The sequence below is a fragment of the Pholis gunnellus genome (assembly GCF_910591455.1).
Source record: "Pholis gunnellus genome assembly, chromosome: 4".
NCBI lineage: Eukaryota > Metazoa > Chordata > Actinopteri > Perciformes > Pholidae > Pholis > Pholis gunnellus.
This window is the reverse complement of record NC_136530.1, coordinates 17,745,460-17,797,502: the sequence shown is the minus strand read 5'-3', so window position 1 is coordinate 17,797,502 and position 52,043 is coordinate 17,745,460. Positions and strand designations below refer to the sequence as shown.

The 52,043-nt window shown below is 41.4% G+C and overlaps 2 protein-coding genes across 3 annotated transcripts; one reads left to right on the top strand and one right to left on the bottom strand.

Annotated features, from left to right (window-relative positions):
- Window positions 1-419: 419 nt before the first annotated feature.
- Window positions 420-44,700, bottom strand: LOC306695322 (glypican-5-like; the record flags this gene model as incomplete). Its single annotated transcript, XM_079158545.1, has 11 exons — window positions 420-1,395; window positions 1,493-1,602; window positions 16,901-17,042; window positions 23,358-23,478; window positions 31,915-32,037; window positions 32,631-32,690; window positions 32,871-33,025; window positions 34,698-34,880; window positions 36,298-36,845; window positions 40,798-40,959; window positions 44,523-44,700. 11 exons carry the CDS (start codon window positions 44,698-44,700, stop codon window positions 1,300-1,302), a joined length of 1,878 nt encoding a protein of 625 aa, XP_079014671.1. The 3' UTR covers window positions 420-1,299.
- A 1,440-nt stretch (window positions 44,701-46,140) lies between these two features.
- On the top strand, window positions 46,141-51,420 carry nasp (nuclear autoantigenic sperm protein (histone-binding)). Of its 2 annotated transcripts, XM_079158588.1 has the most exons (14): window positions 46,141-46,296; window positions 46,710-46,757; window positions 46,859-46,972; window positions 47,143-47,223; window positions 47,347-47,453; window positions 48,352-48,419; window positions 48,497-48,567; window positions 48,722-48,795; window positions 49,058-49,246; window positions 49,389-49,540; window positions 49,754-49,831; window positions 49,919-49,993; window positions 50,466-50,588; window positions 51,204-51,420. In XM_079158588.1, the coding sequence occupies exons 1-14, from the start codon at window positions 46,259-46,261 to the stop codon at window positions 51,216-51,218; spliced, it is 1,233 nt and encodes a 410-aa protein (XP_079014714.1). In that variant the 5' UTR covers window positions 46,141-46,258; the 3' UTR covers window positions 51,219-51,420. The 2 variants fall into 2 exon arrangements, with proteins under 2 accessions (XP_079014714.1, XP_079014713.1); XM_079158587.1 differs by lacking the exon at window positions 51,204-51,420 and having other exon boundaries at window positions 50,466-51,156.
- Window positions 51,421-52,043: the final 623 nt, after the last annotated feature.

The following is a 52,043-nucleotide window of genomic DNA, read 5'->3' as shown; positions in this document are numbered from 1 at the left end:
GTTTGGATCTGGGCTCAGCTGTACTCTGATCGCTCTCCTGATACTCCACCTCTTGTCTACATTGGATACAGAGACAAGCTGATAACACATGTATCACACATGCCTTAAATATTATCATTGTATTAATGCATTTGGAGACCAGTCAGCTTAGGAAATCACTGACAGTTCAGTGTTTGCACATGACAACGAGATGTGAAATTAGTCATTGTTCAGCCAGATGATTGTGTCTTGTTATACGTGGTCCATAATTAGTTTTCTTATGTATAAGGTGCATTTTATTGTTTATGATACTTTTATTTAGAACGGAGCTTTCTGCCGAGGATGGCCGGGGCAGTGAAATTGAAGTTGAAATGGAAGCCGTTACGTCCCTCCCTCTGGTGCTTTCACAACTGCACGCTGTGCATCTTAAGAAGAAAACAACCGTAACTCAGTTTTCCCACAACTAATATAAAAGGTGTTATATTGGTAGAAATGTCAAGAAACCGTTTCTCAGGAGAGATCTCCACTACTAAAGAGTCATTTTTTGAGGAATTAAAAAGTTGAACAACCGCTACACAGTTAAATCTCTCAGCATACTTGCTGCAGAAATAAAAAAATGAAAAATCACCAGCTTGCATGATCAAACGTTTTGTTGTTTATGTGAAAAAAGTGCCGGATGGGTTTCAAGCTGCACAGACTTACGGGCCAAACTGGCGAATTCTTCATTATGCTACATGGCCATCTGTAAGTGGTCTGAAGTGTCGCATTATAGATTGTTTTGGCCATCGAGTGCTCAGTTCTCCTCTAAATGAATACGTCCTCACAAGTGTGCCTTCACTTACACTGCTGCTACAGTGAAGGCCTTCAGCTTAAACCATAGCTTAGTCTCTGTGGGGGGATACACAATGTCAAACGAAACAAAACACACCTAAACGTCTAAGTCAATCTGGTCAATTCTATATTATTCTCTATTTACACTTCAAGCCATTGTTATCTATAGAAATTCTTTATATAAATATATAATATAGATATATTTGTATTTACATCTGTTTTCAAAAAAAAAGGTCAGTAGTGCTGTGCAGTCTATCCTATCAGAGTTAAATACACGTAAACAAACACGTGTGGAGGTCAGTACAGGTGACATAGAAATGCTTACAGTGCACCTGCAACTGTGATGAAGCGACAGCTCGTCCCACCCAAAACAAAAACAATCAGAGCGGTTGACCTGTACTTACAGGAATTACAAATACTCAACTTCACCACAGAGCTCTCGTGGTTCTCTCTTAGTCTTTTTGTCTCTGTAAGACCGTCTCTCCGTCATCAGCGGTGTTCCCATAGCGACAGCAGTAGAAGCAGCAGGGTCGCCAGGGTCAGAGGTTCACTGGATGACGTGCGGGCTGAGCCTCGAACAACCACCTAACAGAGAACGTGCAATGATGTTATATGACAAGAATAACAAGAGGAGTAGGGGAAGGAGAGGCTGGATGTGAAAGGAGGGACAGCCATGACCTACCTGTGGAGGTGAGAGGTGGTGAGGAGGGACGGGCCGAGGAGGAGGAGGAGGAGGAGCCATGTCCTTTGTTACTGGACTACGACCGCTGGACGTATCACCTGTCTGGTCACCTGAACAGATGCAGTGAAAGACAAAGTACATAACAGAATGAGTACACAAGTACTGTCCTCTCAGATGAGTTTACGCAGTACTTCATTAATCTAGTTTTACAAGCAATCAGCCCATTTGATTGAAAAGATCATTTAAATGAAACCAAAGAAGTTTAGGGCTTTGCAATCATTTGGTAGAATCTAGTTTATCTAGTATCAAGTCAAGATTTGTGGAAGTAATGCCTGGTTCTGTTTTTAGTCTCATGATTGCACAAAATCTTGCATTATTTATGGCTGTTTTTGTTGTTGTTTAAAGCTGAAAGATTTATGAATTTCAACCCACCGATCCGCAGCTTTGAACAAATACTGTTACCTTACACACATAAAAACACACACACACACACACAGATGTGTGAAATGTTGCTTCATTTAATGGGCATACAGCCGGACTTCACCAGCTGCTTTGACGCTTTCATATGCATGTATGTAGGTGTGTGTGTGTGTGTGTGTGTGTGTGTGTGTGTGTCTGTGTGTGTCTGTGTGTGTTGGCAGTACTCCAGCATCTCGTGGGAGGAACTCAGGTAAATGAGGGGATTAGGACAAGAGGGAGTCAGACTGTGCTGGCGGCTAAATGCACACACACACACACATATCACCCAGATACATTCTCATACTCACCTGCTCTGTCCTGGCACAGACACACACAGAGACACACACACACACACACCTGCTTGGGCAGAAATCTGATTCTGTCTCTTACAATACACATTGTCCTGCAGTACAATAGACAAAGAGCCTCTTTCAGTCGCTGAGGAATGAGGTGAGTTGTTAATGTTCACACACTCACACAAATATTATATCTCATAATAATACAGACATGAAGAAGGCAGGAAAACACCCTTATAAACACACACACACACACACACACACACACACACACACACACAGCGTTAGAAATTCAAACCACGGACATAGACACTCTTCTGGAAAGACAAAAATCTGTTTCAAAGACGCATGATATATTTTAGTTTTTGAGTGTCTGTGGTGATGATTCAGATGATTTACTCACAGCAGAATGTTTACCAATTAGGAATCTGTCCTTTCTTGTGTGCTCTCTTGACAGATAGATGCATGGAGCAATATGGGACTCTCGGATCCTGGCTGTGCAAATATTTGTGTGTGTGTGTGTGTGTGTGTGTGTGTGTGTGTGTGTGTGTGTGTGTGTGAACTGTTTTGTGTGCATCTGCTTCCACCAGTACTGGAAACCTTTGTGTCGCATTTGGTTTGAACTTTTTATAGAAACAGAACAGCACAGCATTATTCTTGCTGTTACAATTGCTGCACAATATCTGCTACTGCTGTCATCACACCTCTCAAGAAATTGGAATTATGTAAAAAACATCTTTTGCTCTTAAAGGGGCTTAGATGAACACATTTAAAGTTGTTTTATTTGTTCCAGAATTAGTTCAATAGGAACATCAAACAATGCTTAACATTTTCATTAATAGTTTGCACTGAAGAGCATTAGCAAGGTGAGTGAGTTACTCTCATATTTGAAGGTAAATTAGGCTGCAAAATTGTGGTTTGAGAGGATTAAATGCAAAATGATACTAAAACTTGTGATAAAAAAAGATGTTTGAGGCAAAACGCACATTTAAGCCAACTGCTGTTGAAGAATGAAGATCCAGGTCTGTGTCATATGCATGACAGCAGACAAAAGTAAATACAGAGGTAGAAGGTGAATAACTAATTATACTAAATATACTACTTTACACCACTACATTTGTCTGACAGCTATATTTACCTTGTACATTAAGATTTTACATACATAACTTAATTTCTACTTAAACATACAAAAAGGCTTTAATAGATTTAACTATCAGTATATAAAGTACAATTTATATTAGCTCCCCCTAAACCAACCACAGTAAAACATTACACATTAAAGCATTAGTAATAATGATTAAACAATGAAATGATCAATACAAATAGTAGTAGGGCAGCAATTAATGTGCACATTTTCTTACCAGCTAAGAAATGAATTGTTTAGTCAATACATATAAAAAAAGTGTCAAAAAACGTCCAAACGCAGCAAATACATTTTGCTTAATACGTGATGTATTGACTGTCAAAGCACAACGGTACGATAAGGTTCAATGTCTTAAATCATTGCACCCAAATTTTCAAAGGCTGCTTTGCATGTGCATATGCATGTCCATCTGTGTGTGTGTGTGTGTGTGTGTTTGTTCTGAAAGCAGGTGGCAGAGCACAGTCTCCTCCTACATGCCCTTCAGCATGTTTGTCTCTTAGCAACAATCAGAACATGTCACATGTTGGAGATTGCCAACAAATATGTCCACAGACACACACACACCACACACACACCCACACACAAACACACACACACAGCCAGAGATGAGTGATGAACAATCTCACTGGTCATATACTCATGGGGTAGTTTAACCTTTACTAGAATGAGTAATGTGTGTGTGTGTGTGTGCGCGTGTGTGTGTGGGTGATAATAAGAATGCAGGAGTGACATTTGGAGCATCAGGAAGTTGCAGTGGTAGATTGCAGACCCCAGGTCAGTGCAATTGCAGATCAGCCAAAAGTTTCAGCCTCCTTCATTGACATCCAGCATGTGAGCGGCTTACACCTCGATTCATGCACAGTTTGCATCCTCAGAGGAGCTGAACTGACAGTTTACAAGGAAGGCCAACCATGTATTGCAATGGCTGAAGAGGAGAGCGACAGTGATACATCATCCTCTCCAGTCCAAGCAAATAAATGTGTCCTGTCCACCATTGACTTGTAATTTAGATACTTTTCAGATATAATAACATAAAAAGGGAATTGGATTCAAGCGAGGCATTCGCCCAGGGATGACAGTAAGGGCTGAAAGCAGGTGGAGCAGAGCCGTAAATCAGAGCTGTGGTGACCCAGTGGAAACAGACTGGCCTCTCTCGCTCTCCCTCTCTCTCCCTCCCCCTCTCCCTCTCTCCAACATGCACATACACAGGTTTCTAGGACTTGGTGAAGATGTTCTTTTGCTGAAAAAAACATGTCTTGTAGAAAATACCTCTGGTGAATAAAAAAAAACATGCATTAAAACAGCATGTAAGGCATTGAATTCAGTCACAAAACCTGTCTTTTATTAAAACTATTATAGCAGGGATGTCCTTTCTTTTAATAATAATATATTGTTCGCAAGGATTAAATGTGTACCTGCTGAGAAACTATTTTATTGTAACTTTGATTTGGATGAATAAATGCACGTTCATCTGTGTCAAATATGAAAGAAGCAGCATTTCTTTATTTCTTTGGTAAACAATAGACACATTATAGCAATCTAATGCTGGTGTATTTGAAACAATCATTCATTTATCATTTGTGTTTCATTTGATTTGATGATTTGATGATTAATAGAAGAAAAACATTAATCTTCCAAATGATTATCAGCCAACATCACCATCCTGTGGTGCTTTAATCCATTATAATGTTCAGACATTAGCATCCCTGCCTCACCTTTAACAAATGTCCCAAAACATTCCAGAGAAGAAACCTCAGCATTACTGTGTTCAATTCCTTTCATTTCATGCATTCCTACAGTCAGCCGTCTGAAATGAAACCCGGCTGAATACGGTGAGTGTGCTGCATGTGTGTGTGTGTGTGTGTGTGAGAGACCATAAACACTGTGTGCCAAAGACGCATGTTAGTTATGCTTTTATCAGAATGATCTGTGTGTAAAGCAGAACTGAATCAATGCATTTTAATGTGTTAAACAAAGAAGAGGAGCATTCACACTGTCTTGTCTTGCTTCAGAAGGTAACCTCAGGTAGTTCAGGTATTTGTGTCTATGTTTGTCCATGTGTTAGAGAAATTAAAGGTTGTCAGGGACGCAGGATGAGTTGAAAAGTGAACTGACAGCAAAGGTGAATATGTGTGTGTGAGTGTGTGTGAGTATGTGCATTAATGATCGTGTTTGATGTCAGATGCCTGTGGCGTATTGTACAGAACTGTCAATTAAGACCCCAATTATGGCCAATCTTGCTGCTCCTCAATTTGTATGTATTCAACAGACATTCTCTCTCTCTCTCTCTCTCTCTCTCTCTCTTACACACACACACACGCACACACACACACACTATGCAGGGTGACCTTGAAAACCGTCTGGATAGCTGGTGTGTGTAGGTGTGTAAATGTATCCCCAGCATTTCCAGCTGAATCAGTAATGAGCATTTCATTACTTCAGCCTCAGATCCCCAGGGAGGAAACACACACACACACACACACCATCACACACACACACACACACACACACACACACACACACACACACACACACACACACACACACACACACACACACACACACACACACACACACACACACACACACACACACACACACACACACACACACACACACACAGCATGGTAAAAGGTAACTGTGGATTATACCCTCAGGAAGTACTTATCAGAATCAAATTATATAATGATAGCAAAATAAAAAAGCTGAGAGGGAAAGAAAGACGATGAAAGGAAAGACAGAAATAACAGTATGTGATGTGAACATCATAGTAAATCCACAGTGGAAATATATCCAAATACCAATGACAAGTGGCTGAGCACACAGCGAGCCTTCCAACAAACTGTACTGTAACTCCTAATATTCTCCACTTCTGTCATCTTGTTATTTATGGACTTAAAGAAAGAGTATTATGGTATTGGCCTCCTAGTCATCTTAATCATAAAGAAGGGAATTCATCAAATGTGTCCCTGGTGGGTAATTTGGTTAAAATAATGTTTTAAGCATTTTAGTCAGCTTATACTTTATTATACTGAATGATAGTGATGCTTCTTATCTCTTTTAGCAGCTCCAAGGCTGCGCACAAAATAACATATTTTAAAGGGATTACTCTGAGATGTTCAATCAGTCTGAAATGTACATCAAATAAATGTGGGGTTTTACTTTGAAAGGCTCTTTGGTTTTTCCTTCCAACTGGTTGTCCAGAAAGGCAATGTGTTTCCACTATACTCTAAATCTTCATTTAAACAAGAGGCTGCAGCCATGCTGACATATGGTGAGAGGCTTTTAACCTCATGGTGGCGCTAGAGGAAAAGTCAGGGGATCAGCGAAGTTATTAGGGTACATCTTCGGGGAACCATGAATGTCATGAATGTAGGAAGTCTCATGGCAATCCATCTGACAGTTGTTGAAATATTTCAGTCTGGACCAAAGTGGTGGACCAACCGACTGACCGACCTTGCCATCCCTCGAACCCACGCTGCTTGCATGGCTAGTTGCTTTGGATTGATAGAAAAAACAGGCATGTGTTGATGCATTATTTATGAAGAAAGATCAATCAATACACAGTTGCTCACCTGAAATATGAATGCACTGTTTTTACACCCTAAAGAAAATGTTATGAATGTTACAAAAATAATGAAAGGCCGGTCAGATAATCGACATTGGATCTCCGTCCTCTGCTCCTTTCTTCCAAAATGAATTGTGCGGTGTCTAAAATGTAACATCCATGTTGAGGGCTAGTGCTTGTTTTCATAAAACAGTTAACGGTCTGACTTGCAGAGAAGCATCTTCCCAAGGTCATACTCGCTGAGGTTAAACAAAGCCTCCAGTGGAATCATAAAACCTTTGGAGGAAACACGTAGGGGGAAAAATGAGCTGAAGATTGAACGCAGCGAGGGACTGTGATTGGAGGTAGATGAAAGGATGAAGACGGCAGAGGGATTGGTTGAAGGTTGCACATCAACACAAGCCAATGGGGCTGTTGTGTGCTGTTGTGTGCGGCGTGTGAATGCTCATTTGAATACATGAGCAGTGAAGCTGGAGGCTCAGCCAGAGAAGGCGAGACAAAGCAAGGGCTTCTTTCAAAAGGTCAAGTGCGGGGATAACAGCATCACTGCGGAGAGGAGGACTAATAAACAGATGATATCTCAACAAACTCAGTCAAGTGTAGAGACAAGCAGGGAGTCAGACAGAAACACAGGCAGGCAGGAAACAGGTTGATAGACAGGCATTCAGAGAGAGAACAGGAGATGAATATATACGAATATAGTGATTTGCGTGATAGAAGTTACGTGCATGTTGACATCGTGAGTGCAGAGAGTCAACCGTGCACGTAGCTATTCAGCAGATAATCTCTGATGTGCAGCATTTCATATGAAGTTCAATACTTTTATCTCTTTCGGGGTGAGTTGAACAAAAGAAAGAGCCTTAAGTCTCTTTGAACGAGAGAGACAATGAGAGCAAAGTGAATGTGTAATTCTTTAATGAGCCGCATCTCCTGCCCCGAGGATCATTGTAACTCTACTGCTACTTATTAGCCATCGCCACATGCTGAATACTCTCACGCACACACACACACCTACACACACACACACACCTACACACACACACACACACACACACACACACACACACACACACACACACACACACACACACACACACACACACAGAGTATGTGAGCTCTATCATTGTGAGTTCCCTTTCTCCTGGCACCCACTGTTACCCCCTATCGTCCCGTTGCGTATCTGCTCCTCCCTATCTCCTTCTTCTCCCACCCTTGAATTCTCTTTGTGTGTGTGTCTTTATGTGAGTGTGTGTGCAGTGTGTGTGTGTGTGTGTGTGTATGTGTGTGTGTGTACCAGCTCTACTCATATACCCCTAGATGTGAAGTTTGGGCAACAAAAGTAAAACTAATCCGAAGAACCGATCGTAGATATTTAATTTAAATGCCATTGATTTGCCAAATGCATTTTGGTGGAATTGTAATTGCTGCCTTGATTACTTCATTGGCAATGTTTTTTACCATCCAGGAAACCTCTCACCTCCCAAAACAGAGATATATTTCTGTAATTGTGTTATTGCTAAGAAATCCATAAAAAAGACCAAAACCAACAATGTGTTAGTCCGTCTCTCACATTCTGACTTCCATAATCTGTCAGCTCCAAGCCCTTTTGTTACTGACATGGACACATCGACAGTCAATCACATGTTTTTTCGATTTTTACTGGCTAAAGACTCTGTGAATCAACACCAGGCTACTACTGCATTCCTGAGACTCTGACCAAAGAGGTGTCATTTTCTAAAATGTACCAATCATAGGCTGACAAATCCTCTCATACACACAGTCAAACTGCAGTCAGACTGCAGAATGGATCCATGGTTTACAGCCTTAGAGATGATTCTGGCTCTCAAAATGATGCCAAACTGCTGTATTTGGATAGATTGAACACTATTCAATCTATGCTTTTTTTTCAGGCGAACCTGAAACTTTTCAATTTGAGCTGTGTCTTCATCTTCATTCACTCTTAACCAGTATATATACACTGATATTTACACATCTGAACAAATCTCACAAGTGTTACCATTATTATAACATCACAATTATTAAAATAGACCTTGTCGTTACAGAATTACAGTCTTTTTGGTATGGGTATGCAATTTTCGAGCAGGTCTAAAAACAGGGCAAGGTATTAAAGAGTGCCCATGTTCATAATTATAAAAAGGAACATGCCATAGCAGTGTATCTCACTGATGTGATTAAAATAGTTATTGGTTAACAATGGCGGTCGAAGGCACAGAGGAATAAATAGGATCAAATCATTGTCTCAATTGGATTTGTTGACAATAGGCAGAATATCTCCACACACATTCTACATTTCTGACCTGAAAAAGTGTACACGTCCAGCCATGTGCTTCAAAAGCAGGCCTGACCTTTTCGCTGTGTAAGTAAGACCCTTACCACCATGCTTTAGTTTCCAGGAGCAGATATTCTAATGGTGAACATTTCGCTGCGGACATGTTGCTAACAGCTGACAGATTTGTTCGATGTATAGTAAACAGACAGCATTACATTTCCTACTACATGTATTTACTAATGCATATCCTTCATTCGTATATAAGTAAGAACCAGACTGGCTCTATTGACTAAATGTGAGAATGAAGCATTATAGGATGAAAACGCTTCAGTCTGGATTTCCAGAGTAAAGCTGCTGTATCGGTGGGATACTGATTGCATTCATAGCATATTTTACACCCTCATGTTCTCCAGTGCATGCATGTAAAAAGAAAGCACTTTCATTTTATTGCACTGATCAAACCGATCCAAAGGCTCGCTCTGGGAACTTTTACAGTCACGGGTGCAGATTCGCAGGCTCGCCAGGCCTTTTATTGTTCTTTCTGGCTCCCTTTAGACAGATGCTTACGAATGCAGATCAAACCGTCCTCAGGCAGAGGGGCAACATGGAAAACACTGGCCTTTCCCTTTAAGATGAAATGGCTTCTAAAGGCTTAGTGAGTGTGGCCCCAGGGAAGTGGGGGAGAGGCCAGAGGAGCAAGGCAGAGACGATGAAGGCAAGATACTTGGAGGAGGCAAGACAATAAATAGAAAATGGTTCAGCAATGTACAGTATCCAGTTGTCTGTCCATTATTTAGGGCAGGATTATGATAAGAACCCAATACTGACAGCATTTTAACTGCAAATTAAACTACGCTTAACCAGATCCCAAGGCCTTGTTACACAAAGGAGGAAAAGAGGTTACAGAAAGCACAATGCAAAAACACAATAGCCTACGTTGCTTGGCCAAGAGAGATGGCATACAATCTGCCACACCTCTCTTCCTCTATCTCTCCATCTCTCTCGCTCTCTCTCTCTCTCTCTCTCTCTCTTCCTTCATTGTCATGAAATAAGGACCCATGGGAGGACAGACCACCTGGTCACCATGGTTACAGGGATTGAGTGCCCCATGCGAGTACACGTTCACATTCTCTTACATACATACGCACACAAAACATCCTGCACTTGGTAAAGATACAAAGAGCTCCTGAATATATAAATATATATAGAATGAATCTGTGAGATGTAAAGCCTTGGACGGGATTTGCTTTCCAGACTTTACTGACACTAGTGGTTGTAATGTGACTCATGGACAACTGGAGGTTTTATTATCCACCGCCACATTCCAGTTTAAAGCACAGCAATTGTAATGACGCAGAATTTCATTTGTTACAGAGAAGAGAAGAGAAGCTGTGATTACATTTACATTATTGACATTATAGGACCTGTGTATGTCTGGGGAGACAGAGAGATGGGAGAAGGGCCAGTTGAAGAAGGGATTGTGCTGGTTTGAAAAAAGAAAATCAATCAGTTTAATCTCTGAATTCAAGGGGAGGGGAGGATGACAAATGACTAAACGATGAAAGAGGAATAGTAAAAAGGAGAAGAAAAAAAAATAACCTCTGTAACATTCACCTTGTAGTTTGCCAGGTGTTTATGTGTTTAGTCAACGTGAACCCTTTTTAAAGCAACCTTTAACCCATGTGTCTATAGGCATGTATCTTCTTCTATTCGCATAAAATATGCTCGTTTGCATGTACATCATCTTCAGTATAACATTGATTTTCAAACAAGTAACTACAACGTAAGAGAGACAATTATAGTACCGGCTTTTCTGGCTGGACTTCACTGCCTCTTTTTAAAATGGCACAAATAGCTCTTAACTTAAGCTCTCTGCTTTTAACTGCTCATATGTTCATACGTCTGTCTTTTTCTTTGCTCTTGATCTGTGAACAATGTTTACCAAGTAATTCTCCCTCTCTGGGCCGACATCAACTTGTAAATGGACTTGAATTAAACAATATTAGGCTGTGTACTGTCTCAGCATGGCTAACATAATGTATCACTGTTGTGTCCCACATAAATGAAGCACAGGCTTGGCAATGAAGCGTTGAGTTTTGAGGTTTGATTTCAGCTCTTGGCTGATATCGCCTGGCACCCCACCTCCACTTTTCTTGTTCTCTCTTCAGTATTCAACAAAGCCCAAATGTCATGAGAATTAATTATAGGACTGGGATGATATTTTCATCTTTGTTCATATCTGCACTCCAGGGATAGAGAGAGAACTTAAGCTCAATCATGTGTGTGTGTGAAAGAAAACAGCGGCTCGATATTGAGAAAGACATTACAAGTCAAGAAGCAGCACCCGACTGGATCCGCTTCAGTCAGTCAGACAGAGAACTGGGCCATCCATAAAACATAGTGGATTACACACAAAGACATTGCAGTAACAGATGTACCGCCTGCGTACAAACAAACACACTTAAATCTGACATGTGAAGCACATGGCGAGCACACAGGGACAAACAAGAGGCCATAAACATTCATTTGTGTACATCCACAGACCCGCAAACACTCTTTTTCACGCAAACAGAATTCCTTTTTTTTCTTCTTTTCTCTTCCTCGGCTGTGAAATAATAAGCTCCACATTTCATCAATTCAGACCTAGAGACATGTCTTGTAGGCAGAATTTTAAAGAGAGAGTCAGAGTGTGGACAGGCTGATTTAGTGGCAGATCTATCCAAAATAAAATCAGAGCGGCCTGCATTTATTCATTTATACATTAACTCAGAACTATTGATTTAATACAGTATAGGCATAAGAAGTAGAAGTAATTCAAAAAGTAAATGAATCCGTGATTTGTGTGTTCTGGTTGATGCTGCATCACTCTTTCAGCTTCAGCGCGCGTGAGGCTTATATATATGCATAGAGATGCCGACGAGCGGGTATACATGCATAAAATCCCCTTTTGTCACTCTTTATTGTGATTCTTTCTGCAGACATTCATTGTGGCTTCAGAGACACGATCCCCACTCGCCGCCACCAGCTCTGTAAATCATAACCCGCAATTTTCTCTGTAAATAGCCAATGTACCAGTTTCAGGCCCAGCGGGAGTTTCCACCGATCTGACACATTAGGGTTAGTAAAGGTATGACAAATGTCCCAACAAATGCATTACTTTTACAGCCGTTAGATAAGGGGGAGATGCAGTATAAGACAACACACATTTAAGGTGGCATACATGTTTGATCATTCATCTCATCCACAACTACTATTTTAACAATGTTTCAAAAATAATCGAGGGAAATCTTGGGTAGGAATTAAGTGCGTAAACTAAACTATCAATTATTATCGCCTGTCATTTGCATTGACATTTTGTGGATTACAATTCTCTAAATTACTTTCACCAAAGCTTTACAGCACAATATCTTAAATACAGTTTTGTACTTATTTTTAAAGTCTTATTTTGGACACTAGTAAATCGCTTAACTTTGGATACTTATATTGAGATTAGTTTCCTCAATCGACCACCGCTACAGCAAATCCCTTAACTTCAAGAGCAATCTTATTCACTACAAACCAACAGCTGGGGCTCCCAAACTATTTTACACTAAAGATCTCTTTTATAATATAATCACAAGGTTTTTAATGGACTGTCCGACGAGGGGGTGCGGGGCGGAAACTAATTGATTGAATAATTGTGAGGCACATTTAGGACATTTAAGGATATTCTGTGTTGGGCCTTTAATCTCTGGGACTTGCTCCAAAGAAACTCTCAAGCTCTCTCAAGTTTTTTTGTTGTTGTTCAGTAGTTGAAACAGTAACAGTTGAAAAACCCTATTTGAGTTCTGCACATCCCTGAAATTGAGACTTCTTAAAAAACTAGAAAACTATCTCAACACTACTCAAAACCCAACCCTAAGCTGTATTTTGTTACAATGTATCTATCTCATGGCCATAGGGCCGTGCTCCAGCTTTCTTCTACCACTGTCTCTTGTGTCTCTAAGTCCCTTGTGTTTCCAGCTCTTCCCTGTCTGCCTCTCTCTGTCGGTCTGTGTTGGTGTGGCTCCTCCACTCACTCTTTGGCTCCTGGCTCCCTGATTGCTGCCAATCTGATTCACCTGTTTCACGCTGCACACTTGCAACTCATCTCATCAACGCTGCAGTTTCAGAGACAGTTCAGAGAGAAGATTGCCCACTGAGAGTGAGGCCCAATCCCAATGTCCCCCCTAAAGCCTCAAACCCTGAACCCTCAAGGACTTACTGACGTCACCTGGTAAGTGGTTGAGTGTGAGAGACTGTGAGGGCTTGAAATGGTGTAAATACGAATGGGACAGCCCTTTGCTACAACATATCAAAAATGTAACATTTTGGGTATTTATTTTATACTTTGTACTTCCTAATTTAAAAGCCTTCCTCACAAGATGAGAGGTAATTTCATATCATCTATTTACTCGTTTTTGTCAAAACAGCTTCAATGACATTTTTATGTTCCATCTTTAACCCTTAAAGTTTCTGAGTAAATTTAATATGATAGGCTGAACACACGTGTGCCGTCCTCTTTGTTTACCTTTTTTTTACGTCTTCATTGCAATGAATTGTAGGTAATTCCCTTGGGCAAAGTCTGTATCTAATGCCGACTTACGGAAAGGGTTCATCAAGGCCTCAAATGTCTGCCAGAGAGCCCTCAAACACTCAATGATTTGACAGTGGGACAGACCTAAACACTCACGGACTTTGCAGGAGCGCGCCTCAAAGTCCGTGAGTGTGTGAGGGTGGAGATTGGGATTGGGCCTCAGTTTCCTTTATCTGTGTCCTGTAGGTTTCGTCACTGCCCCGCCCCTTTAGGAGACTAGCAACAGTCCTGAGTCTGTTAACTCCAATAGGAGAAGCGAACGCGAACACAGATTGTGACAGATTCTTTTGCTCCATTTCCACCAAAGTAAATATTTTTCACAAGTTGCATATCTTCCAAACGTTCTGACACTAAAACTTTATTTTTAGGTTTACAAATCAGGATTGCTTGAAACCTTTCTGTCAAAGCAACACACTCTACTGAGATCTGGCAACTGACATTCACGAATGCCCTGACTAACACATTTTTTGTAATGCTAAATATGGCTGTTAGCTGTGTAAATATCTAATGTTATTAAAAGGAAATGTAAATACATTATGCAAATGTCATTTCAATCTGCTTTGATCCACCCACACAATGTCCACAACGCTTCCACGAGATGGGGAGATATGGGGGAAGAGGCAAATATGCTATGACCACGCCCGCTTAGGAGACAGGAAATGAATACCATACAACACCATTGGCGGTGCTTGTAATGCACCACCTTTGTTATATGTGTTTCATATCATATTCAATCTTGATTTACTTAGCTGCAGTGTTAGTTCACTAACGCTTCAATTGCGCATCAAGTTTATTTCTCGTGTGTCTATTCTTTTTGCTTCTCTGTGCCCCAAGATCACTTCCTGCTCACCTGCTGCTTCGCGAGGCTCTCATCCCTCTCTCTCTCTCTCTCTCTCTCTCTCTCTCTCTCTCTCTCTCTCTCTCTCTCTCTCTCTCTCTCTCTCTCTCTCTCTCTCTCTCTCTCTCTCTCTCTCTCTCTCTCTCTCTCTCTCTCTCTCTCTCTCTCTCTCTCTGCCTCTTTTCACCATCCACCTGCTCCCCTCTGCCTCCATCCATCCTCATCCTCTGCAACCAGTCAATGAACCTTCCTCATCACTTCCTCATCTATTCACCTCTTGTCAGCGTCCTGCATCTGGGTCGACCTCACTACACCGTACCAATATAATCTTTATTTTATCAGGTCAACTCGTTGACATCAATACTCAGTTTTGCAAGAGAGACTGAGTAAGCTACAGGAGATAAAAAGCAATCATGACTAGCTGAATTTGTTAAATATAAAGATAAAAAGATTTTTAGTCTGATGTCTGGTTGTTTCTTCTTGCCTGGTAGCAAATGCCCCACGGCATTGGTACCAGTCCACGGCCCAGATGTTGGGAACGAAACACTGTCTGGATTTTAACAAGCTACACTGGTGCTTTGTGTCGCTGTACAGAAACAGACTCTTGACTCCAGTAATGATGAGGACAGTGCAAGGATAATTACTGTGACAGTGATCTTTGACCCTTTCACATCCTGCCCCCCGGGGAGAGAGACCCCACCACGCAATGACATCACCAGAGTGTTGTGTTCACGTGGGTGACACGACCTCTGATCATGGGTAACACTGTGGTGATGCTGCAGAAGAGTGATCCCTGGTTTACACTGATACCATTGGCCTGGGTCATCACAGAAAGTCCAGGCACAAACCACTTGGGTGTCATGGAAAGTTCCGTCACCATAAAGGTTACGGGGCTCTTCTCCTATGTTGACCGCTTAATCAACGTATGTGTTTTTCCAGCTAAAGATAGACATGGACAGTAAAGCTTTCCATGGAGTGAAGAGCCGGGTGTAGGGTGAGCAGCCTTTGAAGACTGTTTGTCCTTCAGACCTCTGGTTGGTGATGACATTGATATTGTCACAGTCACGGCCGTAACTCTGGGGTTTATTTCTCTGTGTTTCCCCATGTCTTTCTTTCTCCCTGTCTGTTCCATCTTTTGTCTGTTTCCCTGTGTATGTGTGTGTGTGTGTGTGTGTGTGTGTGTGTGTGTCCAGAGTAATTCTGTTTCCCTGTGTGTGTGTGTGTGTGTGTGTGTGTGTGTGTGTGTGTGTGTGTGTGTCCAGAGTAATTCTGTTTCCCTGTGTTCCAGAAACCGGTTCTCTGCCTCCCTGCATTCAACAGCCACACCAGCCTGCCCCGCCACCTCCCCTGCCATTCTGCTAGCTATGCCAATCCACCGCTCTATGCCATCTTTCCTTCATCTTCGCTCTCCGCCATTCCCCAAACCCAACCTCATTCCCCCCTTCGCCCCCTTAGTTGCAATAAATTCCCTCAATCATTTCACCGTGCATCTGAGTCTGCTTTTGCTGAAACGTGACAGATATTTAACAAAACACTGGATTTGTTTGTCTAGTTGGAAGGATGGTTGCTTTAGTATGTAAAATACTTGGTCTAAACCATCTGCTGAATGTGATTATGGTACTTTAAACCTACTCTCTGAATTACTTTTTACTACAAGTGACGGGGGTCAGACATGAAATCTAAACACATACATTCACTCTGTGGGATGCCAAGGCCTGTAGGGGTCCCTAGAGCTCCCTGTGACACCCATGTATTATGTATAAGCATGAGCCCGGTGAATAAGTCAATAGATAATTACAGTTTATTTTTTTTCTATTTCTGTTTTTGGGATGACCTGATTGTTGGCGCATCCTTTTTTTCCGGCCGAAGTGGAAATAAACTGCTGAGACCAGCAGAAAGAGAGATGAAAAAAGAGAGAGAGAGGGAGGGCAGTTGATCCATCTTTCAGTACTCTCCCTCCCTCTGGGCATTTCCCTGCTGGCACAAGATGTGTGGAGACTGCAGCATTTTGAAACCTCCACCATGTGTGTGTGTGTGTGTGTGTGTGTGTATACAGTATATGCTGATGTGTTATGTATGATCAATTCAGTGTGCATCAATTCATGTGTTCATATGTGTAGGTGGGTATTTGCTAATATTTGCTGTTCTTTTTTTTGCATGTTTGTATATGTGTGCGTGTGTGTGTATATATGACTCACCATTCTCCACACCAGATGCTTCACAGCCATCTTCATCATCGCAGTCGTCGCCGCTGCCTCTCTCTGTCTGTGCACTTCCTCCCTCCTCTTCCTCCACCTTTCCTCTGGTTTTGCTCGCCCAGCCGAGGTCCACTAACAGCTCCTAAATACAACACACAAACACACACAGTCATGTCTTTTGGGGGCATTACACATTGCCTTAAATTCATCAACAGACTACAATACATCCAAAACTCAGCTGCCCGTCTGCTCTCCCGCACTAGAGATCAAATCACCCCACTCATTTAAAACCTCCACTGGCTCCCCGTACAGCAAAGGATACAGTTCAAGATTCTTCTCATCACATACAAAGCCATTCACAACCTTGCCATTTCATACCTTAAGGACCTCCTGCATCGACACGCTCCCAACCTCAGATCCGCCGACGCCAACCTCCTCACCCCCCCTACTCTGTCTAAGCATCGGACCTGGAGGGGACAGGTCCTCCATTGCTGCCCCCCCCCCCCCCCTCTGGAACTCTCTCCCCCAACATCTCAGACATTCTTCATCACTCGCCACATTTAAAACTGCGCTGTTTAAATCTGCTTTCAACCTGTGATGCTAGTTATGTACGTTTTTGCTTTGTTTCTATAATGTCATCTATCTGCCTTGTTTATATTGTTATTGCTTTTATTGTTTCTGTTTTTACTATGTAAAGTGCCTTTGAGCACCTTTTAAAGCGCAATACAAAATAAATCTATTATTATTAATAATAATATTATTATTATTATGATACTAGAGCAGAGATAAACGATAAAATATATATATATTTTTTTTCTGTTATATTTTTGCTAAAAGCACTAAATGCCCACATAAACCCTTTTGTACAAACACCAAGTAACAACAAATATACAAAACGCACACACAAGTCAGAGAGCAGACTAAAGGGTAATTGAGGTCATGCTGTCTCTGCGTGAATCCATTTTCTCTACTGCTCAGTTAAGTAACAGCGTGGATGCTGTGGCATGTTACATAATTATGATGCCGAATGGTAACCTCTCCTAAAGTTCAATTGATGAGGGATTTAAAAAGAAAAACATCCACTCAGTACTAAAATCAAATATTTAGGTTTAGAATTTTTTTTAACTCATAAAGGACGACACAAAGTTTTTGTCTCAGTAAGAAACTATAAAACAACAAAATGGGGGTTAGCAGGTTTTCACATACAAGAACATATATAATGGGTTCACAGTATGAAAAATGTGTATTGTAGAGAGTCAAGGTGGGTAATAAATAAATTCCAGCTGAGGGCAGAGATAAGGCAAGCAGCCACCAGCTTTACAAAGGAAAAAGATATTTGATACTGACATTTCATTCTATTTTATTTTAGATAACATTTCTACAGAGCAAAGCTACATGATGCCTCCACGATTGTAACATCTATCACAATGATTTGAGTTATAGCTCACACTGGAAGATGTCTGGCAAATGAAATACTTCGAAGGCCAAACTGAGAGTCAACTGTTTTGAGTTTTATAATTACAATTGTTTTTTAGAACTACATTGTCATGCAGGGTAAGAGTAATTACAGCCATGCCTCCACGCCTAAGTTGCTTGTTGTTTGATAACCAAATCCATTCTACGGTCCAATATCTAAACACTGGCTTAACTCTGCCCGGCAAATATAATCCCATAACACAATAACTATGGTATAAGCTGTTGCTACATATTGTGTGGCATAATGTGATGCGCACACACTGAATGAGTATGCAAACAGTATATATTTTTTCTGAAAATGTGCAGCTGTAGACCTAATTATACTGCACTTTCCATGAATGTATTTAGCTGGGACAAGAGGAAACAATGTTTAATGGACTAAAATATGTCATTCAAACAGACAAGACTTCATGTGTTCATATTTTGAATAAATAACCAAAAAGTGCCTGCTATAGTGCTAATTTTTAACAGTTTTTAAATAGCAATTGTTGATACAGACCATCTATGTTTTAGAATAAGTTTTCAAGTTGAATACATAAGGAGGGACATCTGGCCTCCACTCTACAGCAAGTGTGGCGCAGCCCATAGAAACAAGGTGAACCAAGGTTATTATATGACAGCATGTCCAAGGGGACATTGAGACCGACTCTCTGCAGTGATTCAGCATCATGTCATCGGACCTCAAATGAGGACTGAGGGAGGACAAAAACACATTACAGCAATGTTTCCACCACGGCGGTCTTTTCCTGGTCATGTGCAAAGGCTAGAGGCACTGAAACTCTCCAATAAAACCAATAAACCTACAAGTCAAATAATTCAAGGGTGACAGCTCCAGAGTGGTCGACAGGAGAAGAACTCAGTTAGGGCTCAGGTGAGGTCAAAATAAATACAAAAAACAAACTAATAATAGAATGGCTATACTTCTCATTCCAACACTTGAATGGTAAGGTACAAATATTTGGTCAAAATATTTGTTAAAGTTAATGAGTGGTGGGCAGTACTTCATCAGCCAACACCCTTAATGATGTAGTTTGTTGTTCGGAAAACAGAAACATAATGCACAACTAGTTGTATGTGCACAGGTCCAGCTGTTGCACAAAATAATATTTGCAGCCAATTAGAATGAACCATATAAAACACTAGCCACTGCTGCTTTATGCTGGTCACTAGGCCACCATATCACCAGGTAAAATAGGAACACTGAGTCCCTGCACGGTAGCTACTCTTCTTCAGTGACTTCCAGGAAATGACTGTGATCAGATGTTTATTGGCCCTTGTAAAACCACAACTTGTCATTGTTACACTTTTACATAACGTGTTAATTAGTGACCTTTAAAGGTGCAGGTTGGCAGTTTTTGTTACCTTTGGACATAGCAATAGCTGATTTCAGTGCTAATTGCTAAACTAAGCTCATTGGCTGCCAGTTGTAGCTTCATTCATTATTTTAACACACAAATATTAGAATGGTATCCATCTTCTCATCTAACCTCTAACAAGAAATCAAATATGCATATTTCCTAAACTGGCAACTCCTTTAAACAAAGAAAGGTCTGTGATGAAACAGGGACTCTGGAGTCCTGAATGAAGTTAAGGAGTCCCAAACCGCCTACTTTCTGTATTCTGCTGTCACCTATTCTGGTGACACCACTGCCTTTTTCAGGGCAGCTGACCTCACAAGGCTGACAAGGCTCATCCTGGTTAGCTGAACATGTACATGTTTATTTATGTTTATGTTTATTTTATTTGATATGGACATCACAGTAGCATTAGAATTGTAACATACATTTATGCACAAAGCCCAGATGCACTGTGTTAAGTGTTTGTAGCAAAATGCTAATTTACAACACCTGTCCACAGGAGGCTTTTTTTCTTTTTAAAAAGAAGTTTAAAATGGAAATAAAAAAGTTAAAATAGAAAATAGTAACAGAGAAAAAAATCTTAATTGCAAGGACATGAAACTGGCTACACTAATAGAAACCCATTAGAGGGCAAACCCACTGATGCACCGATCTAACAACATACAGTAGTACCTCATTAGGACTGAAAAATAAGAAGAGACGGAGGGAAAGACAGACAGAAGGACATACCTCCAAAACAGTGCTGATGAAATAATAACAATATTTGTCTTATTCCATATGGTGTTCCTCCTCTAATCCGAGATGTGCGAGTGTGTAAATGGCACACATGACAGGCATGAACCGTTATTATTAAATGGTGTGCATTAATGTGTGTGCCTCAGATAAATGGCCTCCCCCACAGAAAAAGCACGGGGGCAGCTAGCATGAAAGAAGCACAGCCTAGGTCCTGGATTTCCAACGGTGATTTTAAACTATAGTGTGTATCGTACTTACACACTGGGTTTGTCTGTTTATCAAAAATACTGCACACACCCTTTGGAACTTAAAATAGTTTTCAATGCAGATGAGCTGTGTTGCTATGTCTGACTTGTATCTTCATGCTGTGGCCTGATACCATTACCAGCATCAATTCAGCGGGCATGCATTACAAGTCCAACAACATTGATCTTACTTTTCCTGTCGTCATAGTGTTTGAGTGTGTGCATGTTCACAGATGCTTCAAAGGTCTTTAAAGACAGAATAACTGGACATGTGAGGCTTACGTAGAATTAATGGGCCAGAGAAAGCAAATCTCACACATAAGTGATTGCACGGTGTATGTGGGTGTGGTGGTGGGGGGGGGGGGGGGGGGGGGGGGGGTTGCTGACTTGGCATTTGCTCCATGTAAATGCAACATGATTAATGGACTCACCAACAAAATTAGACGGAGCACAGAAAGAGCTTCAACAGCAAAAAGAAAAAAATAATATACCATAGCATGTCCCATACATAGACATATGAAAGAGATCACAGTCCCATGATCTTGCCATGAATGTTCAAAAACCAAACAACACTACAACAGAATTGATCAGATTTTCTTGGCAAACTACAATCTCCACTCTCGAACTTACAATAATGCGCTCAGATGCTCAGCGTTGAAAGAACTTGCTGCTACATCAAAAAACATGTCATTGGAATCACTTATTCAGTTAAAGCACACAGACTGAAATGTCATCATCAATTTCATGGGTATGGCTAAAAATAATTTACTTTAAAGGATAAATCTGGTGATATTCTGTATTTCAGTTAGCATAGCTAACAAATCCCATGAAAATAATAAAACTAAGAATAAATTGATCCTGCTGTCAGTGTATCCAAAGCTTGAAATAGCTTAGTTAATTTGACTATATATACATTCTTATTATTCTTATTTTATAATAAAACCTGAAAAATGAAAAGTATGTATTCATGACACGCAAGTGCTACAGGCTGGCTGAGAATGTTGGAAAGACTCAAGATATTTTGGTCTTATCATGGAATTTGTTCATTTGTCAATAAGTACAAAATACAACCAGCCTCATCCTTTAATGGCTGACATACGATATGTTTTGCTGTTGATTTCTTCGCTCGTTTGTTTGGTCTTTCTCTCTGTTTACTTGTCTGCCTTTCGGTTTGTCTGTCTGTCCAACTGTCTCGAAAGGGCCCAAAAAAAACAGCCCCATGGTCCTTTGAGCAAATAATGAATCATCATGGATAACCTTGATGTATCATTTCATGGAATGATATTCATATGATTTTATGAATCATTCATGCCAATCATATCCCCATATTACCATGCTGTTCAGAGCTTTGAAAGTGCTGCATAAATCAAGTTTAATTGTTGAATTAATTAATTTATTATTGCATGTTATTATCTGCATCTGTTCTGTGCTGACATTTAAGTTTATTATATTGAGCAGCGGTTCACACATGAGGTGATAATGAATGATTGAGAGGCAGATGAGGACGAGGACACATTACACACACACACACACACACAACTCAGACCCCTGCCGTTTTCTTCAGCAGCTGTGTATCACACCTACATCACACTTTAGAGAAACACCAAGAGGCCGAACTTAATATTTCACTATAATAATAACAAGGATCAAACTAACAATAGCATCATTATTTAAGAATGGATCTGAATGAATCAGTTCATTAAGGGCAGGTAGACACATTTGTGCAGAATGCTAACCACCGTCATACGTCATGGTGTCAAGGTGACTACAGAAGATATTAGTGCTCTATGGAAGAGTGATGAAATCACCCACAAACCCTCTTTCTTATTCTGACTTTATCTCCATCCACACCAACACAATTAGGTTCTCCAAAATACAGTTTTTACAAGACAGGCTACTGCAGAGTCTGCACAGTGTGATAAATGAATACCCAACGCAAAGATAAGTCACAGCTTACATCATTGTGGGACGGTTAAAGACGAAGAGAAAGAGACACTGACACTGAGACATCGTGTGGGCCATGGCTAGGAAACTCAATATATCAATGGCCATGTCAGATATGGACATGCTGCAATGCTTATAAGATTATGAGGTATGTCACATGTTAGGTAAGTTCCTGCTGATGCGAAGTTGACATTTTGGCCTGATGATGAGAAAGAAAGAAAGCTCATGTATCTGAAATGGAAAATGCCTCTGGGGGGGAAATTTCATCACCGTCTAACCAATAGATTGTGTGTGTGTGTGTATAAAAAGACATATTTCCCGGGTGTTGCTAAAGGTCAGAGGGTCCCCAAATACAATGGGAGTCATCCTCTGGGAAACTATTCATGGACAGGATTTAAATAAGTAGATACGGAAATATATTCAAAGATCATGAGGTCACCAACAATCAAAATCATCATCTGAGGACCAACAATGTACGAATCAATGTTATATTCAAGACGGCTTGCTCTGGATCAAAGTGTTGATGAAAAATAGATTAGCCAATCAATATTGCAATTTGCAGGCCTTACCATTAGCATTGCTTTTTGCTAAATATTACCTGTAAACATAAACTGGCTAAACTGTAATTGAAATGAAATAATGCCAGGGTTTGTTGAACACATTCACCTCACCCATGTTTCTTATTTGAAGTGTGTGTACCTGTGTTAGCTGCTCCAGCCTCTGTTTCGCCCCCTTCAGGACAGGATCTGTATTACGGACGGTCAACTCTGGGTTCTCCTTCTGTGCTTTAAAACTGCTGCCAACCACACGACCTGCATAACTACAGAAAGAGAGAACAGGAGAGAGACACAAAGTACTTTCTGTCCTAGCTCTGTGTGTATGTGTGTGTGTGGGTGTGTGTGTTGCTCTCTTGCCCCACTTTCACCACAGCCGCTATAGTAGTGTGTTCAGTCAGGGCGTAGTGATTCACTTCATGTGCACGGGCACGAACACACACACACACACACACACACATATTGAAATATTTTTCCTGGCAAATGAAACAAAGAAACACAGACTTGTATTCAAGCAGAGGAGTCACTTGAGACATTCAGCTATGGTGACATGAGTTCATCTTCTGGCAGACTGATCTTAATCTTAATCGACTTTTATTAAGAACAGGTTGTAAAAGAATCATCCGACTCCATGAATTAAATGTGTCTGTCGTTTAAAAAATTAATAACATTTGACTGCCCATGCTTCTTGACTTTAATTGAGCACAATGTCAAAGGCAGTATTCTTCTGAAACAATGTGGTATTTACACTTTAATATATTTATTTTAAACTTAGTGATGGATATGAATGGTTGTAAATTGAATCGGATCTTTGTTACTGGACTCTCAGCAACCTCGATACAATGTGTCAATTTTGCTTCCATGATCGTTTACCTCCCTGGTTGCTCTAACAGGTATGTGAGATCTTTTATTCTGTAAAATATGGGCTTTGTAAACAAAATGTAATTTGGCCTGTTACTAGCTGTGAATGGGTGAGGGATGTCCCCTGGTTTCTGACTTCTTTGTCACTGGACAGATATTGTTTGGCAGATACTATATGTGCATGGAAGAACTTCATAATCAGCTCAGTATGACAAATTGGGTAGAGTGGCCTGGATGTGGCAAATTAACAACATCACTGAGTTTGATCCCACATATTTATTTCTGTAGTGGGCTTTAAGTAAGGATCACGTCATTTTGTCTGGGTGGGGGGTCTCAGTGGGGGGATCAAATGGCAGATGACGTGAGAAAAAAAGAGAAGAAGAAGAAACAACAGTTCATGAGTCATATTTTTTCCAAGTCCCCAAGTTCTAAACCAGCTTCGCTAGCGAATACAATCAGCCACCAACTCAGTAACCGCCGAGTCCACACCCTCGAAAACACAAACACACTCTATGTGTGGCTATGGCAACAAGGGACAAGGGTCGTGGGAACCAGCGAGCAGACGCATGGTGGATGTCAACCGAATATAAAAAAAAAACTACTTCACTAATGCCAAGAGATGATTAGGTGGTGAAGACCCCAGCCTCTGGAGCCATGCTAACCCCTGCTGGTCTGGAATCAGATCCCACCAGAAACTTAAGTCCGATGCACAAAGTCTCTAATTAACACACAGATTTTTCCTGACAAAAGGGTCATATTCTGGTTAAAGTCTTACTTAAGTCAAAGTGTTCATGTCCTGAGGCCTGACTCACAAAGCAAGTCTTTGTGTTTTGGCTTCAATGAGCCTGACATTGGCAATCCGTTATAACTGGTCTCACATAATTGCCTATGAGCTGTCTCTGTGAGAATTATTTTCCAATCCAGCTTTGAGCAAGTTCACATTAAATATGCAGCCAATCGCTTACAACATCAACAGATCAAGAGCTGCATGTTTAATTCAAGAGAGGGTGAGACCACGGATCCTCATGGGAAAACCAGGTCATTAGAGAGGCACAAATAATATGATGGATTGAGAAAGAGCGATAATGAATAAAATCAACAGAGACGGAACTAAATAAAATAAATTAAACATGATACGGCTGATACTTTCAACATATTCAGCGATCCAGAGTGAGTATGGGGAAAAAAATAATTACTTACAGCTTTGCTCTTATGTTTCATGATGAGATGCATTATTACAGTTATGCTGTTTCTGCTGCAATGCAGAGAAGACTGCAGGAGAAAAACTGCATTGTAAATGATTAAACCCAATAGGTACAGGAAAAGAGCAATTGATGAAGGTCTGTGTGAATGTGACACTGTGTACATAAATTAAAGGGAAACTATTCATATGCAAATTGTGTTTACATTTTTAAAGATGGATTTCAGGTTGATATAGAGTTCAGTGTCAGATATGCAATTGTAGACAGGTCTGTGTGTGCTTGTATTATTAATTCTACACTTACTGTATTTACATGCTTTTATTTAATTTGTGATGCAACCCACCGTGGGAAGATCCACCATACGGGCAAAATATTGCACTTGAGATTTTCTATTTGCCTCATATTCTGAAGTGCTCAACAAGTGTGCAATAAGCAACACTGGACCGACCCACTGGTGGAAATCCTATGAAAGAATCTGATATCTGACAATCGTCGTATTTCGTATTGCTACAGTGTCCCTCTAATTACCTATTTCGTCCTGCCATGGTTTCATTATGACCGAAAATATTTTTACACTTTTCAGCGCTTTTCCTTCGCAGCGGTGCTCAGCAACCTTCTCTAGTGCGGCTCGGAAAGTGAAATTGGCTCGCGGCTCCGGCCGTGACAGCTTTACCCCACAGCACAGCTCACCCGGCTATACTATTGAATAATACATCATAGCTTATCAGTATATCTTGTATTAGGTATCTGAATATGTAACTAGGCCTAATATTGTCAAATAAATCTAGTGAAGTTATAAGTACAATATTTCCCTCTGAGATGGAGTGGAGTAAAGGTATAAAGTAGCATGAAATGTAAAGTAGGTTAAAAGTACCTCAAAATTGTACATAAGTACAGTAGTTGAGTAGCCTAGATGTACTTAGTTACATTCCACCTCTGCTAGAACAAAAGCACAACATTGTTTACAAGAGCACAACGTTCTTCATAGATCTAGCCTCTTAATTATTTCTTAAAGTGCAGATTGATGAATTTAACTTTAAAAAGTACACACATTTCTTTTGGGAGAGCTAGCCCATAGACTATGCAAGTAGGTCTGATGTCCACACACCAAATCCTATGAGAAACACTGTGCTACATAAACAAAATGTACATTTCACAATGGAAACCTCTTTCATCAATTACAAGAATACACCAGTGAAGAGCAAAAGATCATAAGGTGCATCCCTGTTAATTCCTGTAAGAAATGGGTATTTCCACCAACATGCTGGTAAAACAGACTGATTGAGTAACCTGTGTTATATCAACAGGATATTGGGCTTCATATTGCATTAACACATGATGAAAGTGGCACTGAGAAATAAACTAACTGATATAAATAAACAAACACAAAGAGAACTAAATAATTTCCATAATTAGTTAAAGCACTGCAGACAGGTATGAACCACCGTTATCATTTAGAAGTTACAGAGATGTATGAAGTGTCTGGGTTGCACCAACAATAAAGCCGTCATTCCTTTCAGAGCATCAATGCAAGATGGTGATTTTCCACCGAGGCGTTTGTAGATAAGTAATCACCAATGGTTACTGTGTCTCTCAGTAAAGGGAAACCAACCGACCTAAACATGAAAAATGCTGTGGCGGGTATCCTAATTATCTCCAGTAATTAATCCTCGAGCTTAATGGTAAATGCAGTCTAAAGAACTAAAGGTGGAGGCAAGAGCATGTCTATAGATTACTTCACCATAATAAGGAGCTGAGAGGAAAACAATTCAACAATACTTTAATGACAACTCAGGGTAATTGTGCAGAAAGCTTTTGTTGAAGCTTACAAAAGTTGAATGTATGAAATTTAAATTTAAATGTCTCATGGAGACAGAAAACAAGGTTTTTAATAAAACTAAATGTACCTCCCCAATAATAAAACCAATCCCAGTGGAGAGATGCCTCTAGAATAGATAATAAGTATACATTGTAAAATGCACCTCTATGGGTTATTTGCATATTTCAGGATTTATCTGTACAGTAGCTGCTTCAGCAGAATCAGCAGATCACAGTAAAATAATGTATCAACTGCATGAAGATGTTGTTAATAATCAAACATGAAATTTCAAACCCTAGGTGCCTCCAGGACCCCATTGGGCCATGATGACACACACACACACACACACACACACATGCACACACATGTAGGGTGAGGCTAGAATTGACATGGAGCGCTCCAAGAGAAATGCCTCCAGCTGTTATTGATTAGCAATTCCAGGATAAGTGACAAACAGGACAACAATATTTATGAGGGTCACTGCAATAGCTAAAGCAAATGCAGAGGGGCTACATGAGGCACTTTCCATGACTATGCAAGATGTAATGGAAAGATCAATTATTAATGGGCTATGCTCTGCAATGATTGGTGCAATAGAAGGAAGAAGAAAGGATTCATGTCCCCCGTCAGCTGTCTAATATACAGCTTTGCAGTGTAAAGCTAAAAGAGGAATAGAGATCCAGAGATGGCTGTATGCAATTATGTGTTTTTTGCAGGATGAGACATTCTTAAAACTCTCTGCCAGCAGCAACTAAACATCTGTTGAGAGCTGAACAGATATCATTCCACCTAATGATCAACAGCCATCAAATGTAGTGAGGCTGGAGGTGAAGAAGTGGCTTTATTTGTTTTAACTTGACTGCCTTTTAGTGTTGTTAAGTTTAATTAAAACGTGTTAAGTTCCATTAGAATGAGCAAATAAATTCAGCTGAATGAATAGTGAATGGTGAGTGTCGTTAATTGGACCGAGACGTCAGATCTTTTGACTTCAAAGAAAAGAGTCATGGCTGTTAAAAATCTGTATTCTGTGCAAAGGTTAGTGAAGCTACAGAAAGAAAATGTATGATCCATTATCTGTAATTACCATTTGACAAATCTTCTTCCTCTGTTTCAGTAATAAATCACATCTTGTGGATTGTGCTTTATATTCAAGTGGAGAGGAAGATATCAACAGCATATGCACATCTTAAGCATTTCTTCACGTCCAATAACTGCCGTCCTGCTGAATGTATTGGAAACTGCCAGTGCTGTGGATGAGCTACTGGCCAGATTGCAGACTGTCTGGATTCTCTGTCTGTTTGATGAGATGATAATATTGCAGAAAGTGGGCTGCAGACGACGCAGAGAGTGACACTTAATAAGATCTGGAGAACGAGAGACATAAATCACCAGAACGCCATAATGACAAAGCTGCTCTACGGTTGCCCTCGTTACTGCAGGGTTGTTAACGGTAATGTTTAAAGCGACTGTGGCATGCAGGGAAACACACACACACACACACACACACACACACACACACACACACAAAGACAGTGAAAATGAAATCACCTGAGAGGGTGATATAATCTGAGGGAAGTGTGTAATTATAAGGAGTAACAACCTCAATTGTAAATCTAGCTGCATTCATGTGGAATCATTTACACACACACACACACACACACACACACACACACACACTTGAGTCTTATACCTGACATGGAAGCGATATGCTGTGGTTTGGATAGGTTTGGAAAAATTGCTCTCAGTCTGACATTCTATACCCTTCATATTCCTCTTTACCCCCTCCGGACAAATCGTCCTCTGTTTTTAACAGCATTTCCCTGATTGTGTAAACGGCTGATAAAAAACTGATTTGAAGCAAAAGAAAATATAAATAAATTATGCAAAAGAGATTAGAAGATCGGGTGTGGCAAGTCCTCAGAGGTGGAAGCAGAGTTAAGCTCTCGTTGTTTAGGATGATGATAAGATGCTTCCCTCTTCTGGTTGAAATCAGCTATTACAGTTGTAACTTGCCACGTAACGATATAAACGATAGACCAGTCAATCAAGCGTTCAGAGAAATAATCAACTGCATATCACACACTCTGGATTTCATTTGTACCACATGCCCTCCCTGCTTGATTTAAAAACAACCATAGAGGAAGAAATGCCTGCTGTAAATAGTCTACAGATGGGGGCTGTGACAGGAAGAGTCACTGTATTACCAACATGTCTTTTTGTATTATGTAGAACAGATAAATTGAGTTTTTTAACCATTATTTTGAGAACTATTGTGTCTATTGTGATGGAAAAACAAACGCAATGGTGAAGATGACGATGTTTGGATAATGTGCTTACTGTAGAGCGTTGTATACGGCCTGACGCGTTGCCTTTGCATCATGAGATTATTTCTCTATGCAGTTTAGTTGACAAAATAAAAGCATTGTGCTTGTCACATGCTGTCATTTTAATGGTTATTCTAATAACTCGCTCTGTGCTCTGCTCTGTGTGTACATGAATGTCCCATCTGTGTAAGTGGATATGATGGGCTGGCCAGGAGCGACTGGACAAAAACCTGCTGCCAGTTGTTTCCTGCCATCGCCTCCAGTTTATATTATAAACCGTGTAGGGCCTTCAGTTTGGGCTGGCAGCTGCAGTGTTTACTCATCGGTCTCCAAATGTTTAAGTTATTACTCACTGGTACTTGTGTTCGGAGACTTCAATAGGATAAACATTCATGCAAGATGCTATTTAAGATACCCGTAGGAATAACTGTTTCAACTCGGTTCTATTGTGGCGAAGCTTGACTTTTTGGACGGGGGCGGAAATGTTGGACCCTTCTTCCCCTCAACAGTGGCCTAACCATCGTCATCATCAAGCTATAGCTTGTATCCATATAAGACAGCACATCAAGCACTCTCAGACTTTCTCATCATCCTGTGTGTTTTGCCGATCTTTTTTTCTCACATATATACACTCTCACCAGCACAGACATTTGTAAGTGAAGTGGGTCAGAGGGCGGAGGAGATGAATGGAGGTCTGAATAAAAGGAGGGAGAGATGAATGGATGGCTGAATTAATGAATGAACGGATGGGTGGATAGATGCAAGAGAGAAGAAGATGTAAAGAGGTCAGAGAGGCAAAGACTGGCTGAACTCCAACACAGAGGAGTGTCACCATCTCTTCTGTTCCTCTTAATAAAACAAAAACAAATAATATACAGTCTGAGGAGCTCTGAATATTTTACTTGCGGTCTTGTTCAGAAAACTCACCTCATCATCATTTTGCAACTTTTATCCTTGGCATTTTGTTAAAAGACTAGAAACATGTGGAAGGGTTCACAACTGTTCACTTCTTAACCTGCATCCAGGACTTAAATGCTGAAAACAGATTGCAGTTCACAAACCACACTGAATGAATACAGACTATCAAGACAACTGACCTCCAATGTAGGTTTACTGGCCTTCACTGAAGCACTGGTGACATAGCAAATTGTGTGTATCTGTGTGTGTGTGTGTGTGTGTGTGTGTGTGTGTGTGTGTGTGTCGGATGTCCTTGCAAGACTACATGGCCTGTTTCATATGGTTGATAGACCATTAACTGAAACATTCTCCATCACAGCAACTGATGGTGTGTGTGTGTGTGTGTGTGTGTGTATGTGTGTGTGTGTGTGTGTGTGTGTGTGTGTGTGTGTTGAGATAGGGCCGTGTGCAGTGAGATGTCAGATGATCTCATATTCTGTGTTGGTATGTGTGTTAGTTGGTATGTGTATATGAACGTGTGTGTTGGAAGTGCATTTGTGTGCACGTCCGTGAAAGTGTGTGTGTGTGTGTGTGTGTGTGTGTGTCTTGGTGTGTGTGTGTGTGCACATTTGTCTTGTTACCAGTTTAAGCTGCCAATGTAATCACCATGAGAAAGACTCTGGAAACGAACTCTCTAACCTTCACAACCCTGTCACCCCGCCCACCCTGGCAACTATAAGGAAAGGAGACACACACACACAAACACACACAAACACACACAAACACACTCTCATATGCTCCACTTCTGTCCCCTTTTTTAAATTTAAAAATCATTGTGACTAAGAATTAGACACAGTCATGGATGACTACCTGAGTGAATAAATGATCACTGGTATTTAATGCTCATAAAGTTTTGTTTCAAACATATGTAGAAAACACAAACTCACCAATGTGAGGTGAGCTTCTCAACAACAACTCGGGAGATTCCACTTTGATTTCAGGCTTACCTAAAGTAGCAAACGCATGATTTACACCAGTGACGTGCAGATGAGTAGAATCAAAGGAGGCACTTAACATCTGTCTCTCACACTGACTGGGTTGTCAGTAAACACTGGATTGTGACTGGATGCTACAGCACACTGGGACAAATATACTCCCCTACTGTACATCTATATTGCTGCAATATACTGAAGCTTCTGGGCAGGTGGCAGTACAGAGAGCAGTGCTCAATACACTCCAGTCATCGATGGACAAATGAACTGTGCACCAACTTGGATTTTACATGGCCTCTTGAGTACTGAACAGGACTGGAATTTTAGCCCGAGCCTGAACCTGGCCAAAGTCCAGAACCAGTATTTGTTACATGACAACTCTGTCTCAGCATGTATTTCCTTTGCTTTTGTTGCTTTAGCCTTGTATTCGTGGATACTGGCTCAGCCAATGTGGCTGTGAATTAATATGAACATTAAATGCCAGAAGTGTTCTACTTGATTAATCATCCAGAACCACATAGTGTGCCAGAGCATCTGCTCTATATGATTGTTCTTTGGTAGTTTCTTGCTGGGGGGGGGGGGGGGGGGGGGAATGCAACACACATACCTCTCTACGACGTCTTGGCCACTCCAGCATGTGTGCTGCTCAACTTCCATCTCACTTTCACAAAGCATCTCTGGCAGCTCTGAGAAAAACCACTGGTACCGCTGGATAGAGCCCTCAAACTCCCTGAAAGAGAGAGAGGGGGGGGGATTTGTGAAGAGTGCTTGGGTTTGATGGTTGTTAGTAATAGTGAGACCAATGTACCATATGTTTTTATTTGTTCCAATTTAGACGCGTCACGTTCAATTCTCTCCCAGCTCCTTTCTGCTAGACGTTCGCTGACAGCATGGGGAATGGAAACAAGCTCACAGCACTTTTGATAATGACTGCATAATGAAAATCCGATATGGAGGATTTCATTTAACGAGTTGGCTGATCTCAGGTTTTATTGATGCTCAAAGTCCCACCTTTAGGGGGGTGGCTATATCCGTAAGGAGGAATGACACAAAAAATAATGGAGATGTATTCAAAAGACACTTAAGATACAAAGAATTACAAGTTCACTTTAAGCAGCTGTGTGCTGTGCACTTAATCATTTAAATACTTTTAAAAGTGCAAATGTTGGTTCAGGGATAAAACCTCTGGTGTTTCCTAACAAGGTATCTACTGACACTGGCTCTTCTTTAACGGCTATTAAATGGAGACATTAACAGGTGATACGATGTCTGTAATTTTCCTTTGTGATTATGAACGAATATTTCAAAGTGAATTGAATTTACCGAGACAGTTTCTTCAAGCTGCGACTCTTGTCTCCTCTGGAGCCTTTCAGAAGGAATGACCTGGTGGGATATACAAAGAAGCACAGAAAAGAAAAACACATTTTAATTAATTTGCTTCTGCCATGACTGAAGGTCAAACGTAAAAAGAACCTCTACTCCGTCTCTTTCCACATTTAATTCACCACCTGTGGCTGAATTCCTACCCGAGCTCAAACATTTCATCAGATGTATGTAACTCACCTCCGGGATTGCGCACCCACTGAAGGAGGCGATGACACATTTGACCTCTCTGAGGTTACTGATGGAAAAGGGCTCAGAGATGTAATATGCGCGGGAGCAGGATTTGCACTCTGCATCATGGGACCAGCTGCCTGGGGTCCACACACCTTCTCTACCTGAGGAGGAGACAGTTTTAGGGGTGTTCGTGTTGTGTCCGCTTTTCAGAGGCATGCTAAGTGATCAGATGAGCTCAAGTACCCCCTTTCGACACCATCCACCATGTCAGAAATGTGTTCTTTAAATGTTCTATATTTAACACTATTAATAACTATATAAACGTGGATATTGTTACACTTTTAATGCAAGACATAGTGGCATTGTTGATGTTCAGGCTTGGTTCCTTTTTGCATTACCACTTGGAGAGGCAGAAACTGGATGCCTGAACCATCTATCCATTAGTTACTTTGGCTTCTCTGCTTGCTTGTTTGCTTGTTATGTCGTTTTCACTAACAGTTGCAGAATATGGTTTTAGGGTTTTACACAGGCCTTTCATAGCTGGTAGTTAATGGGTTATTGCGGTGATAAATATGCTATAAACATACAAGATCAACACCAGTGTGTTATCCTGGGCTCCATGTGTGTTTTTCCTGTTTCGGTGGCAGACAGAGTGGCAGACAGAGTGGTAGAGCTGTGTCAGGAGGATGAGCCACACCTGAATCAACTCCTCCTGCTATTTAAGTGGTCAGTATAAGTCAGTTCTGGCTCTCTCCTCTCCCAGCTAGCAGGGTTTTCTTTGATTGAGTTCTCATAGATTTGCTCTGCACCTTACACTACTACACTAACCTACACCCATGGACTCACTATATATGAAAAATTGGGAAATAATAATTTGATCTAAATCTAGCAGAACCTCTAAATCCAATACGGTGGAGCACAACACACGATGCATTTTAAACACCAGTAACGAAATGACTGCCGTCTTAAAATTGATGTTGCAATCATCATTTAACTTTGAATGCTGCACATAAACACTGTTAAAGGGTAAGGGGTTAGCCTTTAGTGATGTGTCTAATGAATAAGAAGCTTGATCAAATATTCAATTAATGGGTGTTTTCGTGTAAGCCACAATTAGCAGTGTGATTATGCTTGTGTATGTTTGTTTACCTCTCAGGAATCTACTCCACTAAGTCCACAATGTTCTCTCAAAGTTGGATGGATACTCTATTTCCCCCTCCAACAGTGTGTGCATGCATGCATGTGTTTGTGTGTCGTCTGTTTGTCCAGAGATTAGCCACAGAAACTTTCTCATCACTCAGAACCAAGCTGCATTCTGGGTATTGGTTGTCCCGCCAACCATAGTCTTTGTCTGGCACTGGATCTGTATTCACACTCACATACATATATACACACACACACACACACACACACACACACACACACACACACACACACACACACACACACACACACACACAGACTGAGGGGAACCCCAGATTCTCTGAAGAATGAGGCTGTTTTTAGCCCAACTAGGTACAAGGCCTTTGTGAGGAGATCCAACTGCCAGGCTGAAAGAAAAGCCACGGCCTTCCTCACTCTGTGTCCAAAATTCAAATGACTTTATTATTGGGACATATCAGGGATGGTTTAGCAATCTGTTACTGATCCCTTTTAAGTAATAGTATTTTACAGGGCTATAGTTACTTTAGTATTGAAACCTTTTTCAATAGACTGGCATCAATATCCAGAATCCAAAATGAATTTTACGTAAAACAATTTTAAATATAGAGAGTGTAAAGCAAAATATACTTGGACAGCATGCCCCTCCATCCCATCATCCTCTCTGCTTACTGTGGCTGTAATGTGTGGCCCGTGCAGCTGAGCGTGCAGTATAGCATCATTCACATGGTTGCGGATTGCTAACAGAGCTAACTCCATGCTGTTGTGATTGCTGCTGGTTGCTAAAGTAGCAGCTAACCGTTGGAGCAACACCACCAAACTCCCCCAGGGGGCGCCAAGCTCTGATACACCGACCTAGAAGAGAGAGGATGGACAGGAGAAGAGGAGAAATGGGAACAGTGAAGAGAGGATGAGGAGCAAAGGGTGCAGAGGTGACAAATGAGGAAACAAGATGAGGAGAAGGAGAACAAGAAAATGTTTAATGTTACGTCTTAAATATTTCTTAAACGACGGCAAATAGGCTTAGGCGTGCTCCCTATATCATGCTTTAAAATCAGTGACAGAAAAAAACTGAAGTTTGAAAATGAGCCAATGAATGAGATGACAACGTTCAGTTTCAGTAAAGTCAAGACAACATTTTTCATCAACCAAGTCGTCTTCTGCCACAGAGAGGCTGTTCCTACTTGTCCATCTGCCTTTCCTTGACTTTTCTGTGTGCATTTTTCTTTCCTTTAATGAAGAGGATGAACATAAAAGGAGTTGATTTACCGCCACACTCTCTTTTCCAAGAAACTCTCAAGAGGTATGAACAGTGCCATCTTCTCTCTCTATTGTCGGCGATGTTAAAGCTGTCCATGCAAATTTCGAAGCAGCCCAAAAAGATGCACAGAAGACCCTGCCAGTTCTCTTGACAATGCTCTCGGTGTTTGTCTAAAACTTAATGTGGACATGATTTATTGATGATAAAATGCTGTGAATGAGTGATTCAGGAATGTGACAGATGGGAACTTTAAGACATTTTTTTACTCGCCTCTCCAGAGGCAGAAGGAGACAAATACTCGGAGGCCTCCCATGCATCTAAAACCGTTTCAGCTACAATACACAAACACATGACCTGAAAAGGTTTTGCTAACCATCTAATTCTGAAGGTGGAATGAAAGCTGCCTGTGCATGGCTGACACATTAAATTGATAGGGACCATAATTCATTTTATTATTACACCTGTGTTTACCCTACAATGAAATGTCAAAATGGCTGCTAAGGACCTATTGTTTGTTGCTTGGTTATATCATTAGGATGAACAAGCTAAAAAGTAGCAATGGTCACCACATTTAAATAACAAATTATTGAAAGAATCAAAACATTACTGATATCATATATCTAAAATGTTTTTTTGTTTTTTTTAAGTTGCAGGTTTAAAGGAAAGTTAATTCAAAAGAATAGTTCAACATTTTGGAAAAAAGTCTTATTTGCTTTCTTACAACACATAACTCCGAGTGAAACCACACATTGTTATGTTTATATTTCTCTTTTGTGTATGGATAAAATAAATAATATATGTGGTAAATTGTAAAATTGACAAGTGGTGGTACAGGTGTATTTTTACACATTGGACAAGTCCAAGATAACTGTTTCCTCCTAACTCAAGTCTTTATGCTAAGCTAAGCTAATTGCCTCCTGCCACTGGCCCCATACTGAATGCACAGACATGCTCTTTCTCATCTAGACATACACGTACAAACAGTAAAAGCACAAACATTCAAACACTTACCAGACATCCTCTCATAATGTTGATACACAGTCCGGTGCAGGGCCGTATCATCGTCATCCCTCTACAGTGGGAGCAGTACTGCATCCTCACTAAGCCTCGCCCACACTCTCTGGACAACGTCGCCTTCTCGGTCGCATTCACAACCTCTCCAGCCAGTCTCAGCAGTCGGCTCAGTGCCCGGCCCGCCCCGAGGGCCCGGGACAAGCTGCTGACCAGGAGGCGAGGATGGGGTCCGAAGGGGCTGACATCCTGTCGTGTCATCCGCAGGCAGTCGTCGTGGTTGGTGGAGGGGGAGGAATAGGACTTGGGTGACATGTGGCCGATCCCAGGGTTGAGCAGGCGGCGGTAGACCAACGGGAAAAGATCATTGTAGAACCGACGCACAGTGTTGTCCAGTGTGGAATTAGAGTTCCCAGAAACGTGGCGCTTGATGTCGCTGAACAGCTGAAACACAAGGGGGCGACAGTCTGACGCAAGAGCAGAGTAAGCGCTGTCAAACAGAGTGCTGGTCAGGTTAGATGTGAAGGACACGAGCGACTCAAAGGTCTCTGGAACAAGAGAGAAGACAGACAGAAAGGGAGTGAGACCAAGAAACATTATATTGTACCATATGCACTGCAGTGAAAAACATCCATGAATGTAACTGAAAGGAATATTAGCATAATTATTAACTGTTACCAAAGTGAGCTAATTTATTGCCAGTCTAATGATCCCTTTTGGGCAATCAAAAATCAAAAGTTGACAAAGTGAAAGTTGGAACACATGATAATATCCTCAGATAAAAGGTCACCAAATGCATTGAGATTCATCAATGAATGTCTGTTTCACATGTAACGGTGACTGACCAATATTGCCATCCTGAGAACCAGGCCAGGTGTGTGACAAAAAGAAACATTATGAGCAACAGCGGTCTCCATATAATAGCTACTGTTCAATAATCTCTTGGTTAGAGTTGATTACATTTTTTGACAATTACAAAGCAAAAGAAAACAAAAGATAAAGGAATAACAAAAACAATTTTTTGTTCATTTGGTTCAGTATTTGGCGTGATAGCATGATTCAAACTTTCAACCCCTCGCTGCCAGTTAAACAGCTTCTGATACCAATAGCTCTCTGACGCAACTTGCTTTGGGCATTATAATGAATAAATACACCAAATAAACCAAAAAATGTGCCATTAGTATATTATTTAAAACTAGAAAATAAACACAGCAACCAAAAAATACTTGTTATATAACTTGTCATATATGTATTCGCTTCTTAATATGTAATGTATCCAATCATATGCTTCTATACCAGATAGAGGTTGTCATATATGTTACATAAATGGTCATATATGAAGCAAACATGTACAGAGTTTTGTGTAAAGTAAACACAGTGAGTCTATATAAAATGTTTCCAATTTCCGGTGTGACATAACTGACACTGGTACTTATCATTTCCACATGTTAGATATCACATATCCATATCTGTGCATATTTTTCCTTGTTAAACGGTGTCTCTCTCACTAACCTTGGATTGACTTTATCCTGCTGCATGTGAGCCAAAATAGCACACAATTTAATTCATCCCTGAGCTCGTTTTCACTACACTGTTATCTATAGTCAGGTGATAATTAGAGGCCCAATCACAGGATCTACTGTGTTTAATAAAGTGGCCAGCGCTCAGAGGCTTCTGGTGTGTGACAGTGTGTGAGTCTATGTTTGAAAGTTCCCAAGTAAAAAGGGTGATGTCAATCTGATGGCATCCTGACACACAAACAGTAAGAGAGAGAGTGAGAGAGAGAGAGAGAGCGAGAGAGAGAGAGAGAGAGTGAGAGAGAGAGTAAGGTATCTGTGACTTTCACTAAGTCGTTCAGTCAGCCATGTGCATGTTTGTGTGTGAGAGAGAGAGTGTGTGTGTGTGTGTGTGTGTGTGTGTGTGTGTGTGTGTGTGTGTGTGTGTGTGTGTGTGTGTGTGTCTTTACAACTTTATATGTCACTATCACAGCTGCAGCCACCTGGCTCTCCAAGTTAGGGAATTTATTAAATACTGTAACTCACAAATTCACTAAATAAGAAATATCCCTCTCCAGAGGCAGCATGGTATTTGTTTCAGTGTTGTACATTCAAACGAATTCTCACCCACACAGATTAAATAAAAATTACATCGATTGTGGTCGGGGGAAGAGTCGGTCGAGCACTACTGAGTGAGCATGTCTAATTTTTATGTGTTTGCATACCCATGTCCTGGCAATAGCAACACAAATACAGACGGCATCGAGTGACACAGCAAAGACTATTCTGGGGTCATGTGATTAGCTCTTTACCCTCTGTGATTGGTTGACAGCTGCGACACGGTGAAGAGGGCCCAAGGGACTTACAGTGCCAGGAGAAACACACGCAAGCATGCGGACACATTTTCACACACACACAAACACACACAAACACACACACACATAGTAAAGTAATCCTCAGGGTGTAAATAGAGCCTGACTACAACCGCTCTGGGCATGTCTCAGTTTCTCTAGCGGGTTTTAATCACTGTGCTTTGGAGAACCTTTGAGATTCAGCACAGCTGTTGAAGAACGTGGCTGTCGTGCAAAATTTATTTCATTTGTTAAAAGGGTCGGTTCGCCAAAAACACATAAAAAAAACTCACTCGCTGCTCTAATTATTTAGCTGTGCTGTTAGTTTTTTTATTTGTCCAGGTTTTGTGATATAAGGCACTACTTTCTTGCAAGGATATAACTGTTCTGAAAAGTGTTCTCCTGAGAATCCAGCCCACTGTTTCTATGATTCATTTGATCTTCTATATAAAAAAGGACAGGCTGAAAAGACCCATCGGCAACTAATGTATGTTTTGTCATCCTGTGATGTCTAAACCACTATACCCGAATGAGTAAATGCTTTGAACATTACTTGTCACTTTGCTCCACCAAAATAATGTTTACTTTTCTGGAATTTTTCAATGTTTTGAGCAACAAAATTCATATTTCATATACCTCCATTGCACTGAGGTGGCTGCAGTGTTTTCAGATAATAATATCTATCACAAGCAAATTGAATGATCTGCATGAGTAGATATTTTAATATGGGTGAAGTGACTCTATAAATGTTTAAATCGTATTGTTTACATTTTAGGTAAATGCAGAAAATACTAAACTTGTCTCCTCTCACTTGCTGCAGTTTTGGCCTTGTTCAGCCCTTCTTTGTGTACGAGTGTTGTGCATTAATTTTACCCATGGATGGTTTAGCCATCCGTTGGCCATAAATAGCAGCTGAAACGGAGCCTGAATGCATTCACATGTAGCAGGAGAGGAGAGAGTGAGAGATAGATAGAGAGGTACATGTTTGCCATGTCTGTCTGCTGGGTTTCATCAACTCTACCCGTCTCATAATCTCTGCACGGTATGCACACAAACACACATTCATGCACGCAAACGCACACACACACACACACACAGGCTCTTTCTATCACACACACGAACACACACACATGCTCACACAGACTGGTGAATAGCGTTGAGAGACAAGTGGACAAGCAGAGTATTCTTCCTCCTATTCAGAGCAGGCCGTTAGGGACCGGCTGTTGCCCACGGCAACAACAGTTTGCTGCGGATACGTACTGAATGTAAACATTCTCCGTCCCTCGCGCTCTCATTGGTCAAGAACAAAACCTGATTATCGCAGAGACGGACAGACAGAGAAAGAGAGCGGCGGAGTTGTAACAAAGTTTTCCGCTGCTCCCTCTGAGAGTTTGCTCTCTCAAAGACTCAATCGAACATCAGTTGTTTGTTTGGCTAGCCACTGTGGCGCCTCACAAAATACACCGGCCTCGCACCACCACCCTGACACAAACTAGCCATTTCATGACGGACACACAAAGTGAGAGTGGCAGGGGGGCTACAGGCACTTGACAGAACTGTTAAAACACCCAAACCACCACTGCTATTAAAGTCACTTTGATTTACGTTCTTGAATCACCAGCAGACATTATCTGTGCTTGTTAATCATAATAAAGATAAGTTGTTCATGTAGCATAATGTGAAACAGAAGCTTCTTATTTTTTTAAATGCAACTAATGATTATTTTCATTATGAATTAATCTTGGAATTTCTTTTGTTCTTCTTGCTATTATTTTTTTGATCTTCTAGTCACCAAAAATCTCAACAAAAGCAATTTCCTGAATCCCAAGGTGGGGTCTTCGTATTACTTGTTCAACCAGGGGTCCACAAATACACAACTAATATCTGATTACAATTATAAAAATACATAACAGCAGCAAAATTGTTATGTTTGACAAACTTCTGGGCAATTGACTTTTAGAAGTTCAAATAAAAAAATGTAAAGTTGACTGAGGAATAAGAAATGTACACTGTACATTTGTCTCCCTTCACACCTTCATCCCACAACGGACATTTTTTTTTCAATTCCCCAATTTTTCTCTTCAATAATGCATTTATTAAATGAATATGTGTCGTATTCTCTTGTGTACACCTCTTCCCTTTCTCTCCCTCACCTCGGTAGGCCTTGGTGTGTCCCGCGATCAGATACTTCAGTTCAAAGCTGTAGGATCGCATCTTCTGCTGCGTCTCACTGCGAACGGCCGCCATGTAGCTGTCCTCCATCTTACTGGTACAGCAGCTGGGCCCAGGGTGGACACACACTCGCAGAGACTCATCTGAAAGACAGAGGCAGAAGGAAGGGTCATATTTACCGTTGATCCACCGATATCAGAGAGGTTGCATCTCATCCGGCACTGTGGGTGGATGAATTATTTCATGAAGTCTTCATACATCTTTATCAACCTTCATTCTGACCCTGGTTAAACACCGGTCGGTCTACTCACCAAGTTTCTCATGATTAATGAAAAAATGATTTTTTTGCCCAGAATAAAAGCTCAGAATTAACTCCACCAATACACTTTGGTGACAAAATCTGTTCTCCATGTTTTTCCTAGTTTCATTCATTCATGTTTAGTGTTTCCTGTTTTATTTTGTTGCTCACATCTCCTCTCGTTTCAGATCACTTCACTACCTGCCTTTGTGTGTTTTCCAGACAGTTTTTGATTGTCTGCCCCCGCCCTGATTAGTGTCACCTGTCCCTCGGTAGCCCTGCTGTCACTAGACCTCCTGCTCACATGTCCCCACTTCCCCAATCATTCACTACATATATACCAGCCCAGTTCTGTTCATTGTCAGTTTTTCATTGGTATTATGTAGATTTCTGTTGCCTGTTTTCCTGTCACCTGCCAGCTGGACCTTCTCCCTATTTGGACTTTTGCCGACTGTAAACTGAATCTTCAGTAAATCACTAAAGTAATCCTACTGCCTCACCAACTCTCTGCATTTGGGTCCAATCCCTGTTGGACTATTCCCTTCTTTGTTGCACTTTGGTCTGCTCAAAAGCCAATCAGAGCTCGAGATTTGTCCCAAAACGAGTGATTTTGAGATTCATGAAAATCTCACATGCTATCACTAAATAACCAGCAACCAATTAGAATCCATCTTGTTAAGTTAGTTAATCCACTTAAGGATCAGAAATCTAAAAGCATTCAGTGCACAAGACTTTATGAATTCACAAAAATAATTTCTACAACGAGATTGCTGGGACCTCACATGATGACATTTCACCACACTCACAAAGCGTGTGTGTGTGTGTGTGTGTGTGTGTGTGTGTGTCGTGAGGGAGTCTGACTTTGGTAGACTGCTGTAAGCCAAGCTGTAAAGTAGCTAACTGAGATCAAAGGGGAGAGAGAGATGAGAGGATTGGACTGTTTGCCGATATCTGACCTTACATACACACACACACAGTCATGTTTGCATGACTTTAGGGGATATTACATTGACTTACATTCATATCCTGGACTCTTACCCTCACCATTACTGTCTTCACCCTAAAATTTCATGATGTACGTTATGGTATGTGCACTTTGTCCCCATAAGTAAGGTGAGTCCCCACAACGTGACAATGTAAACAGATTTATGTCCCCACAAGTCAAGAAAACATGCCCCTACACACACACACACACACACACACACACACACCAGACCTGTGTCAAACCTTCGGCTAGCAATGGCTGACTGGAAACATCTAGTCCAAATCTAACTCAGATAGCTTGATTCACAATCCTGTGGAACCTCTTCTTCTGTTCTCAAAATTATTTATTATACTTGTTTGAAAAACAAAATAAATCTCAGCACAAGGTCTATTCACTTGAGATTTTCAAGAGCTTTCAGCTCACATGGCTTTCATCCGCTGATGGAGTTTGCTCAGTTGTCATGGAGCTGGGTCCATTGTTATCACAGGATATTGGTGTGGAACAGGTGCTCGTACAGTGTATGTGGGGGTTACATTGTAATCCCTGTCTCAGAAATATCGGGCAAGGGGACCTTGTGTTAATCTTTCAGTAAGTTAATGTAACTTGAAGCTCAACCATTCACAAACTGATTTCTGTAGGTAGTTTAGGAGGATGTTTGACAACACTTTCAGATCAGCCACCTTGTTCTTTCATCCTGAATATTAGCAGCAAAGACCAATGAAAAGGCCAAGGAGTGACCAGTGCATTTGTGCAATCATGACCGTCAAGGTGAGTACTGCTATTCAACTGTTACACAGCCCAATGACATCTATTATATATTAGTTAATTCATTCATTGGCCATGATCAAAAGACTGTGTTGTACAGCGATGTTGTGTTAAAACTGGTGTAACCATCTACGATGAGCAGACATCTCTGGCTGAAATTTACAAAGGTCACCACCGTCGCTAATTCGCTGTTAACAATCACAAGCTCACATCAGTTCCAGCAGCAACAGTGATATTGTAGGATCACTAACTACAGTGTCTTACGTCTAATTTGGCTGATAAAAGCTCCTGAAAACTAAGTGTTGTCAACCACAGGCAAACTGTTGATCCCCAATGGAGCGTTTTACAGATAAAGCGGAGATTCTTTTGCAGCTGACCTTTCCTTATTCCCTCGGCTGATTATAGTGTGTTAAGATATAATTCATATGCATTTTCATGAATATAATTATGACAAGGAGACAATTCATAAATATATGTCAACATAAGAAAATAAAGCATGTTAACTCAATTTCTGTATCATCCACCACTTGTCTTCACTTTCTAGTGAAATATGAAGTTACTGCCAACGAAGTGACTCCGAGGATCACCTTTTTGTGGTATCTTTTATAGGTTTTATAGGTGTATGAGTTACATTAATACATTGGTTGCTCAATCAGTGCAGGACTGCAATATTATGCAAAGAGACTCTCATGAACCAGACGACATCTCACATGAGCATTTACATTTAGAAAAAAAGCATCTTTAACACCACCACTTATAGCCAAGTATGCTTTCAAGAGCTCTAAGTGTTACAGACGATGAAGGTAAGTTTGCAACAGAAATAGCTTCTCTCTCTGCATGCTGCACAGTGAAGATACCTTATTTCTAAAGGGTTTAAACCTTGCGTGGGCTACAAGTAACCGCAGAGTAATGATCTCAAAGCAGGAGATACTAATTTAGAATTATATTTTAGTCTGTTCACTTTCATTTGAGTCATTTAAAAGGAGAACAGCGGTTCTCTTAAATGATTTTGAGCTCAGGAAAGCTGCCAAGCTCAGCCTGACTATATAAAATGAACAGGCAAGTGTGTGATAGTCAACAGCATTTATATATTTTATCGATAGAGATCTTTATATTACTACATTGTACTGTGGATAGATCTTGAATGTATCCAGTAAGTGTAAAAATAAATATCCAATTACAAGTCCTTCCATCCAAATAGCACATTATTAGGCCCATTAACAGCAAAATGCTACGTAAAAGCAGTCATGATGCAGCAAAATGGCCCGATCGATCCTTTAAATTATGATACATTACATTATTGGATTATTAACATGTTGATGTTGTGGAGCTGGTCTAGATTGAGCTACTTTTAATTACTTTATATACTGCTCAGTACAGCTCAATTCATAACACTGCATTGTAATTTATATGGTTTGAAATATCACTCTGCAGAGTAATGTGTAAAGAGCTATCAAATAAATGTAATGGAGTAAAATGTGCAATACTCCCTTTGAAATGTAGCGGAGTAGAAATAAAGTGCAGCACAGAAATACTCAAGTAAAGTTCGTCTACCTCATATTGATACTGTAAATGTACTCATTTACATTGCACCTCTGTGTATGTCGGGCCCCCCCTGTAGTATTTCTAACATGATACTTCCAGTGGGGCTGACTGACCTGTTCCCGGCCTGTCTGGCACCAGCTCCACCGGGCCTATTTGGCGCATCATGTAGGCTGTCTTCACCTCATGACAGCTGTCTGCAGCGGCTGATCTACAGCCTGTGTCCGGTAGAAAAACAAAATAAAACAAAATCACCCAAAGCAAGTCCACGTTTTGTAAGGCTGCACGGAACATCGCAACATGTCAGTCGGGGGATAGAGAGTCTGGATGGTTAATTTGAAATCGTAAAAGTCCAACGGTGCAGAGTGACTAACAACTTCATCTGCAGACCGTAAGTCTGTCTGGAGCGCACTGTCCGACTCATGAGCGCCCTCCCCTCTCCCTCTCTCTCTCTCTCTCTCTCTCTCTCTCTCTCTCTCTCTCTCTCTCTCTCTCTCTCTCTCTCTCTCTCTCTCTCTCTCTTCAGTGCAATTACTTAATTGACTTGGGCACTCAAAATACTTATAAATATGTCGGTCTAGCAACTATTGTCATGTTAATAATAACTTATTACAGGGAAAACATTTGTATAATACAATAAAAGCACAACTGCCATAGCAATCATGAGGAATAAAGGCAATTTACTCCCAGTTCCACTAAATTATGTAGTCATGAGCCATGTGTTTATTTATTGTGTTGTTGTTTTTTACTTACGTAATAGCTCTCTCACATAATAGTTTACAGCAGCTGCTTGTGCAGATAGGGTCCATTAAACTTGACTGATAGCCGTGAGTGAAGTGGAATAAGAGGGAAATGCTGTTTGATAGTGGAACACGGGCGCCACCGGCTGGTCAATTGGAGTCAAACCATCACAATATTCTTCTCAAATTTTCTCAGGTCCAGTTTAAAAAGCTAAAGAAGTTATTAGCACGACAGCTAGCCAAACCTTTCTGGTGTACTGCTATAGAGAAGCTTTGCGTGTGCTGCTTCCCTTTCCCGCTAGTCTGCTGTCTGATTGTGAGGTCAGGTTGATCTGATATCAGCTTCTTCACTGTAGTTTCTCCGCCAAAGTTCTCCTCTCAAACGGGTGTTGGAGGGATGGTGTTCACGCTCGCCTGTAGAGACTAGTCCCGACGAGGACGCACAGCGTAAAGACAAGGGCGATACAAATTTTGCCCAATGCTGAATGTATTTGAGGATACTGATTGGCTAAATTGTATGTCATTCATTCATATCTTTAATCAGCAATTGGCTAAACTGCTTCACAGACCCGCCTGCTGTGGGCCATCGCTCCAGCGCCCCAGAGCTGCTGAGACATGCAGACAGACAGAGGACGTGCAGGAAAAGCATATATTTTGCGCAGATATCATATTTTACACATATCACTGGGTGCATTCCATATTTCAAAAACACAAATATTGACAATTTGTATAATTTATTATTATTATTATTTTTTTTTTCTGTGGCTCAAGGGGGTCGGCGCCCGAGCGCCCTCTATGGGCCAGCCGCCACTGATCAAACATAATCACTTGTTATTGTGTAGGACTTTTGTCTGCCAATCAAGGCTTTAACACCATTCTGCTTTCGTAGACCTTCTTTACTTTTTTTCCCACGGACTCTGAATGCACCACGGTACCAGCTGCGGCCCCTTTAACTCCAATCTCCCGCGTTCCAAGTCAAGCGGAAGTAGAAAGCCTTAATTTCTCTATTTAACCGCGCTAACAAAGACTGGAGGTACACCTGCACGTTGTTCACTGGACTCGAGGCCGTCTGTGTTGTCGCTCTCCGTTGTCTCTACTATCGTCCTGTAAAAATGCCAGAGGAAACGTCCACTGCGTCGGGCTCTGGGAGGTAAGACTCGCTTGTATTATCTCACTACAACGGAGAAACGCGGCTAGCTACCCTTTAGCTAGAAACGCGGCTAACGTCGACGACCTTGCGTGGTTAGTAACGTTCCTGGTTGCCTGACGGTTCGGTTGTACGTACTTGTCAATGGCATTGCCCATGCAACTAAAAGTGACGCTTAACTGTACTTGGTGACGGCTGAAAACGCTGGTAACAAAGTCGACTATCCTCCTCTGTCGGTGGTAGCTAGCTAGCTAACAGTCGTTACAGTGCTAACAACAACAAAGTCCAGCAGAAACATCTCTACTCGTAGCCAACATGATATCGGTCCACAGTAAAAAGTAAAGTGTTGTACTTAAGAATCGGGTCATGTTCCCTTGTGTTGTTGACTGAATTCAAGTCTCCCTTGCCTCTCTCAGTGTGGAGGAGAAGCCGTGCTCCTCCTCCTCAGCAGCAGCAGCAGACAGGTGAGTGTCCAGTTAGAAAACTGCGCTTCATCTTTTGGAATTATTATTCAACGTTGGATTTCCTTTATATAAATATACGCGTCTATTTTGTTTTCCTGCAGCTCCGTTGACGTCGCGGAGGAGGCAAAGAAGCTGATTGGCACAGGGAACAGGCATCTAGTGATGGGAGATGTAGTGTCTGCTGTGAGTGTCTTCCAGGACGCCTGCAGCATGCTGTGAGTATAACTACAGCTATGTTAAAGTTTTATTTAACTGAATTGTTTTTTGTTCAGCTCTTAACTGTATTCCAGTAGTGGGATTTTGATTATGTGACCATAGTCTGTACCTTGATCACCACCTCCTCGAACAAAACTTGCTCCTCAACACTTGTGTGTTTATCTGGCAGGGCTGCGAAGTACGGGGACACTGCAGCAGAGTGTGGCGAGGCCTTCTTCCTGTGTGGGAAGTCCCTGCTGGAGCTGGCCAGGTTGGTGAACTTCATTGCTCACCTTTTTAGTAAAACCTAGTCATACAATGTACTGGATGCCATACGGTTGAATTAGACGCTTTCAGTTCAGCATGATTCTTTTCCTCTGTGTGTTTTGGTTAGGATGGAGAACAGCGTCCTTGGTAATGCCCTGGAGGGTGTCCCAGAGGAATCTGAGGAAGAGGAGCAGCCCAGCAGCTCAAATATTGAGAGTGCCAACAATCTTGATGGTCAGTAAATAAAGTGTGTGTATATAAACAGGGTTGCCTGATTAAGGGGATGGGATCAGAAGTTATTTCAAATGGATTTTTAGACTGTTTGTGTGATGTTTCTCACTCCCTATGAGGCACATGTAAGTTCTAGTTTGATGTGTTTCTGGTGTCTTTAATTTACTATCTTAAATCCCAGTGCGTGGAGGAAGCCAAGCAACAATTTACAAATGTGGCATTAGAATAACACAAATGTCGGTTCAACTATCTAATGTGAACGCATTTTCCTCATGCCGCTCTGGTGCAGAAAAGACTAGAGATGACCTGCGGAAGCAGGTGTATGATGCGATGGCAGAGAGGGAGAATACTGAGGCAGTTGACAACGAGTTGCAGTCTGAGGATGCAAAGGGCGACACTGAGGTGAAAAAGGAAACCGGTGGGGCAGGCAAATGTGATCCGAGTGGATCAGAGGAATCCTCCAATTCCCCCGTGGGTGGGACTGAAAATAGTTCAGTCCAGAAGGCTAACGTGGATGGAGTTGAGAAGAGCCCCGTTGCTCTGGGGGAAAGTCCTACTGCGTCTCCTGTAAAAGAAGCTGCACTAGAGACGGTAAAGGCTTCAGAAGACGAGGAATCCAAGCCAGAGGCTGAACAGGACACTGAGGAACCAGAGGGCAGTAGATCTTTGCATACAGAGCACTGTTTGTGTTGAAGGGTGGCGCACAATGTCGGGTGTTTCGTGACATAAACCGGGCCACATTAATGGGTATTAAGAAAGGCAAAGGGGACGCTCACTGTAGCACGTCGTCACTGCACATTAGAGAAACCTGTCTTTGTTTTTTAAGAACATTTGCCTTAAGTCACACCATAGAAACTTCAGTACCTAGCCCTCTGTAATTATCCTCCTGTTCCTTCAACAGATGATGACGACGACGATGATTATGAGGATGACGACGATGATGAGGGAGAGAAAAATGGACAGGAGAAGGTAAGGGCCTTATATGGAAATCTCTGACATTATTAGGAGTCGTTTTATTTTGATGTATGCCTTCCTCGTCTCATCAGGAGGAGGATGAAGTTGGGAATTTGCAGCTGGCGTGGGAGATGCTGGAGGTGGCTAAAGTAATCTACAAAAGGTAGGGACGAGATGAAGTGACTGATTCATGCTGAACAAGTGAGTTCAGGCACTTGTGACAAATTTGGACTTCTATAATGTTCATGAGGGCCCTGCTTGAGACTGAGATGATGTGCACTAAATTGTCTTGGTTGATTTCTTATTTATCTCCACAGACAGGAAGGCAAAGACCACCAGCTGATGGCAGCCCAGGCATATCTGAAACTCGGAGAAGTCAGTGCTGAATCCGGTATGGTTTAATTTTTTCTTCTCAAAGACTATCTTCTGACTTAAACTCATTATTCTACCGTGGTGTCTGACGTTGGCCCATCAAAAAGGTTTTCTGTTAATCACCCGTCTAATACTTGATGCGAGTTTGTATGGGTGTCAAATGATTACGTTCAGTTAAAAAAAAAAGAAATTATCGTTAAACATTTATCACTGGAGTGGCTCCTAGTGCCACTTCAGAGCAAGATAAACATGACATAGTTGTCACATGTTCCCTCCCCCAGGTAACTATCCCCAGGCACTAGAAGACTTCCAGGAGTGTCTGGCGCTGCAGCTCAAGCACTTGCCTCCCCACAGTCGCCTGCTGGCTGAGACCCACTACCACGTGGCCACTACACTCTGCTACATGGATCAGTACAGCCAGGCCATCCAGCACTACAACAGCTCCATAAAAGTCATCGAGGCCCGCCTGGGTACCAGTTTACTTTCTCTGGAGCAGTTTTCATAGCTGCGCTTACCTTTTTGTCATAAGTGCCGTTTCATTTTTAAATTGGCATAAATGAGGTGACTGGCAGCTGGTTCTATCATTAAAAATCCATCATTGTCTGTGTACAGCCATGTTGCAGGAGGCGATTGGGCCTGCAGAAGAGAAGAATGAGATGGAAGAGCTGAAGCAGCTTCTTCCTGACATCAGGGAAAAGGTTGAGGATGCCAAGGAAAGCCAGAGAACAGCTAGCGCTGCCTCCCAGGCCATCCAGCAGACACTAGTGAGTACACCGGACAAGCGAGATGTAACTCAAGGCTGAAAAACCTCCAGAGCTACAACTATTTTAACATTTAAAGAGCACTTTTGTAAGTCTTTGCTTGGTGGTAAATGTTTCCGTGTCACAAATCCACCGTGAGCTTATTGTAGTGCAGCATAGAGCCACACAAGCTTAAAAACATCATCTGCTCCTGGGTAACCAACCATCCTCTTGCAGGGCGGAGCCTCAACCTCAGCATTCCTCTGTGAGAATGGAGGCCCGTCTTCATCTTCAGCATTTGCCTCAGCCAGCCAGGTAAGAACATTGGATTAGTGCATCTAAAAAACATTTATACCCAGTTTATTGTTATCCATGACTGACTCCTTACCTTTTCTATTTCAGATCCCAGTTAAGTCGTGTGACAGCGCCTCTCCTTCCAAAGCGGTCTCCAACATCTCCCACCTCGTCAGGAAAAAGGTGAGGCCCACTAATCTGTGTTTTATCCTCTTAATTGCTGCTAATTTCACACTAGTGGAGGCCTAGCATGACCATTCCACATACGGAAACACAATAATGTAACGGCATACTCCATACTTGCTTTATAATCATCTGTATGTTGGAACTGGTCGTGTACTTTATGTTGCAAGGTCCATGTGCTTGCCTGCTTTGGTTATGGCTTTTCTGTTCATGTCAATCTTTAGCTTGTGTTGTGGCTTTTGGTTACCTTATTGTAGTTGTGGCGTGTGTGTGTGTGTGTAGGTGGTTGCATTGGGTCGATCTGCGTTATCAGATTTGTGTGCATGCTTCACTAAAACTGACCGTGACATCTCCCCATTCCCCTCTTCTGAATGTCAACATGTGTCTTTTTGTTAACGGTTGTGTTGCATTGGATACAGTCGCGCACAGAAGCGTTGCTCTCCGTTTTGACTGGTTTTATGTTTCTACACAGAGGAAACCAGAGGAGGAGAGCCCAGTAAAGGACACTGATGCTAAACAAGCGAAACAGGAAGCCACAGTTAATGGCGCTGACTCTAGTGCCAGCAATGGAGTCCAGGAGGGAAAATCACAGGAGGCGAGTGATAGGCTCATGTCTTGTGAACTGCTGCGTTTCTAAGACGGCGGAAAAGAGAGATTGCACTGCGACAATGTTACCCTGCTTAGATGGGAGGAGATGGCCAAATGTGCAGTAGTGGCTACTTGCACACGGTTCTTGTTGGAGGTCCGGTCTCAATTTTGGCTGTGGTTGTTTTTCAGCACATGCAAGTCACCTGCTCGCAACATAAAAGTCTGCAATGAAGTTGGGAGGAGTCCTGTGTAATTTGGGGCTTTGCAGGTCTCTGCAGAAGACCTGAAAATGATCAGGCTTTAGCTTTTCTTTTTAAATCACTTCCTCAAATGTATTTGAACTAGCTTATCTGTTCACAAGCAAACCCAAACACTGTTCACAGAGCATTTGTAACTAGATCTGCAGCATTGGCTCTTACTGCTGTTGCTAAAGGTGAACTGGTCTTTCTGCAGTATGTAACTAGAAGTGTTTTTCATTTCTAGTAGAAAGCAACCTGCAGTGGTGAGAGCTCTTCACAAGAGCCATGCAGGACAAACCGGCAATCGTTTCCTCTTGAGATGATGGGCGCAGTGCTGAATCCTTGTTTGTCATGTTAAGTGTTTGTTTGTGTTTTTCTTGTAGTCTGCCACCCAGTGAGCCTCTGGCGGGTCTTCAGCGTGACCGTCCTCGTCTCTTTCCCGATCTTCGAAACCAGCACATCATGCCTGTCCAGCCCAACCACCCTTCAACACTTTTCTTTTTGTAAATAAGATCATTTTCATAGGTTGTTTTTTTTTTGTCTGTCCAGTTTTGTATACTTGTAGTAAAAAATGATAAATAAAAAAAATTGCAAATGCAAGTTTGTATCACTGAATTATTTTAACTTCAGTCAGTTTTACCGATTTAGAAGAATTAACGCATGCACTGATAGTTGAGCTCCCACACTGAAAAACGACTCCTTTTATTCACACCTTATCTTTACGTTTTTATATATTAAGCTTTTTGTTGATAAATTCATGTTAATTAGTTGTAGCTAAATGTGCCAGTCTAACAAACTTAAGGCGCTTGTCAAAATGTACACTTTTAAGACCGGACATTGTGAACGTCATCCTTGTGCTATTGTCCATCAATGTGCTGCTACACGTTTAGCCTTCATAACTAGGCTTCTAGTGTAGACATTTGTATATTTTTGACTGCAACAAAAAGTAACTGCGGAGTGAGGAGCCTTCATTCAAACTTCCACAACAGTGCATACGTTACATCCTGATTGTGGAGATGTCTTCTGCATGGCCTCCCTGTCCTGGTCCACTCTGACCGCTCTCTGTGGGCGGAGGGTTTTGGTGATCGGTGTAGGACAAAATAGAGAATTCATCCACTCGCGAGAGATGTGGATCAGACACTGACAGAGCTGCAGTTCCATGGACGGTCACGGGCTGCGTGGGCACCTGTACCGACACACAAGGTACACAAACAGCACCACAG

Bases quoted from the DNA above. Each gene is read 5' to 3' on its own strand.
- nasp (XM_079158587.1), top strand. From the start codon at position 46,259: ATGCCAGAGGAAACGTCCACTGCGTCGGGCTCTGGGAG. The intron at 46,758-46,858 runs GTGAGTGTCCAG...GTTTTCCTGCAG, and splicing joins TCAGCAGCAGCAGCAGACAG to CTCCGTTGACGTCGCGGAGG. The intron at 47,454-48,351 runs GTCAGTAAATAA...TTCCTTCAACAG, and splicing joins GAGTGCCAACAATCTTGATG to ATGATGACGACGACGATGAT.